Source organism: Balaenoptera musculus, chromosome 16 (assembly GCF_009873245.2).
Source record: "Balaenoptera musculus isolate JJ_BM4_2016_0621 chromosome 16, mBalMus1.pri.v3, whole genome shotgun sequence".
NCBI lineage: Eukaryota > Metazoa > Chordata > Mammalia > Artiodactyla > Balaenopteridae > Balaenoptera > Balaenoptera musculus.
This window is the reverse complement of record NC_045800.1, coordinates 83,745,813-83,815,948: the sequence shown is the minus strand read 5'-3', so window position 1 is coordinate 83,815,948 and position 70,136 is coordinate 83,745,813. Positions and strand designations below refer to the sequence as shown.

The 70,136-nt window shown below is 48.4% G+C and overlaps 2 protein-coding genes across 8 annotated transcripts in view; one reads left to right on the top strand and one right to left on the bottom strand.

Annotated features, from left to right (window-relative positions):
- Positions 1-30,175, top strand: part of COG2 (component of oligomeric golgi complex 2) — a 41,477-nt gene extending 11,302 nt beyond the window's left edge. The window contains exons 4-18 of one of the 7 annotated variants that reach the window (XM_036828605.1): positions 1,482-1,562; positions 3,031-3,134; positions 5,773-5,881; positions 6,933-7,112; positions 8,779-8,903; positions 12,510-12,636; positions 15,953-16,092; positions 20,349-20,410; positions 21,452-21,603; positions 23,225-23,422; positions 24,322-24,394; positions 24,695-24,837; positions 26,388-26,527; positions 27,755-27,938; positions 29,496-30,175. In XM_036828605.1, the coding sequence (XP_036684500.1) occupies positions 1,482-1,562; positions 3,031-3,134; positions 5,773-5,881; positions 6,933-7,112; positions 8,779-8,903; positions 12,510-12,636; positions 15,953-16,092; positions 20,349-20,410; positions 21,452-21,603; positions 23,225-23,422; positions 24,322-24,394; positions 24,695-24,837; positions 26,388-26,527; positions 27,755-27,938; positions 29,496-29,597 (1,920 nt within the window). In that variant the 3' untranslated portion in view covers positions 29,598-30,175. Of the gene's footprint in view, positions 1-1,481; positions 1,563-3,030; positions 3,135-5,772; positions 5,882-6,932; positions 7,113-8,778; positions 8,904-12,509; positions 12,637-15,952; positions 16,093-20,348; positions 20,411-21,451; positions 21,604-23,224; positions 23,423-24,321; positions 24,395-24,694; positions 24,838-26,387; positions 26,528-27,754; positions 27,939-29,192; positions 29,411-29,436 lie in introns of those variants that run through there. The other 6 variants (XM_036828608.1, XM_036828606.1, XM_036828607.1 and 3 more) reach the window with 6 other exon arrangements.
- Positions 30,176-33,582: 3,407 nt separating this feature from the next.
- AGT (angiotensinogen) lies at positions 33,583-46,199 on the bottom strand. Its single transcript, XM_036829407.1, has 5 exons — positions 46,092-46,199; positions 40,545-41,412; positions 36,754-37,021; positions 34,947-35,091; positions 33,583-34,278 (listed from the first exon to the last, which is right to left on the bottom strand). Exons 2-5 carry the CDS (start codon positions 41,371-41,373, stop codon positions 34,087-34,089), a joined length of 1,434 nt encoding a protein of 477 aa, XP_036685302.1. The 5' UTR covers positions 41,374-41,412; positions 46,092-46,199; the 3' UTR covers positions 33,583-34,086.
- Positions 46,200-70,136: the final 23,937 nt, after the last annotated feature.

Genomic DNA, 70,136 nt, shown 5'->3' with positions numbered 1-70,136 from the left:
CACTGGACCACGCCGGACCAAGTGGCCTCATGCACCTTGCCCCCGAGACAGCGCCTGGCACAGGCGAGGCTCTCAGTAGGTAACGTAGGTAAAGAGGCCCTGCCTGGATAGAACTGAAGGAAATGCAGGATAATGGGAGTGTCAGGGCTGAGAAGTCCCGAGGAGGGGTCGGCGGGAAAGACTTCATAAAAGAGATAAGTCTTGAGCTGTACCTTGAACTAGCAGATATGTTTGAAAGTGTATGTCTTTGAATTTTACAAAAGCTCATTACAGTGCTTTTCCTTGGAACGGAAGGAAAGGGGTTTTGGGGTCCGCCGCTGGGCTGCACAGCAGCTTCTGCGTGGCCCTCCTGCCTCCCTCTCGGTGCTCCCCTCACCTCGCAGCCGTGTGGCTGACGTCTCCTGAGCCTCAGCCTGTCCTAACCTCCCACTCTTCTCTCTGCGCTCTCTCCGCTCTGCTGACCTTCCTGGGCTGCTCTCACGCCTCCGGGCTCGAGTCCTGCCCTGCCACCTGCCAGTACCACGTCCCCTCCCTTATTCTGCAGCTGTCTTTGTAGCCACCTTTCTCCTCACCAGCCACAGACCTCACCTGCCTTTTTGATCTCAACTCACGACGCTACTCTGAGATTCTAAGGTCACTGAGGGATAAGACTGTTTCTGTGTAATTCATCATTGTAGCCTCACTGGCTACCACAGTAGCTGACATTTAATAGACATTTCATAATGTTTATTGAATGAATGAATTCACCTTTCTATAAAATTTTTGTGATTTATCTAGTTTATTCTGATCATTTCCATTACCTTCATTTTGGCCTCAGTTCTTCATACTTGGCTTAATTTATTAGCTTCTGGACATGTTTCTCCACCTATGACCTCTGCCTTTTCCTGGCCATTCTGTTCCTTACTTCTTGATTCCTACCATCCCCCAAACAGCATTTCATCAGGAAATATCCGTGCTTCGGGATTCTCTAGTTCCCTAAAATGTGTAGAATCTAAAGTCCTCCCAAATCAGCCCCTCCCTGTTTATTTCTACTTCTCTGCAAAATGAAGCCTGCAGTGCGGCCGGGTGCATGCCTCACCCACCCTGAGTGTGCGCCAGTTGTATCTTCCCACCTTTGTCTTCTGATAACCTCCTCTCCACCATCGTCAGCTTTCACAGGTTCTCAGGGTCAGACTCAAGTCCCATCCCCTGTGCCAAACTCTCCTATCCTTTGATTCAGATGATTTCTTGAACGACATTGATTGTACGTGTATTATTATGCTTTTGGCTGTTAATCCTCTGTAACCTTGGCTTTATATGTCATTTTGCCCCCAAATCATGAGTACCCTCGACAGCAGTTGTGTCTGATATTATGTATTTTTGTCAATATCTGCATAATACCGGCCCGAAGATAATTAAGTTCTGTGGAATTTAATTAAATGTGTAAGTTTCGTAATGTCACAAAACAGTTTCTGCTGTACGTTTTCTTTATTCTTTTAAAGAGTCTTAGGTCATCTGTCAGTGAAGGAATTCGGGCAGTAGATGAACGAATGTCTAAACAAGAGGACATTAGGAAAAAAAAGGTAGGTTGCACATGGGTTCATGGTAGCACCTTGGAGTTAACGGCACTTCCGCGCATGTGGTCTGATTTATTTCTCTTGGTACCTCTGCAGAGAGGAAGTGTGGGGTGTCTCCTTATTTGTAGGCGTCAGTGTTCAGCAGGGTTCGCGAGGGGTCGAGCCGGGGCTGGAGCCCAGGTCTTCTCACTCCTGGGCTGATGAGGGTCCTGCTAATAAGAGGGGTATGCTAAAGTAACTAACAGAAGAAAAAGACAAAGAAAATTGCATATTCTTCTTGCGTGTTAATTTATTCATGGTGGCATTAAAATTTTTAAAGAAAACTGTAGATTTCTTATGCTGCATGCCAGCTAGCAGCCCTTCCCTCATGTCTCTACTTTTACATTTTACTGGTCCTGTGTTTTAATTTTATTATCTGACTTTAAAGATGTAATGGCAGAGTTAGGATTAGAATTTGAGACTTCTGATTCTAGCCTGGTGCTCTGTCAGTGTTTTCTAAATTTATTAGCGTATTTTTCAAAATCTCAAGGGAGAGAAGCCTATTTTAGAAACCTTCTGTTTAATTCTCCTTTAAATATCAGCTTTCGTCCAAAGATTTCAAGAATGCAGTGCCTTTCTAGAAAAGATTGTAAGCTTTGTGAGAGCAGGGAATTTTTGCCTGTTTTATTCACTCATGTCCTCACTGTCTAGAAGAATGTCTGGTGCACAATAGGTGCTCAGTAACTATTTGGTTTTTTTTTTTTTTGTCTTTTTTTTTTTAATTAATTTTTATTGGAGTATAGTTGCTTTACAGTGTAGTGTTAGTTTCTGCTGTACAGCAGAGTGAGTCAGTTATACATATATCCACTCTTTTTTCGATTTCCTTCCCATTTAGGTCACCACAGAGCATTGAGTAGAGTTCCCTGTGCTGTACAGTAGGTTCTAGTAACTGTTTGTTTAATGAATGACTTTCTTTTTGTTCTTTTAAGGATGAGAGTTTTTATAATGTTCCTCAACCTCTTTGATAATATTTATTGTGTAATAATATCTTTAATGAATTGATGCTTAGGCATATAATTGTGTCGTATACATGTAAATAGAGAGGATAAAGATGATCAGAAACTAAAATTAAAACATGAAAAAAGGGTCATAAGAAAATAAATGTAGTGCCCATACAGGGGTTCGTTTAAGATGGGGAAAAGAAAGAAGGAATAAAAGTGCAGGAAATGAGAAAACAAAAAAAGTCTAGTTTTTTTCTTTTTTTAACTATAAACTTGTAATAGAATATTGAAATATGCTTCTTCTAGGCAGCTAAAATTAAGATTTGCATTCTTGGGAATTCAGTGTTACGTGGAAGTATTCAAAATGTAGAGTGCTCTACATACTTCAAGTTGACTTTTGGCTTTGTATTTCCCTGCATTTAGAATGGGGAAGTAAGATAATTAAGATTAAACATCATGATAACTTTTTTTTGGCTTCATTTTTATTTTTATAGATATGTGTGTTGAGGCTTATACAGGTTATTCGATCAGTGGAGAAAATTGAAAAAATCTTAAATTCTCAACATTCTAAAGAAACATCTGCACTAGAAGCAAGCAGGTAAGTACTTTTTACTAAATATCACATAAATTAATACTTCACACCCAGGCTACTTTTTTTTTTTTTTTTTTTTTTAGTTAAAACTCATTTCTGAAAAAGAAGAAAAGCCAAGTCTGTGGCTCAGTGTTTTTGAACGTAGCTTATGAAAAGTGGAGGGCATGAGATGGTAAAGTTTATAATACATCCTTCTAAAACCTTTGTGGTGATGGACCGCTGTTCCAACACATCACCTTACAGGGAGTCAGAGGAGTGTACTTTCAGTGGAAGTTTTTTTATCTTTGGAATTGCCTTATGTAAGCACTGGCAAAATCCTTTGATCTTCCAGGTCAAATATGGAATAGCTTTCATCTTTCTTAAATTTATGTAGACATGCCCAGAGTATCGCCATTCATGTATCTTGCACGAGCATTACATCATTAAGAAACAGTATAGGACACATTTAGTTAAAATTTATAAACAGGGGAAAGAAAGCTTGTGAAATTAGAAAAAAATGGCCATTTCCTTTGTTACACTGTGACCGTCTTGTTACCTTCCTAGTGTGAATTTTAAATCAGCCAGGTAGATGAGTGGCTCAGAAAATGAGTAGATCATACCAGCACCATGGTGCCGTGGGAGGAGCACAGGTTTGTGCTGCATCTACCATTGGGCAGCCTGAGTCATGGAACCTCAACTCCCTGTGTCATGGGCAGTGTAAGGCTAATAGTAACTCCACTGGCAGGGTTGGCTGACAGTCAGCCCGTCAGCCGCACCTGGCATGTAGTAGGCCCTCACACATCTAATTTGGGTCTAACAAGAGCTTCTCCTAAAGTCACGTGGACAGCCATAACATGTTTCCCTGAGTAATATTGGATAATCTGCTGCAAAACCAGCCAAAGCCGAATTGGATATACCTATACCAAAGTCTTACCATACGATAAAGGCATGTTGGATTTCTTCATTGTAGGAATCAAAATGTTAGATTTGGGAGCACCTTAAAGGCAGTATGCTCCGTATCTCTCGTTGTGTAGATTGAGGAATGTGGCATCCAAAAAGGAAGTGATTCTCCCGTCCTGGGTCTCTCCTTCCTTTCATAATCAAGATGTACAAACAGGTGGTCAGCACCTGCCGTCTTTGTCTCTTCAGCCCACTGCCCTTGTGCTCCCACCCTTACCCGCGCTGGTCAGCGTCTCCGCTGTCGTCCCTTCTGCCCCGTCCAGTGGAGCTGTTTGTCTTGAGCTGCTCCGAGTCTCTCTTGCCCTCAGCAGCATTGGCAGCTCCTGCCGACTTGTCCTCACTCGACATCCACCACACCTGCCTCCCTGTTTTCTTTCCACTTTGGTCCACTCCTACTCCCTTCCTCACTGATGTCTTTTTCTATGATACTATTCCTTTGCGATGTTCCATCTTTTTTTTTTTTTTTTCTCCTTTTTGGCCGCACCGCACAGCATGTGGTATCTTAGTTCCCCAACCAGGGATCGAACTGAGGCCCCCTGCAGTGGAAGCAGAGAGTCTTAACTGCTGGACCACCAGGGAAGTCCCTCCATGTTCCATCTTTAATGTAATAGATATTACGCTGTTTCTTGCTCAGAATCACCTTTGAGTACTTTTTAAAAATTCAGATCAGCAACTTTGAGCTGTAGAGAAGGGAAAACCAGGGCAATGTAAGTGAATGGTAACTATATCATGCTTCTTAGTCCAAGAAACGTTTAGATAATTTATAATTAATAGATCCACACTAGGTTACTCAGGAAAGAGGGATTAACCTTTTGGGTTGGTCTTGCAGGGGAATTGCTCTCCCTCTGAACTAGTTTGAATGCTACAGATACAGGACTGGATAGACCTGAAATGGATAACATTTCATTTCCTTGTGATGTGGATTTTTTTCCCCTCACTCACTGATAGGTCACCGTTAGATATAGGATGCCTCAGAGAAGCCCAGCAGATGCTTCAGTGCCTTTACATTTTTCTTCTTTTGCTATTTAGCTTCCTTTTGAGTGGTATTGTTGCAGTGTACTTTAGAGGAAAAAAGTGCATTTATTACACTTTGGGGCAGATACACAATGAATGTCCTTTCACTAGGACCCAGAGAATACAGATTGACCGCTCTTTCAGCTCTTTGCTAAACGATAATGTAAGCTCTTCTGACTTATTTGATGTATTGCCGCTGGAGGACCGCTTTTATTTTATTAAGGAGGCAGCAGTATTTGGTATTTTAGAAGTACTGGAGGTATTTTAGAGGAAGAGACAATGAGACAGAGTAGTAGAAGGGCATTCAGGTGTAAATAATAGGATAGGGCAAGAGAGGGAAGGGAGGTTAAAGACGAAGAAGGCCACGGATGGGAGAGCCTGGGGGAGGAGGTGGAAACACCCGTCGCACCCACACTGGCCTGGTCCAGCTCCTGCTTCTTGCCTGGACCCTGTGGCTGAGGCCAGGCAGGGTCAGTGGCTTACACTGAAGTAGTTGCCCACTGTCCTAGAACGTGCTGTGCGTGTGACTTGTGAAAGTTGATGGCGTGAAGGATGCTTTAGCTTCTGCCTGTAACGGGGGCTGGGGAAAAACGCAGTGGGTGCTAAAGCGTCACCATTGCTAATCATGTGATGTGTTCTCTCGGAAATTTAAAACCTTTAGGAGTTAAATTTCTCTCGTTGTCTCTACTAGCCCACTTTTGACTGGACAGATGTTGGAGAGAATTGCCACAGAGTTTAACCAGTTACAGTTTCATGCTGTTCAAAGCAAAGGCATGCCTCTTTTGGACAAAATAAGACCAGTAAGTGTTGTTTTAGATTTTCACACTTTGGTATTTAGGAATTTGCTAAATAATTTTGGTTTTACCTGATACAGGCATACCTCATGTTATTGCCCTTCACTTCATTGCGCTTCACAGATATGGTATTTTTTTTTTTTTTTTACAAATTGAAGGTTTATGGCAACTCTGCATCAGGCAAGTCTATCAGCCTACCAGGGCCATTCCAACAGCATTTGCTCACTTCATGTCTCTGTATCGCATTCTGGTAATTTTCACAGTGTTTCAAACCCTCCACCAGCAAAACGATTATACCTCACTGAAGGCTCAGATAATGATTAGCATCTTTTAGCAATAAAGTATTTTTTAATTGAGGTAATTAAGGTATATACCTTGTTTTTTTAGACATAATGCTATTGCAGACTTAATATACTGCAGTATAGTGTAAACATTTCTTTTACGTGCACTGAGAGACCAAGAAATCCCAGTGACCCGCTTTATCGTGATACTGCTCGATTTATTGTGGTGGTCTGGAACCACACTCGCGGTATCTCCAAGGTATGCCTGTAATGCCTCTGATAATTGTTGATCTGCAGGATTTTGAAACTAGCTTTGAATTTTTTCCTTCAGTTTTTGTTTTTTGGACCCCTGCCCCCTAAGTGTCACACATTGTAGATTTTGTGTAAAGACACAGACATGTTCTCTGAATTATAAGGGTAAAATTAATTCTAAATTTCATGTAACTTGACACACTGTATGATGTAGTCAGAGTTAATTTATCCAAAACTCTCGACTGGGCTTTAGATTCATGATGTTTGTCAGATTTACTCTGTAGCTTAAGAGGAAAATAACTTTTTTTCTCATTCTGCAATTCTGTCTAAATCCTCCTTTGATATAGCAAAGATTTACTTATAAAGAGATGTGGGGAGGAGGAGAGATTCATTGTTACGCTCCAGAAAATGTAAATATTTTAATTTTACATATACTCTCTTCTAGTGCCGCCAGAGATTTGTTATGTATATATTTGAGTCTTTAGCAGTTGTTCCAGCTGCTTTCTTACCTGTTTTTCTTGCAGCGTATAGCTGGCATTACAGCCATGTTACAGCAGTCACTGGAAGGCCTCCTGTTGGAAGGTCTTCGGACTTCCAGTGTCGATGTAATCCGGCACTGCTTACGGACTTACGCCACGATTGACAAGGCACGGGACGCGGAGGCATTGGTTGGTCAGGTCCTCGTGAAACCGTACATGGATGAGGTTTGTGCCCCCCCAGGCCTTCGTGCAGCAGGCGCTCAAAGGGCACCGGCTGTGTGCTGCATGCTTCACTGGGCGCGAGCGTGGGTCACAGGTCCATCTGTTAAGACTCTCGTAGTTACTGCAGCATCAGCTGTAACAAAAGCTTGGTCCCTGGTGGTTACAACCAGCATGCAGGAGTCAGGCACCCTCTCTCGTATTTTCTAGTGATGCCGTAGCCCAGGGATCATCTTAATTTAGTGGGGAGGGCGGGTCCTGCCTAGGGAGAAGGTGTGTATCAGAACATTTTTAGGTCAGTTTTATGCTATGTAAATTATTTGTCAATAAAGTTTTTAAAACGAATCTCTAACTGCTGGTCTAGTGGGTAGAATGGAACAAGTAGAGCAGATGCCAGCACCGCAGCTCAAGTGCCTGGTGGTGGGACAGCGTGCCGAGAGCCCTGAGCGTGGAAGGTCTGCGTGGAGGGCTGTCTTCACAGACATGCTGAGGAGTGTGTGGGCCAGGAAGGTGGGAGGGAGGGAATATTCACAGATGAAGGGCTTTCATAGGCAAATTAGCAGTGTAATACCTTAAATCCAGAACTTGGCTATCCAGTATCCTTCACCTACGAGGATACAGTTAAAATTTGGGAAGTAAGCATGTTCTGCCTTTGAGCAGCCAGAATATATTACAGATTGTACCATATGAAGTTGCCAATACTCAACATTTTCTGACACACAAAAATGGCAGCTTCGTCTGGTTCAAACTGATGGAAGTCACAGGCCCGTCCTCAGTGTTTGCAGACTTTTTTTAGTGCCACATCAGTGTGGACGCCCTTTCTGTCCAGTAAGTACAAAGCCCTACTCACCGTGGCTTTGGGGTGAAAGTCTCCCATTTATAAATGGGGAAAATTGCATCTCATTGATAAAAATGCAACTTAAGGATTAATTTCAATATTCCGGTCAGCTTTCATTAGGATTACTAAAAATAAATGATCTGTCAACTCCCTCTGTTTGTATGCTGTTGTATTTCAAAGCTGTCTATATAGGAGTGAAAAAGACAAATTACCTACACTGTTTCTTTATCACTAAGTGAAAATGGTTACTAATTTATGCCTTTGTTTTTCATTGAACTGAACCTAATGTGCTAAATTAAAGAAACATTGGATGTTTCAGTGGCATATTAAATAAACCATGGCCACATTTTAATTTTATTTAAATTCGTATGCTTATCTTGTCATTCGCCTCTTGATTCTCAGCCTTAACACAAAAGATAAAATAATAATAAAGTAAAATAAAATATACTTCCTTCCATCTTTCTCTGTCTCAAACCTTCCCCTAATCTGAATGATGGTATTTAGAAGAAAAGGCCAAGGTCAAGACAGCAAGGAGCTGTTGTCATGGGAAATCATCGTTTTATTTCATTTTCAAGCTCAGGAGGGAAGCAGACGAATGTGTCTGGCTTTTCAGCTTCAGGCCAGTCTCTGTCACCCAGCCTGTGTCTCCCCCAGGTCAGAGCTATGCCCCCGAATCCTGGACCTAGCTCTGAGTGCGGCTATTACCGTTAGAAAACCTGTCAGCTGGGGAGGAGGGGGGCGAGAGGAAGCACGCTTGGAAGGTTTTCTTTGTTCTTTTCCCTGTGATACGTAATTCATACTTGTCTTTTTTAAAAATGGTGCTCCTTTTACTAGGTGATTGTAGAGCAGATTGCCGACGCTCGTCCGAGCGATCTTCAGCTGATGTACAGTAAGCTGCTGGAGTTTGTTCCCCGCCACTGCCGCCTCCTTCGCGAGGTCACCGGAGGAGCCACCTCAAGGTAGTTGAAGCGGCTGCTCTCAGAGCTCCCTCGGCCGGGGGCCGCGCCTGGGGACCGCTCGTGCCCTGCTGATTATTGCCGTCTCGTGCGGACCGGGGTCGGATGCCCTTTCCTGTTTGACGGCTAGCACGGTGCTCTGAGCCGGGCAGGGGCCGTTAGCCTCGTCTGGCAGACAAGGGAACTGGAGTGGGTGGAGCTGAGGTGAAGGGTGTGTCTCTCTCTGCATCCACAGCCCATGCTTTGCCCTTGCCTACACTGTCGTTTCCCTCAACTAGGTTGGAAAGAAAAGTTGGTTTCCTTCCATTATTCTGATGTCATAATCTGTTAATAAATATCAATTCAGTTTAATTCCACAAGTTTTATAAGATGTTAATTGTGGTTAAAGTCATCTTCAGTTTTCTCTCCTTCTGTCTGATTTCCCTGGTTTTCAGTTCTGTTTTGTAACTACCCCACTGCCTTCCACCATTGCCACTGTCCTGGTCCAGGCCTTTGTCACTTTTCTGTCCACAGTAACGGGGTTTCCCCACCTGCTCTCGCGTCTCAGTCTGCCCCTCTGCTAGCACACTTACCCACAGTTCTGAGATTCATGGCCTGCCTTCTTCCTAAGTCTTTAGTGGCTTCTCATTGCTCATTGCGGAAAATGTAGGCTTCTTGATCAACACACAAGGCCCTTTGTGCTCTGGCCCCGGTGGTCCTCAGGTGGGGCACTCTGCTCTGTGGGACCCTCGCCCCGCCGTTCTCCAGCACACAGCCACACTTGCCCACCCCAGCACACGCTGGGCGGCTCTGTGTTTTCCCCCAGAGTCCCCTCCGCCTTTCCCGTTCCCTCTTTTTGTAGACCTGGTCACTGCACGTGAAGCCCCAGCTCAGATGCCACTTCCTTCAAGAGAACATCTTTTATCCTGATGTCATGTCTACCTTTAACCCTGTTCCCTGCAGACCAGTGCATGTTGCTCTCACTTTTTCCATCTCAACAGCATGCTCCCCTCCTGCACGGCCCACACCTCCCTCCTGGCACGGTGTCTTGAAGACAGTAACTACCCAGTGTTTGCAGGATGAAAGACTTAACCTATTTACAGCATTAGAAAGGCAAATGAGGTCCCTGTCTTCATGGAGTAAACATTATATTTGGTCTTGAGTTTTTGTTCTTTGAAAAGAAAAAAAATCTGGGGAACAAATACGCTGCTTGACTTGTGAAGTACCCTATTTCCACTACACGATTTCAGATGAAGCCTTGTTTTGCCACTTTTGTTTAGTAATCATGAAGATTTAGTTGGATTTGGATTTGGGGTAAGAATTTAATAGAAGCCGTGGGGTAAAATTAAAGAAGCCACAGCTATGAAACAGCCAGTCATTGGATTTGACGAGCCTAGTCTTGGTCCTGAAATGTCAAGTTACAAAGCCTCACATGCTCTTTTCCGTGGTGTTCAGTGTGGCAGAATTCATGTAGAAACCTCAGAAATTTGAGGAATCTAAACTGTACCGTGGTGGGCCATCTGCATTCGCTTGAGGCCCCATCATCCTGCCACCCCTGACCTTCCCTTGCTCAGCTTCTGCCTTCGGGTGCCCTTTATAACTGGGGACACCAGCGACGTTCAAGATTTATCTTCCGAAAAATGTGGATTAGCTTTTCTAATTGCTGATCTCACAGATTTAAATTTTCTCTTTGGGGCTTTAATTAGACATTTACTTTGGGAATGAGCTGATCTTGTCCTTCAGTGTTGTTCAGATTATGTGCATTTGTATTTTAAAATCTTCAATTCTGTTCTTTCTTTCTTCCAATACCTTAATAGAGCTAGTTCTTATTATGATTAAAAGTATATGATATGATCCTTGGAATTGGGTATGTGGGACACAGGCATCTTCTTTCCCTCCTGGACCCTCCTCCAATCCCGCCAGTAATTTCTCATCAATTCCTACCTATTGTAGAATGAGATTATCTGATAGCTCTTTCTGAACAGTAAAGCTGAATAAGCCATTTGTCTTGATGGTTTTTGCTAAGCAGGAAAATTATGAAAACTTTTTACTGTTTATTTTTAATACTTATCAGAATGTTAAATGCCAATTTGTTATCACCACTTAGCTACACGACTCCCCGTTTTGCTAAAATAAGACCGTATATTGAATCGATGATCAATTTTAAAGACAGTTATCTTAACATAGAGCATATTAGTAACGCAGCAGTCAAAGTGGGTCGATCAGTGAGATGGTGTTGCTTAAAGCTACTTACAGGTCTTTAAGTTCAAGAGAAACTTAAGGAACCTGCCTTTTTTGTTTATGTACTTGTGTATTTAAGCACTATTAACATAGCACGTATTGTATGCTAGGCACCATCCTAAATGCTTTACAGATATTAATCCATATAATGACCCTGTGAGGTAGGTATCATTATCATCCCTGTTTTGAAGATGAAGAAACCAAAACACAGAGAAGTTAAATGACCCAAGATTTGAACTTAGGTGCTCTGGCTCCCGAGTGCATGCTTTTATCTCAGTGTTGTCTCTTATCTAAGTTAGTGAATTAGAAACCCAGAGTCCAGCCTTTTGGCTAAAAATGCAGAATAAAGCATACACACACAAAAAACATGACTGTTACCAGGTTTTTGTATTAAGATTTGTGATCGAGATTTTACGTAAAATAGTCATAGAACTTTAGAACTGAGGGTAATCTTAGGGATCGCTGAATCAGAAAGTTGTTAGTAATTGGGCAATTAGCGTGATTTATAGTGCTTTAGAGTTGAGTGGTGTTAAGGTTGACTACAAGACTACTTTTCTTTTTTTCTTTAAATATATGTGCTGTCCTGTAGGCTTTATTGTTCCATTTACAGAGCACAGGCAGAGTAGATGTAACATAATTCTTCTTTTTTTTAAAAAATAAATTTATTTATTTTTGGCTGCGTTGGCTCTTTGTTGCTGCGCGCGGGCTTTCTCTAGTTGCGGCGAGCGGGGGCTACTCTTCGTTGCGGTGTGCGGGCTTCTCATTGTGGTGGCTTCTCTTGTTGCAGAGCATGGGCTCTAGGTGCACGGGCTTCAGTAGTTGTGGCACGCAGGCTTCAGTAGTTGCGGCTCGTGGGCTGTAGAGCGCAGGCTCAGTAGTTGTGGTGCACGGGCTTAGTTGCTCCACGGCATGTGGGATCTTCCTGGACCAGGGCTCAAACCCATGTCCCCTGCATTGGCAGGCGGATTCTTAACCACTGCGCCACCAGGGAAGTCCCGCAAAGACTGCTTTTCCTGTGGTATTAAACTGTTTCCTTTTCAAGACAGAGTATAAACATGGTAGCCCATTTTAGGGGAGAAAATTGTGCCAAGTGAAGTCGGTGTAGTTTTCCATCATCCTTGACCCTAGCTTGCTTACTACTTGATAGATAGATGTAGGAGTCAGGACACAGAGGATGTGTCAGGTTCAAGGTGAGAATGAGGTCAAGGAGTGAAATAGAAGTTTGGGTCTAAGAACAAACTAATTGACAAATACCGTTTTTTTAAAAAGGTTGAAATAAATTTTAGGCTGAGGAACTTTTATTTTAATAAAAACACCACAGTGGAATTTTGCTTTTTGGAAGTAGAAGATTCTGGTGTATTTGACTGAAATTTTCCTCTTATCTTACAGTGAAAAAGGCAGTACTGTTCCCGGATATGATTTTTTGGTGAATTCTGTCTGGCCAGAAATAGTACGAGGATTAGAAGAAAAATTGCCCTCACTTTTTAATCCTGGGAATCCCGATGCCTTTCACCAGGTACCTTTTCCTCCATCGTCTTGATTCTTGAAGATGTTAACCTGAGACTTTAGGATAATCATATCTTTTCTGCACAGTCTTAGTTCTGTGGTTTTAGGAAAAATCACAGTCTGAGTTACGTAGCAAGCATTTACCTTAAAACACGCACTGTTTTATTCAAGTCATAGTCTCTGTTCGAGGACTAAGAATATTTTTTAGAATGTAAAGTAAAATTCAATCTAGATGCAGTTATGACTGGATCTGAATATTCTGATTTTAAAAAAGATCCTAAGGACCATTAAAAACAAGGCTGTTTGCAGTTGTTTTCCATGAAAAATTAAGTTTGTAGATCTCTACTGTATCGTTTTGAAGGAAAACGTAGTATTGGATTGGATTTTAACATGCAATATGTAAGTGTCCTCTATAATTTGAAAGATTAGGAGGCCTCGATATTTTCATTTTTAAAAAAAAAAATCATGTTATCATTTAAAAGACTTCATGGTTGATATTTCAGGAGTAGACTCATATGTTAATTTTCCGTTGTACCATTTCTAAAGATAGTACGTAGTGTCCTGGAGAAGAATAAAGGCTCTCGGCCAGGTGGCCTGAGTCCGTGCCCAGCTCTCCTGTTCAGTGCCTGTGTTGCTTAGCCCCTCGGTGCCTCTCCTCTTCTTCCTGCTCTGGATTTTGATTTTTGGTTTTTCGATTGTTTTATTCAACATGACAATCTTTATCTTTTAATTAGGTAATTTGTTAAATTTACAATGATCATAGTGACTGATATATTTGGAGTTTCTTTGGTTCTTCCTATTTGTCCCATTTTTCTTCCTGCTTTTCCTTTCTCCCTTCCTTTTTTCTTTCCTTTTCCACCTTCTCTGTATTTTGGACTTTTGGGGATTTGTTTTCCTCATTTATTCTCTTTTTCCCCTCTACTAATTTGGCAGTTCTACCCTTTATTTCTTTATGTATTAAGTAACCTTAGTGGTTACTTAACAGAATCTAAAGCTCACTGGTGTTCTTCAGCCTCCCAAACAGCACAGGGATCTTAGAGTACTTTGATGCCAGTCACCCCATTCCATAGTATCTATTACTGTTTCCAGGGTCTTATTTCTATTTTAATTTTTTTTATCCCCCAAATTGGGCGTTATTTTTATTGTTTTACATGGTCATCATTCTCCTCTCAGAATTATTCCACATGTTTATCATTTCCTTTGCTTACTGTTCCTTCTTGGATGTTAGACCTTTTTTCTTGGATCATTTTCCTTCCTCCTGAAATTCGTCTTTTAGCAGGGCCTGTTGATAATAAATTTCACTTTTTTATGATAAACCCTCAGGTTGTATGTCTGACAATAACTTTATACCTTTTGTGTTTGAAAGGTAGATTTGATGGAAGTAGAATTCTCTGCACTTTGAACATTGTCTCTTGACTTCCGTTATCAAAATAGTTATTGTTGTTTCTTTGTAGTTATAATTATGCCTTCTTTCCCAAATCTTCTCTGTGACTTTAGTATGCTGTTTCATTATGATAATCTAGTGTGGGCTTCTTTTTATTTATTGTATTTAGGATTTGTTGGGCTTCCTGAATCTGAGGATTGGTGTTTTTTTAATCAGCTCTGTATCATTTTTATTCATTAACTCTTCAGTTGTGCTTCTCTCTCATTCCTCTATTACTTTCTTCTAGAACTTTTGATTAGACTTCCTCACTTTATCCTTTGTGTTTCCTGAATTCACTTTTTAATTTTTTGTCTCTTTGTGCTCATTCTGGAGAATTTCTTGGGACTTTTCTTCTAGTTCACTGATTCCTTCTTTAGATGTGTCTAAACTCCTTTTCACCTGTTTCCAATTTACCCTTATTTTCGTTTCTAGAAGTTCTATTTGCTTCTTTTTCTAATTCTGCTTGGTCAAATTGCTTATTAATTTTTAAAGTGTAGAGAGGCACAAGGTGAGTGTGGTGAGCCTGGGGCCTGGTAGACTTCAAAACAGGTAAGACAACAAATTGGGAGCTTTATTATCCCAGAAATACCACTGATCTGTTCTCTTGGGCCATGTTACAGTATGTTGAACAATATGAGGTCTTAAGCATTAGCAGTTTAAGACCCTTTACATTCCTCTTTAGAGAATCATATTGATTGTGTTAGGCTCAGGAGATTTTTCGGCTCAGAGATGAAGCTTTCTGATAGAATGTCAACTTTAGAATTCTAAACCAATACTTAATGTTTGTGGGTACAAACATTTCTTGCAAGAAATGCTTTCAGCTTTCAGTTTTAATGGGACATGCTTTGGTGAAGAGAAAAATATTTTTGTATTTTTTTAACACCCATTATGTGCAGGGGTATAGTTTTATCCCAAAAGGGATGAGTAATACCTTTCTTTGTCTCAACTCCACACGTGTAGACCACACTCAGGGGATTCAGTAAGCGTAGCTCAAAACCAGTTGAAGGAAATGGAACACCTGTGGTCATGTTACTGCACTAAAATTCCCACGGAAGCACAGGCATCGTCATATTCAGGTGATTGGTTTGGTGACCCAGAACAGAGTCCCTCTTAATGAGAAGTACGTGGGAAGCCCTGCAGCGTCCTCCCCAGAGCCTGGGGACTGGGGAATAGAGCCCTCGCCAAAGGAATGTGCAGCTGCAGTTTTGCACTGCTGACTGGCGAGGGTTCTGTTTCCCCTGTTTCCTTGCTTTGTTTCTGGGTAAATTCTCTCTGAGCCTAAGCAGAAGCGGAAGCATCATTTATAAAATGGGAGATGATATAAAAGTAGTTACTGGGTAGGGCAGTTTTCTGGGTTAAAGTAAGTAATACAGTTTTAAGCACTGTGTGAGGGTGATAGATATTAAGTAAGTGTTAGCTTCTGCTCTTAACGCTGCTGTTCGATTCCTCCTGTCAGTCTTCATGCTGTAGCATCTATAAAAAGGATGTAATTACTCACATGGTTTGAGTCTTTCTTTCCTTTTTAAAATTTTCTACTTCTTCCTCTTCTGGAGAGGCAATGAAAATTATACCACTTAATCTGCAATCTCTTGGGATTCCAATGGACTGGGTTAGGGGTGCCCTAGAAGATGGGGGAGAGCTGTCGCTTAAAGACCACTGGACTTTGGATGCCTGGGTCTCCTGATGGTCTTGCCACCTAAGACCTTGAGCACGTCACAGAACCTCTTTGGGCATTACTTGATCTTTAAGCGGGGACCTTGGAAGATCCCCTAAGGTCCTTATCAGATCTAGAAACTATGATTCTGTGTGTTGATCTTTATCTTGATTACAGTTTTCACTATATGATCTCAGTTCTGGTTAGTTCACTTAAAATGAAAATGCCACTTGTTTGTTCTTATTTTAGAAATATACCATAAGTATGGATTTTGTAAGAACATTTGAACGGCAATGTGGATCACAGGCCAGTGTAAAAAGATTAAGAGCCCATCCCGCCTATCACAGCTTCAATAATAAGTGGAACTTGCCTGTGTATTTTCAAATAAGGTCAGTAATTTATCCCCCCCACCTCCACCCTTCTAAAATAGAATTTGAACACCAGTTAAGGATGTTGGCTCCAGCTAACAGCCCCTTCTTGATGATCATCATACTGTTCTTTGGGAAACAGAATTTAGAGTGGAAATGCACAGGAAGTACCATGATTGCCAAAGTTCCGGCTTGTATGACAAAAAGATAAGTTTTACTCTTTGGTCATTAGAGAGCTGAGAACACAAGACTCAGAGTGAGCTAGACCAGGCCCGGCTTCGTTCCCACGTGCTACGTCCTCGTTCGTCGTGAAGAGACAGAAAGAGCAGGTCACCTAGCAGCTCTTTCTCTCCGTTTTCCTCTCTCATCTCCTGCTTCAGATAGCAGACCTACCCTGCATTTGTTGTTTTGCTCATTTGGAACATTTTCTATCCTCAGAGGGAGTCGGGAGAAGTATTCTTTCTTAAAGTAGTCTTTGTAGCTGATTCAATCTTATCAGTTGATAAGAATTCTATTTATTGTTTTGGATTCCTTTATAATACTTGGTGACATTTTTCTCTCTATTCTGGAAAATGGTGACCCTTTTCTTCCAGATGTCATAATGATATCACCTATGTCAGTAAGTGGTCTGTAGACTATTTGGGGACATTTAGGATAAATTCTTAACAATACGTGTTCCCTTGGAAAAATAGATGGTAATAGCCGTGTTTGCAGATTCTCCTGAATGAGATCACAGCAAGCTCCTCCACAGAATGGTGTGAACCAGAGCATTTCAGTTAGCACGCTCTTTAAAGACTCACAGGGTTTCTGTTTAAATTGTTGGGTGTTTTCATTAATTATGATGCAGTCCTTCCCCAGAGTTCTAAGGAATAATTACAGAGGGAAATACACTAAGAATTAGATACCTTGATTTGTCATTACTCGCCATGATGGAGAATGTATGTAATCATCTTTTGATAGTGAAATCATAGCTGTCAGACTGTTAGTAAGATGCCCTTTTACATGCAATACTGGGTTTTATGCTTAATTTTTCAAGGTTACATTATCCTGTAGGTAGGAAATTAAGGATTTTTTTTGTCTAAGATACTCATGGACTGCATGGGAGGTAATCGTTACGTGATGATCAAGACCAAGCCAGGGCAAGAAGCCCTTTTGGTTTGTGAGAAGAATTTAAAATGGTGAAGCATCATTTTATAGCATAAGACTGCAGTAGAGAAATAATGTTTCAAATGTCCCATGTCGTTTGTAGTCCAGGTTCAAAATTAGATTGCTTTAGATATCCAACGCCGTCACAGCCCATACTCCCGTCTACTGCCTCCGAACCCCTCTTTTCTAGTCATTTTCCCCAGACCCCATGGCCCCGTGCTCGGTAATCTTGCACTGTCACCTTGCTTCCTGGAGCTCTGGGCCCCGCAGGGGTGGCACAGCCCGGCCTCTGCAGGTTCTCCTCTCATTATACGTTCTCTCAAAGCCGGTGATTGAGCCTTAAACTATGTTGGAACTCAGCCGGTGCCCTGAAAGACGTTTTCACCTTCAGCAGATTTTAGCCATAGCATTCAAAGGGATTGGTTAACTTTTCTTTGTAAACAGTTTTATTTAAAATGTATAAAATTTTTTTTAAAATGGTGTTTGAGTTATGAAGTGTGGAACTTAATAACTTTCAATACCTTTGTTTTTCCGTTTAAGAAATAAATTCAAGTAATACTTTATAGGACACCGTTCTGTCGATTTTTATCAGGCATTAGATTGTTTATTCTGAGGGATGACAGAATGTTCTGCAAACACTGCTGGGGTCAGAGTTGTAGTGTTACCTGATTCACTTCAGGGTCATTTAAAGTAAGCCTAAAGCCAGTGGGGTGGTGATGGGTTGACATGTTTCTAGGAAGAAGTACTAATACTGCACCCTCAGTAGCAGGTGGATGCTCCCAGGTCTGACTCTGTGCCTGCATCCCCGTCACCTTCAGGAAGAAGGCAGCCCTGCCCACACGCACCGCTCTGAGCACTCGTGCACCCCTCCTGCCCCTGGTACCCTGCTGTGTCTGCGCTTCATTTGTTCTTACAGGAGTATCGGAAAGTAGGGTTAGGACTCCGTTTCTCATAGGAAGAGATTAAATGCACGTGTGCGCAGAACAGTCTCAAATGGTAGCGAATCAGTGGCTACCTGGAAACTGGGCTGGTCACCCCTTAAATGCCACAGGCAAAGCGTTAGGTCTTTTTTAATTGAAATCTCGCTAGAATGTGATATGCTCCCAGGACAGTCACATGTGTGCTCTGTGTCTGTTACATTCAGCACACGCTGAGCGTGGTGTAACTCCTTTGTGACCTGGAGTCCGTGTGGCATAACGTACCTTCCTTTCCCTCCACCCTCCGCAAGTGTTTGCACGCGCGAAGTAGAGACGTGCGTTGGGAAGTGCGTCTCCAGACCCTCCCCAAACCCAAATGTAAGAATTTGGGAGTGTTTGTATTTGGGGTTGCCTTTCTTACAAATCTCCTATCAAGAGTAGAATAGCATCCCATATACACGTGAAGACTACAGCACAACTTTTCAAATTTCACCAAAGTAATGTCTCACTTTGTTTCTTTTCTAAGAAGTATAACATATCACTTCAGTCCTGGAAGTTACTGCCCAGCAAGGCTGTGCCAGGGGCTGGTGCTGGGCTCCTGGCTCTTGGGGACTGAGGGGACAGCTGGGTCACGTGACATAGACAGCTTTCCTTTAAGGGTCCAACAGCTGGTCCCACGCAGTCAGCACGTCTGTGTGAAATGCACTGGTGTCGGGTCTGCTGCATTCTTCTAGCACTTTCTCGTTTGTGTGTTTATCAGAATTGTCATAGGCGTCCATATAATTTTATCCCGTGTCTTTACTTGCACTGAATTATGCCTGCTCTTCTCGTGGCTGCAGAGCTTCGAGCTGACCTCTCTTCATGCTGCGCTCAGCATGAGTGTGCCGTGCATTTACAGGCCCTTCCCTTCCTTGGGGCCCGGTGTTCCCTGTTGTAAACGGTGCTGTGTTAGCTGTCAGGCCTTTTCCGTGTTTTGTGTGGATTTGGAGGAAAGGTGGGCTGAGGGTCTGAGGCTGACGCAGGTGCTGGTTTGCTCTCTCCACTGCGGGGCAGCCCCTCCCCGTCCTCACTGTGCTCGGGGCCACCGCCTCCTTTGCTGGGCCCCGGTGCTCTCTTCTGTTCCCCGCTTGCCTTCTGTCACTTGCTCCCTCTGTGCCTCTCCCTGCTGCTCGGAGAGACTGGCCTTTCGCAGGCTTCACGGGGCAGAGGGCGAGTCCCTTCCCTCCCTGTGGTGCAGGGACGCTGCGGGCACCGGCCAGCTCCAGTGCCCAGGGCGGCCCAGAGTCCCCCGCTGTCAGCCACTCGCACCTTGTGGCGGGCAGGGCGGCTGCTCCTCGTGTGCAGTGCTTTTGCTCCTGAAAACCAGTCTCTGAACTGCTTTTAAAAAGCACGTGAGTGCTGTCCAAACACCAGAATTACGACTTCAGTAAACTGATGTGCAGCATGTGTCAGAACTTATTGCTAGCAAAGGAACTAGCAGGTGACAGAGAGTGTATGAAGAAAGTATGAAGATGGAAGAGTTATATAGTTGGGAAGAAAGATGCTACGTAAGCAGCTAGTTAAGGAAATACACACACACACAGACAAAGTTTTCATTTCAGAGTCATAACAGTGTGTCCACACTAGTCATTAAAATAGAAGTCTGTGACAGGACGGTATGAGGGGACAAGTGCGCCAGCAGAGGAAAAAGAAAACCCATCCAGGAAGCAGGTCTTGAGCCTCGGGGCCGGCCGGGCCAGTTACCATGGCAGCGCGAGAGCCCGGCAGCAGACACGCGAAGAGCACCAGGCAGAGAGTTGTTCTGGTGGAGCTGCCTACCTTCAGTGACTTTCTCAAGCTGCAAACAAAGACACACAGTATAGCTTTCCCGTTTCCTAGTTTGGGGGACATTCACTTTCTTCTGATAGGGCTGATGTAAGAGGATTGGAAAAACCAGTCTTACGGCCTTCAAGTGATTACCTGATTATAGCCGGTGGGACTTGCCGGAAATGGCTTCCTGGTGGGTTAATTGAGACACGTTTATTTCCTGCTCAGTAAAAAAAAAAAAAAAAGTCTGGGGAACAGGCATCAGGGCTGGTGCGGCACCTCTGACAGCGCTGGCCTCACCGGCAAGCCAGTGGAGGAAGGTCCTGTTTCGTGGGGAGAGGGGAGGATGGGTGGGACAGCCGCCTGCAGCAGAGAAAACAACAGTTTACGCTCTTGTTTTTCTCTCAGATTTAGAGAAATAGCGGGATCCTTAGAAGCAGCACTTACAGATGTCCTGGAAGACGCACCAGGTAACTTCCTCAAAGTGACAAATGACAGGCTGTCACTAAGTGAGTTAAGTAGGCTCACCAAGTCATCTTGGGGACCTCAGTACCTTGGGGGCACTTTCACCTTTTCCTGTCTTCCAGTAAGTTAGACCCAAAGACGTACTTTAACTTCTTTTTTAAAAAGAGGTTTATAGAGCTTCTTGCTGTACAGAGATGATAAAAAGGCTGCTTTAAGAACACAGGAAGGAGACCTCATTTTCATTCCTCAGTGTAACGTGTCAAGGGGATATAACCGCTGCTGTGCTTAAGGGAGCAGCCCGTTTTGTAGCCAAGTGGCCACGCTCCGCTTCTCTCCCGAGCTGAGGTGAAGGACCAGGACGGCCTTCCCTCTGGGGGACGGCTCACAGCTGGGGCTCCTGGCCCCAGGCCTCCAGAGCCCTTGGGCCAGTCCTGGGACCGTGCGCAGGTGGCTGGGGTTAGGATACGCTTTCCAGACACGTTTGCATCATTTGCATCCCTACAGCCTCGTTCGTCTGTGTCATGTTGTAGCCGTCCCCGGTGGCCACTCACCTAGTAGGTGGCTGTTCCTATAGCCACAAAGGTCTTTGGGCAGCTCCACTCCACTTTCTGCTCCCTTTCGTGCAGCCAAGTTCCGTCTAAACTGCACTCTTTTAGCCCCAAAGTTGGTTTCCAGCTGTTTTTGCCAAAAATGGCCATATGTAATCGACATTCTGTATTGAAATAGCATATTCAGGAGGGGAGGAGAAGACAGGACAAATTCAGAACCAAAGATGAAACCCTTGCCAGTGACTGCCACTCCAGCTCGTGTTTGTTGATTTGGTACAAAGTGCCTGCTAACTGATGATTTCTGAATGCTGTTTATGTTTAATGTTTATCAAATGCCTGGGAGGGGGAGTCATGTAAAATTAGAAACACCTCCCTAAAACTTTGCTGACCACATAGGGTTCTTGAGAAGGCCACTGGCTTCACTCTTGGGTTGTACGTTGAAGATTTTAGCCGTTAGCCCTTCAGCTGAGATTCCTTAACTGTATGTTTTTTGTCTAGCTGGAAGTTCGTATTGCCTCTTGGCTTCTCACAGGACGTGGAGCAGCCTGCAGAGGTGTTGGTCTGACCAGATGTTCTTGCCGTCGCTGGTGCATCGTCTGTGGAGACTCACTCTGCAGATTCTGGCGCGGTACTCCGTGTTTGTCAAGGAGGTGAGGGCTGGCGGGTGGCTCATCCCTAATCCAGGCTGAAACGAATTCAAGATGGGTGAGGCTAAACGTGCTGAGAGTTTTAGGGGCCGTGTTGTCATGAGAGGTTGATGCGGGGACTACAGGCCAGCGTCTCAGTTTCTATCCAATTCCGCTTCTGGGTCTCCTTTTCGCTCTTGCGCGTGTGGCCTTGAGGGGTGTCTGCTGTCACGTGGTCAGTGCTTTGTCTTTTTGAAAACCGCCACACCGACCACCTCATTTTTCCCTTCTGAAAACCAGAATCTTTGCCTCCAGACTAAAACAGAAATGCCCATTTTAATGAAAATGATTTAAAAAATGCGTATTTTAGTATTTAGTATTTGGAAGTGTAAAAACTCCAAGTGGTTGAGATTAAAAGGTAGTAAAATTAATTAACCTTCCCTCCATTTCAGAAGTAGTAGTTGGATGCATTAAGTGTCCGCACGCCTCTGATGGCTTATTAGATATTGTGCGTAAAGCCACGGGAGTACTCGTGTGGTCCGCTGCTGAGCCCCCGGCCCCGCCAGGCCCTGCGCCCGCGTCTCAGGGAGGCCTGCTGCACAGACAGCTCGGTGACAGACGCACGCCCTGGCCACGGCAAGGTGATGAGTATAAAAGAGATGTGAGCGGAAGCTCAGGGAAGGCGACGTGAGGAAGGCCTCACCCATGGAAAGGAAAGCGCTCTTCCAGCTGAAGCAGAGCATCTCAGTGGAAAGAGTGCAGGCTTTCAGGACAGCGTCAGACCTTGGCTCTGCCACTCTTTATCTCATTTCGTGGTCTTAGGGAAATTGAGTCTCAGATTCGTCATCTGTAAAGTAGGAAAACAGCTTCTGTCTGTGCTTGTCGTGAGGAGTAGAGAGAGATTTGACCAGCCAACTGATAACCAAGGGGCCTGGCAGACAGCGGCGCTCCACGGAAGTTCCTTTCCTCCTCCGCCTTTGCCTCTCTCTGCTCAGAGGGGGTCTCAGGAGACCACCCTGCTCCGTGAAACTGTTCACGAAGACCGTGCAGTTCCCGGCACACGGTCGGGTTGGTACAGTTCTGTTAGGCCTGGGCCTGCTACATCACGCCCAAGCACGATGCTAGCCAGTAATTCTTCTCACATCCAGAATATTCCATTCTTTTCTTGATCCCAGTGCACATCTCGTAGGTTTCTTCCCCTTGTAGCAATCCATCATGCAAAGAACACTTCTGTCGTTTGTGTTATTTGAAGCATAATTGAGGTTTAGATTTTGATTTTTTTACCCTTAAGATGATAATAAATTTATTAAGTAAATACAGTAAATTATTTACCTTAAGCAGTTAATTAATTTTTTAAAATTTATGATGTTCCAGATCTTAATTTTCCTTTAGTTTAGGGGCCTATTGTTTTATTTCTGCCTGTTACTTAAGTCAAGGAGGGGAAATGCACATGGGGTTGCAGTCTGTCCTGTTTCTCTATTTTCCACACCTGCCTGGAGAGAGGGTTGTGGTGACTTTTCATGAGTAAACTTTCACTGAATCCTTTGTGGACAGCTGGCATTTTATGGTGAGTCATTGACCTGTATAAGTGCTCATGTATCTTGCTGGTGGAAACACATTTAATCGTTGAAATCCTTTTTTTCAGCTTTTACTCAGGCCCATCTCTAATGAAAGTGCCAAGGATATTAAAAAGCCTTTGGTAACTGGCAGCAAAGATCCTTCTGTCACCCAAGGAAATTGCGAAGACCAAGGAAGCGGCCCTTCCGAAACGAAGCCCGTCGTCCCCGTTTCCAGCACTCAGCTTGTTTACGTGGTCGCAGACCTGGACAGGCTTCAGGATCAGGTGAGCCTGTGTCCCAGGGGGATTCTAAGTCCCGGCTTCAGTGTGTGCAGCGTCTGGCCTCATGGGGCGTAGAATTGTGGGCCCAGGGCGCCCTGAGAGGACATCCGTTCGCCTCCCTTCTGGAGGCGATGTTCCAGATAGGATGCTCCAGATCGGGTCCAGAGCGGATATTCCCGCTCCCCTACCCGGCGTGCTCGCTCCTCCTTGCTCACCGGTCCCGCCTAGGACGTGCTGGCCCGGAGCCTCGGCTTCCCTTCCAGCGGCGACGCCACAGGCTTGCAGCACGCCAGGCGCCACTGTTGTTTGCATTAGCTCAGCTTACTCTGTGCAGGCATGACCTTTAGTGGGTTGGATTTTAATTATTTCTAATTCACTTACCCAGTATTTCAGGGTAATATGTAATCTTCAGCTATACTTTGAAAGTGCTGACCTATTAACACTCCTTCCTGTTTTCTCCAAATAGATTCCATGTTTTTGCTTTTACCATGGACAGAACTCTGTGGGATGCATGTATTTAAGTGCTGTGATATGTAATTCTGCTTTTCTCAAGTTTAAATATTTTGTGGTGCTTGGACAAATATTGTATGTTTGGAGCAAAAACGTGGTGTTTACCATGAGTTTTTTTGGTACTGGGGAGAGCTACAGAATAGAAAATGATTTTGCATATTTTCTGGGTCTGTTAAGAGCCGTGAAAATGCTGTTTTCCATGTTGTTGGATTCTTTCATAGTGAAAGCGTTAATTAGGAATTTTGTTTTCTTCTGATGAAAATCACTGGAATTTCTGAGTTTAGTTTTATCATTCATTAATAATATTCTAGAGTTTGTAGATGCATAAAGAATTGACTCTTCCTTTGATTTATAAAAAGTAACTGACTATATAAAGTGCATATTTATTTCAGCTTCCAGAACTCTTGGAAACAATCAGGCCAAAACTTGAAGTGATTGGCTTTAAGAATTTTTCTTCTATCTCAGGTAAAAATGAATCTTTAGATTCAGCAAATCTTTGAATAAGAAATAATTTACAATAGAATTTTAGAGACTGTAGGATAAATTTTAACTAACCATTTTCTTCTCCAGTTGTAAGTCCTTGGTTGTTTCTGTATTCTGTTCTGTGTTTATAACTTCCTTGAATGAGGTATTTTGCTTAATTCTAATGATTTGATTTGATTTGGTTTGTTGTAGTACGCTCTCTAAATACGTTGACGGTATTTAAAACAGAATTCACCCCTGGGCCTGGGTAGCGTGACTAAACACAGGCTTCTGTCTCTGCAGCAGCCCTGGAGGACTCCCGGCTGTCCCTGTCTGCCTGTGTGCCTGCCTTGAGCGACAGAATCACCCAGGACTTGAGTGAGTCTTGCTTCAGTCACCTGAAAAGTGCCCTGGAGGTTCCCAGGCTGTACCGAAGAACCAATAAGGTCAGTGCCCTCACTGAAAAGGATTTCGAGGTGGGGAAATATATATCAGGAAGGCCAGAGAGGGAGGAAGTGGTTAAGCGAGGGACAGAAAAAGGTTCTCGGGGGGAGAATCCGTGTCATGGAGAGAAACCCTATTTGTGAGAAGGGGGCTCCTCAGGAGACGTGGCACAGACACAACTTAGGTAGTTGGACTTGCACAGCACGGACTTCTGGCCTTAAGGAAAAGTCGTATTTTCAAAGAAAGCATTTTAATAAAATATTTTTAAGTCCTACCCTTCTTTTGGTCTTCATATCTTATATTTGAAAAGATCTGAATTTACCTTATTTCTTTTATATTGTCATTGGAAGTACCTGCTTTCTCCTGTCTTTTACTGGATAAGGTATAAAAAAAAGCTGCATTAAAAAATATTAAAGGCATTTATAAGGTGAAAAATTAAGCTCACACTGGTGTTCAAAGCCGAGTTCTGTGTCCTCACTTTGTAGAATGGGGATTGGGGGATTTGTTTTTACCAGCGTTTTAGTTTTCCCCCTTGAACTCTCATTTTCATGCGTTTATTTATGCTCATTTCATTCTTGCTAGTTCTCACTTATTTTCCCTCTAGATTTTCTTTTCTCCCAGTTGGATAGTTGGAGTTTAGGCCATTTACAACTGAAATTATTCTCAGGAGCTGTGAGAATCCCCTGCAGCATTGTGCTCCTTTGGAATATCCCAGAGTTCCTACAGACATGCCTGGGCGGGCGGGGCTGCATCTTTGTTGTGCGCTGAGCCTGCGGCCTGGTCTGCTGTCGGGGTTACTCTTCCCGCCCGGCCCGTGTTCTGGGTGCAGCGAGCGGCTGGGCTGAGTGCTGAGCTGAGACCCAGCTCACCTCCGCTGGGGCTGTTCTCCTTTTCCTTTTAAAATCTGGGACACGCAGCAGAATTCCCATTTCTAGTGAGAGTACCTTATCTCCCGATTTTCTGGTCTGAAGTGGGAGAGACCTATTTTATTTTGCCAAATTCATTACTTTTCCTTTAGGAATCTAGCAACTTTTCCCTTTCTCTTCAATGGGGTGTTACATTTACCGAGCGCTTGCGTCGTGGGTCAGACACCGTGCTAAAGACTTTATACCCTCGTTAGTCCTACAGAGTGAGTGCCCGTGTCCTTACTCACGGATGAAGAAACCAAAACTAAGAAAAGTCAGACATCCTAGATTCTGTCTGTTGACCAGCAGTGGATGGTCACTGGTGGGAACTTGTTAGAAATGTGCCATCTCACAACTTGGCCCGTTCCCCTCCCTGCAGCACACGCACGGAATCAGACCCGGGATTAACGAGGTGGCCGGGTGATGCGTGTGGGCACCAGGCTAGGGCGCCCGAGTCCAGTCGGCTCCGGGCGGCGTCCTCCCCGGCTCGCTCTCGGTCTCCGCGGCTCTTTCTGTGGACAGCGCTTCTATGTGTCTCCAGACTGGGACCTGCGTAATGCCCTTTTGAACGTGAGGTTTGGGTAACTTGCTCTCTTCCTTCTTTTTGTTTTTCTGTTCATCTCTAACCGCTACCGACATGATCCCAGGAGGTGCCGACGACCGCCTCCTCGTACGTGGACGGTGCTCTGAAGCCGCTGTACCAGCTGCAGAGCGGGCACGAGGATAAGCTCAAGCGAGCCGTGATTCAGCGGTGGCTGGCAGGCGCTCTCTCCGAGAGCACGCATAAGTAAGTAGCTTAAAAGCGGGCTATTCTGCACTTTCTTAGAAAAGCCCTAAGCCGGAGATCACTGGGACCATCACAGGCTGCTTGTACATAAGGTAGTAAGAACATCCAGTGGCCCCATCGCTGGACAAGGCAGGGTGTGGGCACTCAGTCCCGTCCCGGCTGTGCTCGCTCCACCCCACCCAAGGCTCTGCCTGGCCTCGCCCAGCTCACACACCTTTCGGGGCCCTGGCACATTCCACAGTCCCCCCGGCACACTGCCTCGGACTGTCCTTAACGTCGCTTCATGCAGGAATGTTCTGCGAGTCCAGGCACGCTTTCTCCTTTCAGGTCCTTTCTCTTCAGCTCTGTCAGTCCATGATGGCTCCAGTCATGCCACATAATCAGCAGACTTGCGCTGGGGAGACCAGTGTAATCAAGGAAGCGGAAACGCTCATTGTGCAGTGTAATGACAGCTGCTGAAGGATGGGTGTCAAAATCCTAACACTAACGAGAATAGGGGAGGTCTTCAGTATCACTGTGGCCGAACGTCTCTTCATTTCCGATTCCCCCTACTTTTCCCCAGATCCAGCACTGAGTTATTTCAGAAAGTATATTATTTGATTTTATTGTTGGATTTTGTTTAATTATTAATTTTGCAGTAGTATTTTGTTTCTTTCGACTACTAATGAGTTAAGCAGCATTTGTGAGTTAACTTAGAACATAATAATGAGTTATCATACTGTTTCTGTGGGGAAATGTATTCCAAATGCCAAGTAACCAGCTTGTAAACAAAATTTTGAAATATAACTCATTTATAATTTGGAAATTATATTGAAACTAGTTAAAGGCAATTAGTTTTATTTAAGAGCTCTGAAATACGTTTCAAAAGACAAGCTTTTCCTAGAACTGACGGCAAATGGGTTTGTCCCTTGCATTTGGGGAACGAGCCGCAGCTGCTCACCCCTGACACAGGAAAGACAGCTTGGCCTGTGATTCTCGCTTAGTGTTCAGGGCTGAAATTTTAGACAGAATTCACGTACATAATTCTCATGTTCCGAGAGGATGCAGTGCTAGACACTCAAGACCTTGTTTTTCTTTCAGTCTTGAGAAACGGTATTTACCGTGGCTGGTTTTTTTTTTTTACTGGAATTGAATATTCATCTTAAAAACCCCTGTTTTGGTCCACAAAGCTCATGGGCGTGTTTGGCGTCGTGTCTGTTTCACCAGTCTTTGTGTCTCGTGCCCAAGGTACTACGAGACCGTGTCGGACGTCCTGAACTCCGTGAGGAAGATGGAGGAGAGCCTGAAGAGGCTGAAACAAGCCAGGAGGACCACTCCGGCCACCCCCGCCGGGCCCAGTGGCGGCGGCATGAGTGACGATGACAAGATCAGGCTGCAGTTGGCCTTGGACGTCGCATATTTAGGAGAGCAGGTGACCCGAGCGCCGCCGTCCTCCCAGGGGGCCTGACTCCACATTCCGAGGGCCCGGCAGCCAGCTGGTGGTGCGCCTGAGCCCAGAGATGCTGGGAGGGACCGGGACTCCATTCCCGGTGCTAGAAAAGAGGGCCAGGGCCCCAGACACTTGAAGGAGGAGGACGTGCCCCTAGGGAATATGAGAAAGAAAAGACGGACTTTTTGAGGTCCAGGGAATTGACGTCCTCTTGGCTCGCCGGCATTCATGTTCCCGAAGCCGCTGGGGGTGAGCCCATGGGCAGAGATGGTGTCCGTTTGGTCCACTGCCTGGAACGTGCCTGATACGTCATGGGTGCCAGATGAGGGTCTTTTGAGATATTTGTTAGTTTGGCTTTAGAATAACTAGAGAAGCATTAGGCTGTTGATTTCTCAGTGCGGTGCTTGAGAAATATCTCAGCACAGCTTCTTTGCTTCCCTGCCTGCGTTTTGTAGGTTTTCTATAAAACACAGGTTTTGGAGTCACGGCGTGTGGGTGGACATTCACGTAGGTACCATCACGTAGGGGCAGGTGTGGATTCCGCACAGGGCCTTCCGTCCTCACAGACTGTCAGAGCTTTGGGGTGTTCAGAAACTGGCTTTGTCAACTGCTTAGGTTGTCTGTAGCAGTAGATCCTCAAGGAAGACCTTTTTGTGAGAGAAAAAGAAGTGAGATCATAACATTCCCATCAGAAGATGCCTTGTTTTCTAGTCATTCTTTCATACAGTTCAGGGTCATCACTGAAAATCTAAATTTTTCCCCTTTCGGGTGAATTTAGAGACGCATTCTGGCAGAAGTCCGTTGCCTTGTTTCTTGATTTCTCAAGAGAAACTTAGAAGTCTTTTGACAGGCAGGAAAGTTGGTTATAGACACATGAAGAGCAAACAAGCAAAAGAGTTGTGGGCCGGGGAGGGAAGGGAAAGGCAGTCCTCGACCCCAGCCCCCAGACGAGCCACAGCACGCCAGCAGAGACTCAACACTCGGTCTGGGTTTTTCCAGGTCCGCTTGTGCACGCGTGCGCGTGTAGTTCCTGACGGCTGTTGGGTTAAGGTGGGAAGGACGCTGCATGCTGTGTCTCTGTCACTGAAATAATCCACAGTAGCTGCTGTGCAAAGCTGTTTGACTTCATCAGCTTCTGAGAAAAGGTTGTGGATGGCACACTAAGAAGTGAAGGTCTCAGGCCGGTTGTTTTCTGAAAATGCTTCAGTTAAAAAATTACTTTATTGTTTCTCTTAGTGTGAGTCTCCTCTTCCAGCCCACAGAAGAGGCTCTTGTCCTGGTGAGAGTCTGATTCAATGAACTGACATAACTTAACACTGGCTTCTTAGAAGGACCCCCCGAAATAAATTCTACGATAAGGAAATTTTTTACTTCATTTATTTGAAAGGAAGGAATACCCTTCCAGTCATTAGGGAACTGCCTTTTTCTGGTTCCGCGGAGGGTGAGGTGAGGATGGATGTTTTGTCTCCTTCTTTGTAAGGGTCTCTCCACGTTCAGCTCACCTCGCAGTAACTTGATTCATCCCCGTGGCCTTTGCAGATCGAAAAGATAGGCCTGCGGACAAAGGACATAAGAAGCTTTCCAGCTCTTACAGAGCTTGTTGCTGCTGCTACGGACCAGGCAACGGCGGAGCAGCCTTAAGCATCTTGGAAGAGCCCAGGGGAGAAGAAGTTGGGCCTTGCGCCTGCAGGGAAGAAAGCGGCTCTGTTCTCTCACGGCCTGCAGCCAAGAAGCGCTCGCACGGGTCCCAGCAACGCGCTAGGGCAGCCTCCCCCACAGCCTGTTTGGGTTTCCTTTCACCCAAAAAGAATACAAAAGCCTTTTTCCGTTGTATGGAAGATAGTTTTTAACTAAGACATTTGAAACTTTCTACTATAGTTTACAGAGCAAATTATTTTATTTTTATCGTAAATCTTAGCGTGGCAGAGCTGATTTCTAAGATATGATTGAAGGAAATATATATATGAATGTAAAAAGTCGTCTCCCTGATCCTGCAGTTAGAAGTGGCCGGCTGCAGAGGGGTGACCATACTGTGTGCAAACGCCCTTCTCCACGATGAAAGTAACTGCCCACTTCCTGACTTTCTAGAAGGCGCGGCCCTGGTGGCTCCTGTTCCCCCGTTAGGCGTTCAGGAACAGTGCACGTCACCCAGGCCTCTGTCGGGAGTGCGAACCAGCGGGGGGGGGTTGGTCTCCTAAATAAAAGAAGAGTCTGCCAAAGCCTGTGTGCCTCTGATGTGTGAATTGCGCACAAGGCAGGTGCTCCTCATTCATGCCTGTGACGACGCGCCCCCTCTTCTGGCACCTGCGGGGTCCTGTCCGCCCAGAGCCTCCCTTCAGGCGCGCGGCGGTTCCGGGCCTCGGGAGTGTGACCCAGCGCACCCGCCCGTGACCCAGCGCACCCGCCCGGCAACCGCCTCCTGCGCGTCGGGGAGGGAGAAGAGTGGGGAGTGCTGGAAGGAGGTACTGACAGCACGCGGCTGGTTTGTCGGCTCACGGGTTCACGCGCGCGTGCAAGCGCTTGTGCTGGGCCGTGGCGTGTGCCCCTTCAGCCCGACGATGATCCGAGAGCAGGTGCGCCTCCTGCTCTGCCTTGGCGTTTCCTCGTGTCTCAGTCCGGTCGAAGGTTAGCTCTAGGGGGAGAGAAGGGTGACCGGGAGTTAGGGGAGCAGACCCGGGAGGCCTCGGCAGGAACGAGGTGGCGGAGCCGGGGAAGTGGGGGTGAGGGGAGGGGAGCCCCCGGGAGAGCAGCGGGCACAGCTGGGCGGCGCTCTGGCATCCCCTCCCGCGGAGAGCAGGTGCTCCGGTCCTGGCAGGGAAGGCCCTGCCCTTGGACGGATGGGCGTCCTAGCTCTGCGTGACATTAGGAAGCTGGTCAGAGGGACAGAGGGGCGAGTGACACCACGGGAGGGGCTGACGCGAAGGGACTGAGCCCGCTCGGCCGGGGGCGCCGGCTCACCCGCCTGGGCTGGTGCTCCTTGTGCGGGGCCGGACCCGTGGGCGGCAGGGGCCGGGACGGGGAGGAGAGGTGGGTGCGGGGTGGGGAGAGCCGGCCCCGCTGTGCCGCCTCGGAGCTGCACGCGCACCTGGGAGCTGAGGAAGGGCCTCGTGCCAGGAGGCGAGCCTGCAGCTCGGCGCGACAGGGTGCACTGCACACGCTGCATCACCGCCTCCTCCGCATCCCGCGGGCTCCCTCGGGGCCTCGGCAGCCACGTGGCCCAGTCTCAGCGATGGACTCCGGCGCTGTCCCCATCTCCCCGGCGGCTTTGCCTTTATCGGTTGTTTCAGAACGTGGCGGACAGGGATACGGTTTATTAGCCCCTCCAACTCCAGCACTGTTGTTCCCAGTGTGCAGGTGAGGAAACAGAAATTAAGGAGTTGAGTTGGTAACGGGTTTGGGATCTGATGACACCCCTCGGGGGCCATGAGGCGCGTCCCCTGGCCGTCCATGGGCCGGGGCTCGTGCCAGCTGGAATGTCAGATTGAAGGGACCTGTAGTTGTCGGATGATGACCTTGTCACTGGATAAGCACTCGCAACCCCAGGAAGACGCACGGTTGGCTGCAGAAATGTGTAAGAGAAACAAACCCCTACCGTTAATCCGTTAATATTTTTGTTTAAGTGATCCACAGGACGTCGGTACTGAGTATTCTTGTAGCATCCTGAGCCGACTTCGCATTTGTAAAAGAGCTCCAGAGCAGAGAGCAGCAGGTCCGTTCGTGCACTGCCAGTTGCTTTTGGAGATAAGGCCGGGGCACAGACATCACCTTCCTCTGGCTGCCGTGGTGGCGCTGCCCCAGGTCTATCCAGGCGACTTCAGCCCAAAGCTGGGCACCCAGCGCCCTCACAGATGTTTGTCAGATGCAGGAAGGCATGTGCTGGGGGGATTGTTTTGAAGGGCAGCTCTGAATCCAGTAGTCAGCACCTATTTTGAAAATAAAAGCCGTTTTTCGCCCAAAGTTGTTTTAGGAATTACAGAAGACACCGTGATGGTTGTGGTTCTGATTTGCAGATGCGTCTGATTTGCAGATGATTTGTGGTTCTGATTTGCAGATGCGTCTGTCCCCTCGAGACCCTAACTCCAAGTGGTGGGTCCTGACTGGTGGTGGCCACGTTCCCGTCTAGAAGCATGTGCTTGGAGGGGAGGTTTTGAGCATCGCTTAAAGCAGTGCTTCCTAAATTCTAGGTGATCCCCGGGCCTCCTGCAAAGATGCAGATTCCGACTCAGGAGGTCTGGGCGGGGCCTGCGGGCCTGCCTTTCTCCTAGGCTCCCAGGGCAGTGCTTCCCCGGACGCTAGCGGAGGACCCTGCCCTTCCTGTGCAGCTTCTCGGGGCTGTCCTCACTCCTTGCCCTGCGGCCCCGTGTCACATCTCCTTTCTCCTCCTCCAGTCTCTTTGTTCCTCCCTCTTACAAGGAGGCCTGTGTCTGCACCCAGGGCCCACCCAGATAATCCAGGATCACCTTCTCGCCTAAAGACCTTTAATCACATCAGCAAAGCCCCCTTTGCCATGTAAGGTCACATTCAGAGGTTCTAGGGATTGGGACCTGGGTGTCTTTGGGTTCCATTATTTAGCCTGCCACAGCTGCCCACAGATAGGCACCCCCCTTCCTGCCGTACTTTTGTGGAGCAGGACTTCCAGACAGGGAGGTCGTGACCTTTGTGTGGACTGAGGGCCGTTGACGTACTGGTGGTTGTTACTCAGTTATTCATTCAAGTGTTTCCCATTTTACAAATAAAGGCAGGGAGGCCCAGAGAGGCAAAGTAACTGGATCTGGGGCACTCAGCAGTTCGTAAGTGTTGGAGCTGGGCTTCCTGCCCAGCCGCCCATCTCTGGAACGCCTCTCACGTGCCCGGCGCAGCAGACTAGACGGCTGGGAAGGACAGCGGTCTCCCCTGACATCGAAACTAGGGAGAGGTGTTCTGACTACCGAGGGGGGCTTGGGCGTGTGGGGAGAGAAGCTGAGCTGCTCTCCCCTGCCGGCCTGGGTGGTCCGAGGAGCAGACGCCCACCCCGTCCCCGCAGTTCCCTCTGGAAGAGCCGGGCCCTTGGAGCGGCTGCAGGGGCCCAGTCCAGGGTGGGCGGGGCAGCTCCTACAAGCAGAGCCAAGACGCTGCCCACTCCCAGCCCTCGAGCCTCCGGCTCCCTCCCCTGCTCCTTGGCCCTTATGGATAGTGGCCACGCGGCGACGGCTTAGTCAGGGACCGAAGGTGCTCTGTGTGGCCGGCCTGCGAGGGCCCACCTCCCTCTCAGGCTCTGCCTGAGATCTAGAAAGTGGGGGGGCAGGCAGGCACTCAGCAGACTGTGAGGCGTGTGCCCACGTTCATGGGTGACAATTTCTCTCTCCATCTTGGGATCCCAGGCACAGCGTGAGCAGCAATCCTGCGGGGCGTCCGGGAGGACGGGTGCCGCTGTCCCCCGCCCAGTGCTTCCCAGCGGGGTGTGCGCAGCTGGTCACCATCACCTGGAACTTGTCCAGATGAGGCTGAGGACAGCCTGTGCCTTCCATGAAAGCCCCATCCAAACACGGCTCCAAGGCCTAAAAGGCCCTTTTGTCGGTACAGCCTGTCAGCTACTTTGCACACATGTGTCCTGCTGCTGCTGAGTGAAAGAGTTTTTCATTTTTGCTTATTGTTGCAAGACATTTATTAATAACGCAGGGATAGTCAGCCATGGGATTACAGTCTAACGTACATTCAGACGCTTGTGTTTTTTTTCGTCGTGTGTTTTTCAAAAACCACAAGTATCAGGGGAAAGAAAAACTGAGAAACCCGGAGAAAGGAACGCATCGTGGACCACTTGCAGGTCATCGTCACACTCAGTAAGCCAAAGGTGAGCCTGGGGCAACGAGAAAGGGGTGTTTTAATTTTAAAGCCCGATTTCTGTCCTCGATGAAAAAGGAAACCATTTGCGGTTTCACAGACAAGCTGGTGTGTTCAGGCTCCTTCAGGAGCAGTGGCCTGTACAGAACACGGCTCGTGGTCCTGCATCCCCCCAGCCGCCCGGGAAGGATGCTCATTGTACACAGCGCGCGTTTCCCAGGAGGAGCGGCCGCTCCCGGCCCCCGGTGGACTCCGTGGAAGAGAACGGGGACGGGTGGTGACACCGGCGGTGACACACGGGCGGCGGGCCTCACGCGGCGCTCAGCGGGTTGGACACGCGGCCCAGGAAGTGCAGGGCGGCCGAGTCTCGCTCCAAGACGGCCAACAGGAATGGGCTGTTCAGGGTCACCTCCAAGACCTCGGGCCCAGCGGGCTGTGGTGCGGACTCCGTGGGCTGCTCTCCCTCGTCTGCTTGTAACTCAAAGAGAACGCTGTTCAGCACCTGCAAAGCAGCGAGCCTGGGGGTCGCTCCTGCAGGCCGGGCCCTGGGGAGGACCACTCTCCAGCCTGCCCGCCCTCCCTCGGCCCGACTCACACGATGTGACAGCTCCTCCCCAAAGTGTCCCCCAAACCCGCCCGTCTCCACCTTCCCCTGCTGTCCCTGGCGGGTGCTTCTCTCTGCGAACTCAGCACAGAGGGCTCCGGGCCCACGACTGTGAGCCGCCCGGCCTCCCCTCCCTCCCAGCGTGCAGGCGTTTCTCGGTTGCGGGCGTCCGTCGCCCCCTGTGCCCCTGGACTGTCCGTCTACTGCTAAGTGCGTCCCTGAAGCCGGGAGCTGTGTGGCAGGGCCGGCAGCCGGTCTAGAGGCACTACTCCCCGGGTCCCGGTCCCCACCCTGCTGTAGGATCTGGGGAGGACCCGAGGCTGGGCCAGGCGGGACAGAGCCCAGAACGCGTGGTGGGGAGAGGTTTGCTGCTCTTCAGCTGTCCCTGGAAAGCCCCAGAGAGCTCTGGTCTCTTCTCTGCCACCCTGGGCCCCCAGCCGCCCGGCCATGCGCTCCCCTCTCTCTTCCTGCCCCCCGGGCCTCCTCTGTGTCCCTCCCCCCCCGTGCCTCCCAACTCCGGGAACACACAGAGCCCACGTCAGGCACAGACGCCGGCGGCACGGTACCTTTCCAACTCTGAGGTTGACATCGCTGATTTTGCCCAGGTTCGCCTCGGCGCCCAGCAGGGTGGGCAGCTTGGTCTGGGCAAGCAGGTCCTGCAGGTCGTAGGACCCTTTCAGTGTCAGCTGGGGCACAGTCAGGCGGATGGCCCTGGGGAGATGACACACGGTTACCAAGCTCCCGCTGTGAAGCCCCAGGCCACACCGGACTCAAGGAAGACCCGGAAGCCGGGTGGCATGTGTCCCCGAAGGAGGGGGCGTTTGCCACCCTCACCCAGCTAGGGTGTCTCGGGAAAATTTTCAGCGACAAATGCAACAAAAAAACCTTCATTTTCTTTGAAATTCTGTGGGAGGGATGTACAGTATTTAACAACGGTGCTCTCTGGGGGTTGATGTGAATAGTTGTCTGTTCTTTTTTCTACTCCTTTTTTAAGTTGGCTGCATTGAAAGCGTACTCGGTTAATTTTAAAACGCTGTCCTCTAAGATAACGTGTCGTGTCTCACTGTCTACCTTTCAGTGGTGAGCTCCCCGTGGGAGGGGGAGAAGGTACAATGTCAGCCTCTGTGCCGGGCATATCACTTATGTCAAGTCAGTTCACCTCCATGTACTACCTCTGCCTTCCTTGGGCAACCTGAGAGCCCATAGATGTTTCCGGCGATGTCCCAAACCCTTACAGGGTTGACAGTACACCCATGTCCAGAGCACCACTATTCACAACAGCCAAAAGGTGGAAGTGACCCAAGTGTACATCAGTGGATGGATGGATAAACAGACCGTGGCAGATCCCACAATGGAATACTCTCCAGCCTCAGAGAGGAAGGACATTCTGACACATGAGACAACATGCATGAGCCTTGAGAACGTTATGCTCAGTGAAATAAGCCCAACACAAAAGGACAAATACTATATGATACCACTTATAGGAGGTACACAGCGGAGTGGAATTCATAGAGACAAAGTAGAAGGGTGGTCGCCAGGGGCTGCGGGGAGGGGAAATGAGTTGTTAGTGATTAACGGGGACAGAGTTTCAGTTTGGGAAGATGAAAAGTTTCTGGAGACGGATGGTTGGTAGCACAAAAATATGAAGGTATTGATGCCACAGAGATATACACTAAAAAATGGCTCGGGTGGTAAATTCTAGGTTATGTGTTTACCACAATTTTTAAAAAATGACTTCAAAAGAGTTGACCTCAGGAGGCCCTCTGTGCCCCTTGGTGCCTGTCTCAGAACAGACTTCTGGACCCGCTGCTCTGGGCCTGATATGTAAGCAAGTCTAATGCCCCAGTGGAGGGGAGTTACTTTATTCCCGTCACAGGAGGAAAGAGGAGCAGATGACCCAGGCAGCAGACTAGGCGAGTCCTGGAGTCGAGCAGCACCCCGAGAAAGCCCCCCTACTCCCAGGGCTGTTGAAGGGGTCCCAGTGCTGCTGGAAAGTCCGTCCCCCGGAAGCTGTTGGAATGCAGCGGATCACACACGGCCAAGGTCCCCTCTCAGAGGGCGTGTGGACCGTGGGCCTCCCAGCCCTGTGGGTAAACGGAAGCACGGGGAAAAGCGGGCCCCCTCCTCCCCTACCTCTCCTGCACCCAGAGAGAGAAGACAAATCAAGAGCTGGGTCCACGGACGGAGGGGGCACTGCTGGGTGGAGGGTGCTCAGGCACCATCGCCACCCCACCCGCTGGGCGCCCAGGGCTCGGCCCACACCGCGCCCACGCCCACCCGTGCCCCCCACTGCCCGGGCAGAGCCATCCATGCAGCTCCCCGCTCTCCAGGGGCGCAGCCCAGGAGGGTCCAAGCAGTCTCCCGGAGCCGTACCGGGGAGAGAGATTCTTCATCCAGGTCAGGAAGGTGTGCTGGAAGGTGAGGGCCTCCACCTGCCGCAGGTCGGGGGCGTGGTGCGGCTGGATGAGCAGCAGGCAGGCGTTGGCGCTGAGGGGCACGCGGGTCACGGAGAGGTTGTTCTGGGTGTCGCTCCAGTAGTGGAAGGTGCCGACGCCCGAGAGCATGGGGACCGACACTGAGGTGGTGTTGTCCACCCAGAACTCCTGGAGCCCCGGCAGCAGGGAGAACCCCTTCATCTTTCCTGGGGACCCGGCAGGAGACAGGAAGGGAAGAGTCGGGAGAGGGAAGGTGGGAGGCAGGGCTGGGCCGCAGACCCCTTCCCCTTTCCCCCTCCCCCCCTCCCCCTCCCCTCCCCTCCCCCTCCCTTCCCCCTCCCCCTCCCCCTCCCCTCCCCCTCCCCCTCCCCTCCCCCTCCCCTTCCCTTCCTCCTCGCCCTCCCCTCCCCTGCCCTCCCCCTTCCCCTCTCCCTCCCCTCCCCCTTCCTCTCCCTCCCCTTCCTCTCCCTCCCCTCCCCTGCCCTCCCCCTCCTCTTCCCCTGCTCTCCCCTCCCCCTCCCCTCCCCCTCCCCTCCCCTCTCCCCTTCCTCCCCCTCCCCTCCCCTCCCCTCCCCTTCCTCTCCCTCCCCTCCCCCTTCCCCTCTCCCTCCCCTCCCCCTTCCCCTCTCCCTCCCCTCCCCCTTCCCCTCTCCCTCCCCTCCCCCTTCCCCTCCCCTTCCTCTGCCCTCCCCCTCCCCTTCCCTCCCCTCCCCTTCCCCTCCCCTTCCCCTCCCCCATTCCCTCCCCCCTTTTCCTCCCCCCTCCCTGCCAAAGCGTCACCCCTGCCCCAGCCCCAGGCTGCTCTGCACATTCCTGGCCCCCAAAGTTCACGAGCCCCAGGACCCCCGACCATCAGTTCCTCCTCCTGCAGAATCTACCAACTGCCAATGTTGAAGGCATAGTCCACGCCAGGCCCCAACCTGAGGCCCACAAAGGAAACCAGCTCGAGGACCCTACCCTGCTAATAACCAGGTAAACTCAGACCCAGAGCTGTCCTGGCCCCAAGCCTGGGCTCTGCCATGCTCACTTTAAAAAACAAACAACAAACCAGAAGAACCACTTTATCTCTTAGAGCCGTTTTAGGTTCATGGCAAAATTGTGAGAAAAGTGCAGGTCTTTCCCATACGTCCCCTACTCCCCCCTCCCCAGCACACAGCCCCCTACGGCCAGCATCCCCACTAGACGGTACGCTGGGTAACACTGAGGAACCGAAGTGGCCACGTCATCGTCACCCAGAGTTCCAGAGTTCACACGATTCACGCCTGGTGCTGGACGGTTTACAGGTTTGGACAAACGCTCAATGGCGTGTCCACCGTTATACTAGCGTACAGAATCGTTTTACGTTTCTCGGTACTGCTTGCTGCTAGGGACAGACAGCCGATCCAGTGACCAGTGGATGTGAGCGGAAGTGCTGTGTGCTACCTCTGTGCTGCGCCCTGAGCGGGGCGAGCCCTCCCTGTCCCCTCCCACCCCCAGGGGCGGGCTGTGGCATGGGGGTTGCGGAGCTGAGCTGCCAGCCGGCTCAGCTGTTGTTGAGCAGCTTGCTGAAGGCGCTGGCACCTGGGGGCACACCAGCGTATCCCTCCCTCCGCAGTCCTCCCAGCCCCTTGAACGGCCCATCGTGTGGTTGTTCCTGGGAGAACAAGGTGAGGTTGAGAGATGAGCCCATCGCAGAGTGGCCCCGGGGCACCTGGCACTTGGAGGTCTGAGCAGAGGTGACTTAAATGAGTCCGGGGTCTCCAAGGAGAGAGCGGGGAGGGAGCTGGGGGCAGGGAGCCTGGGTCTTGTGAGAAGGGAGTGGCCAGGGCACCCGGCCTCTGCCCTGTCCTCCATCCTCGGAGCCCTGTGTCTACAGACAAGGTCGGCTTCCGGGAGGGCTGCGCACGAGGAGCTGCAGTGTCCGTCCTCTGGCTCCCCAGGGGACCACAGACCTGGCAGGAGGCTGGTTAGTGTATAGGGAAAGAAGGACTAAATTTTTTCCACCAACAAGCGAAAAGGGAAAGAAGGGTGCCGCCTCCAAAAAGATCTGGGAGTCCGAAACGAGGGTGACTTCCCGCTTCTCTCCACTCCGCTGAAGAACGCAGCACCCGGTCCTCATCCAGAGATGAAGGACGTCTCGCCAGGCCAGGAAAACGGGTGTGGCCCTTTCTGGCACCAGTGGCCCTCTGGTTCTGCCTCTCGGGGGGCAGGCCTTTCGCATTGAGCTCTCCTCCCAGGCGCCTCTTAGGGACGGCGGGCCGAGCTCAGAGGCCCCCTCCACCCTCCACGCGGTGCGGCCGCCCCTGGCTGCGTGGCCCCTGCCTGGACTCCGCTCCCGGGACCTGTCAGCGCGGGGACCTGGGCCCTCCTGGGGTTAGCGCCTTCCCCCTGCTCCCAAAGGCAGGCTGGAGGCCTTCTCTTTGCAGATTTTCAGCCTTCCGGGATATTGTCAGAGTAAGAAAAGGACCGCGCTCTGTTCAGTCTTCCCCCGTCCCCACGGCCCTGCCCTCTGACCGCCTGCTTCCTTGTCTCTCGGCTCTGCTAGTTGCCCGTCCTGATGGCACCTCACGTGCAGCCTCCTCAGCCCACCCCTCCGTTCACAGAGCCGAGACCTCAGGGCCTGTTCCCAGGAGAGTTTGCCGGGCAATTGCACAACCTTCCAACCACTCACCCGGCTTCCAGTCCCCGCAGTGCGGGCCAGGGATGACCTCTGAGCAGAACGCCTGCCTCTCAGCTCCCAGACACCCACAACTCCAAACTCCCAGCATCACATCCAAAGTCTCAAAGTCTGGCCCTGACCCATCTTTGTGGTGTTGCCTAACACTGGTCCCATTCTCTCCTTCTGAGCTCAGGCCAAACAAAGCCGCTCCTGTTCTGGTTCCTCGCCCTGACCTTGGCAGCCTTGCGCCATTTCCCAGGCCTTCCTTCTGTCCTCTCCCAGGTGACGCCCCTCGATGAGTGTGCTGAGCCCCGGGCCACCTTCCCAGAGCGCCTTACCTGCAGCTCTGGGGCTGTGGCACTGGCCCGCGGGATCCAGCTTTCTGGTAAACCACAGTCAGCAAGCTGGGGTCGGGGCCTGTGCGGCCTCCCTGCTTGTCCCCTCTGAGGCGCCAGCTCGGAGTCTTGCAAGTATTACATCCTCAACAATTGTTTTTGAATGAATGAACAACTTGTGTCTTAGGGATTTTTTTTGGTAATAACCTCTCCCAATATGAAAGTGATGTAAGCAGACTGGTTATTTTTGCATGGGACAGTGACCTTCTCAAGGACGAGAACCCTTGATCTTCTCAACAGGCAGGAACCCGTCCCTTCTGAGCGTGGAGCTGGGCCACAGGGCCACGAGACGTGAGTTTAGAACCTGGGACCCCCGCTTGTGGCTCTACCATTGGGAGCGGTCCCTTTGTTTCTCTGTTTCCTCACTGGTAAACAAAGGCAATCACGCCTCTCACCGCATCACGAGGGGATTCAGTGATGAAAGTAAAAGGATGCAGTGCAGGAGCTGCACATAGTAGGGCAGCAGCGGGGGAGGCGGATGCTCGGCCAATGCCCATCCAAGGAGCCCAGTGGGGCAACCACTTCGTCCTCCGTGAGGGTGGCCCCAGGTACTTCTCCACATCTGCCACCCTGCCCCTCTCCAGGCCCAGCCCTGCTCAGCTGAACTGAGACGTCGGACATTAAGTCCGTACAGACGAAGAACTGCCACCCTCCTTCACCAGCCGGGGGCAGAGCCCCCCCGAGGGCTGGCCTTACCTTGGAAGTGGACGTAAGCGTTGAAGAGCAGGGTGCTGTCTGGGCTGACCCCTGTCAGAGGCCTGCCCATCTCCCACCCCGTCACAGCCTGCATGAACCTGTTGATCTTCTCGGCGGCGAGATCTGGGTCCGTGGACAAGTCTAGCGAGCGGGAGAGGGTGACAGGGGTGATGGCAGACAGGCCCTGCACGAACGGCTGCTTCAGGTGCAGGCCAGGGGCCGTGAACAGCCCCACCACCGTGGACAGGAGCAGCCTGGCCCGGCTGACGGCCCCGCCCTGGGCCACCAGGAGGCCCTGGATGGTCTGCAGGGCGGACAGGACCTTGTGACCATCCAGCCGGGAGGTGCAGCCCTGATCCTCCCCCGGGACGCCCAGGAACGCCTGTAGTCTGCTGGCCGTGGGGTCCAAGGCCCCCAGGTAGAAGGAGGTCAGGGTGCCAAAGAGAGCCACCGGGGAGAGTACAGCCCCGCTGGCCGCGCTCCGTGTCTCGCTCAGCATCTTGTACATGTGGAAGCCCATGAAGTTGAGCAACATCCCCACGTTCACGGCCCGCAGCCGGTCTTCGGCCTCCAGCTTCTGGGTGGCTCGAACCAGCTGTTCACGCAGGGCCAGCTCATCCACGGCGGACGACTTGGCCTGAATCGGGACAGGTGTGAAGGAGGGGTCTGGGGGCGACGCCGCACTGGGCTTCTCCAGCTGGTCACAGCTGCTCTTGCTGTAAACAAGGAGGTGGAAGGGGTGTATATACACCCGGTCTGCAGTGGCCAGGCGAGCCCAGGCCAAGAGGCAAAGGACGGAGGCCCCCAGGCTCAGGCCAGCAGGCGCCATCTCTGACGGGGTGCTCGCTTCTGCGGACCCTGAAATATTCTGTGAAGGGTGAAAGAGGATTACTGAATGCCCTCTAGCAATATTCCCTACGACCAGTCGGCACAGGAGAAATCCATCCATGTCTTACAGATGTCAGAAAGGAAGTGGTTCAGAGCTCTGTGGAAAATACCTGTGTATATGATCGAGGTGCACACTGCACTGTCACGGGCTGAGTCGTGCTTTCGCGGGGTTTTATTTTGGGGTTGGGTTTGGGTTTTGTTTAAATTTTAGAGTGGTGAGGATGCCTGAATATGAAGACATTTGTAGATTTTAAAGAAAAAATATGAAACGGTTCATTAAGTCAAGTAAAAAATGTAAACAAACGTTTTCACAAAATGTCGCAAGTATTTTTCTTCAAGAATATGTGAGTGGCTTATGTTATTTTTACCTTGTGCTAATTAGTGATATGATGCTTTGGTCAATAATTGCATGTTTAACAGAAGAGTAATATGGAAACATTTTAACTTATTTTTAAAGGAACACTTTGAGTAAAAAAGTATCATGATATTTATGCAAAAGTTTAAAAATTCAAATGTTGAAGTTGATGGAAGAAATGTTTACATATTGAGCTATGGGGAAGTCATTCTGGCTTATCCAAAATGGAGCTGGGTGGCCACTGCAGATGTGCTTTCAGACATGTTCCTGCATCACTGAGAACTTGAAATTTCTGAACTCTATCAGACTCAAGGACACTACCAGCCATTCTCAAAATAATACCAGCTAGCAGCTGCCAACTGCAACGTTATGGTCTCAAGGTCCCCCCTTGTAACTATGCAACCTTTTTGGACCCCAACCAATCCTTGCTAAACAAACACCCTTACTTCTTGCCAGTTCCAATCCTAATTCTTGACAAACAGCTTATGTAATTTTGCAGTTTTTGCCTTTACAAGCCTCCTCTATTTTGTTGTCTGGTGGAACCCAATTCACGTGCTTCCTGTATCCATGTCTCCCTGCTATAGTCCTCAGTTTGGCTCAAATCAAAGAGTTTTCTATTCCTAATATAGATTGTTTATTGATTATTTTCGTCAACAACGTCCTGACCCCCAGTGCCTCAAAGTGTGACTATATTTAGGGACTTCCCTGGTGGTCCAGTGGTTAAGAATCCGCCTCTCAGTGCAGGGGACGCAGGTTCAATCCCTGGTCGGGGAACTAAGATCCCACGTGCTGCGGGGCAACTAAGCCCACGCGCCGCGACTAGAGAGAAGCCTGCTCGCCGCAACGAAAGATCCCAGGTGCCGCAACTCAGACCCGACGTGGCCAAAACAAAAAAATAAAAATAAATATTTAAAAAAAAATTTTTTAAGTGACTATATTTGGAGACAGGGTCTTTATAAAGAGGTAATGTAGGTTAAATGAGGCCATCAGGGTGGCCCTAATCCAATCTGACTGGTGTCCTTATACGAAAAGGAGATTAAAACACAGACAGAGAGAGGACCGCTCGAAAATACAAGGAGAAGATGGCCAGGAGACCTGCAGGCCGAGGAGAGAGGCCTCAGAAGAAACCACCCCTGCCAACATCTTGATCTTGGACTTCCAGCCTCCAGAATCATGAGAAAATAGATTTCCGTTGTTTAAGACCCCAGCGTGTGGTACTTGTGGCAGACCATGGCGCTAATATGCCCACACGGTTATGGCTATCAGTTTTCCCCAGAGAACAAAACGTGGGGCAGACAGCAGGTCTCTGTGGGCCTCCAAGCCCCAGGGTAGGTGGCAAACCAGCTTGGAGTACAAGACTAACACACACAGAGGTTTTTCCTGTGTTATAAATCAGCCTGGCAAGAACAATCCAGCTGTGTAGTATCCCCTGGGGAATGTTCCCCTCATTTCCCAGCTATGTGTATAATCTAAGAATGGAGATCTCAGATTTGTTTGGTACGTGACCGTTCACAAAAGCCCTTTCCCATAGATCATCCTATCTAACCGTTACACGATCGCGTAAGGAAGGAATTGTTTCCCTTCTTTGCAGACACACAAAGGGGAGTTCCAAGATGTGGAGAAATGTTCCCCAGGTCATACAGCAAGGATGTAACAGACATCCGATTCCAACCTACTTTACTCTCCCCCGGTGCTCAAGGGACTCAGCCGGGAAGCCTTAGAAACTATGAAGACCTGGGCCTCACCCCCAGACATGCTAACTAAGGGGCCCTGGGGAGGGGTCTGGGAAGGGGTGTTTAGTCTCCCAGGGGTCTCAACATGCAGCCGGGACTAAGCCCCGTGGGCTCAGGCCGGGGAAGCCCAGGCATCCCTCACCTGTGTCAACCCCACACCAGCTCCCTCTTCCCTGCTAGTGGAATCCCCGAGGAGCTCTGTCACCCTACCAAGCCCCACCCACCAACAGCCGGATTTCACTGGTCTGTGTCGCGTTCTCCCAGGCGACACGGATGTGCCGCAATGGTTTAGAACCTCTCCCTAGACACGGGTCACCCGGGGCGGGCGGGACAGTCTCCAGCACCCTTTTGGCTCAAGAGCCCTGCGATTCTGCCCCAGCCTCACCTCTGGCCAAGAGCACGGGAGTGGGCCGAACCCCTGGGAGAGGAAGCTCCTGGGCCAGCTCTGCTCGTTTATTCTGCGATGGTTCTCACTGAGAGGATGCGTGCTGTCTGTATGGCTTCTTTCATTCCTGGCCATTTTTACACGGCACCTCCCTCATTGTTCTGAAGGGGTGTGCTGGACCACCAGGCTACCGGTCAGCCTCCGCATCCTTCCCCATCCTCCCCCGGCCCTCCCAGAGCTGGCCTGGGCCTCCTTGGAGCTGTGGGACGTCACCACAGCCTCCAGGTCACCTTGAGGCCTGGACGGTTCCTGCACACCCATGCACGGCCGGTCAGCGTGCTTTCCTCCCCCAGGCGTGCTGACTGCAACTGCTCTAGGCCTCCAGCTCCCACACGCTGTGTGCTCGCCCTGCTCTAGGCGCCGAGTGGCCAAGGGAACTTTGACCTCCGCTCTCAGCCCCTGCCTCCCCTCCTTCCAAGGCATTTGACACAACCCACTGTTCCCACGAGGAACCACACGACACGGAAACAAGGGACGGAAGATTCTCCCCTCTTTATAGGGCTTCCTGTTACGCGGGCCTAAGTTGCCAGCTGACGTCTCGTGTAAAAGGATGTAAAAGGCCACAGCAAGTCAAGTCGCCGGGGAAACCGCTGGGGCCCGAGCGCGGAGCACTCCTTCAGAGACAGGCCTGAGGGTCCCGGGTGGGGGCCAGGCAGGTAATCGCAGTCCCATGCTGGCTTCCTGGAGGCACAGCACCATTTCAGGTGATTTCTGAGACTGTTGCTGGCTCTCAGTTGTGGTCCGTGGCTGCAGCCCCGGTTCTAAGTCGGTACCCGGCCGGCCTGGCCTGACGCCCTCTCCTTGGGTTCCATTCTCTTCCATCCGCCCGTCCTTGGCCTCCCCCTTCACCAGCCCCTCCTCCTAGGCTTCCCTACTTCTCAGGGCCCTGTGCGTAAGGATAACGGTGAGGACGGCAGCTAAGGCATGTATAAGGAGGTTCACTGTTCTAGCGATTTCAAGGATCAAGTCCTCCAACCCTCACAGCCGCCCTACCTTCCTGCCCACGCCTCGCCGCCGCCAGATTTCATGCTGCGACTGGCCCCGACACGCCTGGCACTCTGAACTCACTCCCCCTGCCCTCCTTTCCCTTCCCCAAGGCACTGGTCACCTGCAACACTCTGTGTCACTGAGTTATTCTTTTATTTCTTCTGTTTAGCATGTACTGCCATGCTAAGCAATGAATGCAAATCCCACAGGAGTGAGATTCTTGCTCTGTTTTCTTCACTGATGTGTCTCACATTCCCCAAAATGTGCCAGCAAGTACTCAACAGGTAGTGGCTAAATGAATGGGTTAGTGCTGTTTTGCAGAGGAACAGAGAGGTTCAGAGACTTGCTCAAGGTCACACAGCCAGTAAGAGACAGATCTAGTATTCAAACCCAGAGCCCCTGACTCCACAGTCCACACTCTTAAGCACTAATCTATACTACTCATGAGCCAAAGTAATAAGACCATGTCTTTTTCGTTTATTCTAAAGTTCAGGAAGCACTTTCAGGATGTATTAGCACTCTTAATTTATAGCAAGTCCCTGAGCAAGGGAGGCCAGGCGTTGCCATTGGCTCCATTTTATAGATGAGCAAAGCAAGGCTCAGGGAGCCCGGGACCAGAGCCAGCACTGCCTCAACAGAGCTGCAGGAGACAAGGCCACCGCTCCCCTGAGCCCTGCGCGGACGCAGCCCCGGGCTCACTGAGCCTGCCCTTCCCCCCAGCTCCACTGCCTGCACAAGCCTTGCTGCCCCTCTGGCCAGAAGAGGACCCAGTGGACTGCTGACCACGGTGAGTCTTCTCCCAGGCCAGCCCCGCAGGACCCAGCCCCGCTCAGAGGGAGAGGCCAGCCTGCCTGCCGCTGAGGGGAGCAGGTCCCCTGGTGAGACCCAGGGTGGGCTCAGAGGAAGGACAGCCCAGGCCTGGGGGACGAGACAGCCTCAGCGTGTTCAGTGGTAACGTCCGCTGCAGCCCAGGTCACCACTGGCCCCTGGCGCCTGGGTCCTGGGTGCTGTTTAGCCGTGGCCTTCCGGCAGCTCTTCCCCTGCCCCCAGCAGAGCCCCCAGCTTTCCTCCCACAGCGGACAAGCCCCCCGGCCGGAGAGAGCTGGGGAGGGGTAGGTGCGGAGAAGGCTCCCACTTACCTTCTACTCTGGTCCCCAAGACAGGGGTGGCCTCTTCCTGTGGCTGGGCCGCTGAGGCCCTATTTATGTCTGCAGGGTGGGGACCGTGCCGTTCCGAGGCTGCCCTGTGTTCAGGCTCGGGACAGGGGTTGCATCACGGCGCCGGGCCATGGGGGTGGGGGCCTCAGGCAACTGCCTGACTAGAGGGACGGACGCCAGGCCAGGCGACTCTCACGCTGGGCCTCCGTCCAGGAAGCCAGGGAGATCGATGCACACTGTTGCCTCTGACAGACCGAGCCGGTACACGGTCGAGTTACACATTTACTGAAGTTCTCCCGAGCAGAGGCTGCTGTTATGGGACACAGGAGTGTCCCATGTGGTGGTGTGATGTGTCTCGGCCCCCAGATGTGATGGCCCGAGGCCAGCCGCCCAAGCCTTGGACCGGAGTCCCCTTGGGGTGTGCTTCTGAGAGGCCCCAAGGATGTGCGGGCTCATGGGCGCAGCGGGAAGGGGAAAGCCCCGCTCAGGTGGCCTGGGGGTCGCCTGACCCGACGGCCCTGAGCGGCCCAGCCATTGTCCAAATAACCACTGGGCGCCCACTCCACGCGAGGACCTCTGACAGGCGTGGGGAGAAACACACAACCAGCAAAAGCATCTTCTAGAAGCTTGTGATTTATCTGGGGAGACCATTAGACACTCACTAGACTCAGACAGATGGGAAGGTGCCCACAAAATGCTTTCAGATTGTGAGACACATCAATCCCTTAAAGCTGGGGAAGGTCTCAGGGTTCTCCCTGTCACTTGAGTCAAACCTTGAAGGATAAATAAGTTGGACTTGGAGGTTAAAGAAGCGCTTTTCAAGGGTAGAGACAGATATGACAGTAACAGAGGTGGGGAAGCATGGGGCTTGTCCGGGGGTCACCAGCCAGCCCAGGGGCTGGAAGCGGGGGGCAGTGATGGCAGCAAAACTGCCGCTGCTCCTGGGCTGCCCCCCCCACCCCGGGGATGGCGAGAATCCCCCAGACACAGAGTTTCAGGCCAAACTCTGCAGGAACTGGAGTTGGCACACAAGATGCCAGCCTGGGTCTGGGCCGTGTAAAGTGAGTGACAGGGAAGGAAGGATGCTGGTTAGAGCCCGAAGACCACTTCAGAGGGTAGAGGCGACGCCCGGAGAGGGAGGGATTGAAGACATCTGAGCAAAGCGAGGGGCATGATGCTGGACTTCTCCTTCAAAAAATTCATTCTAACAGCGATACCGTCATAGGAGGGCTGGAGGAAAGACGAAGAAGGTACAGGCATCACGTTTCCAAGCTCAGGTTACTGAGAGAAGGATGAAACCAGTAACCCCCGAGAGGGACACGGGAGGTACAAGAGCTCTGGGGAAGGACTGCACAGAGTTTGAGTCTGGATGGGTTTCTTTTGAGGTGTCTATTGGAACCCATTGCTGAGCACTTGGGGAGACGGTTCTGATGCTCCAGAGGGCGGTCCAGGCTGGGGACACAGATGCGGGAGACAAGTGCACAACCAGCACGTAATCCAAGGCCAGTGGGAGGTGTTTTACCCAGGGAGAGTCAAAGTGAGGAGAGGAGCCGCGAGGGAAATCCAGGGGGAGAGGGGATGGGATAGGGGTCAGCCAGCCTAGGAGGGGTCCAAGGGGGCAGTGCAAGAAGCAAGAGGTGGAGTTCCAGAGGCCAGGGGGCAGTTCTGATAAGTGAGGAGTTACGGCCTGAAAGAGGTCTTCTGAGCAGGATGTCATAATGGCTTAGAGTCACTGGTACTGAGATGTGTCCACACAAAGCATTTTTGATCAATCATTGACTAACCCTTTAGCGCTCGTCAAAGGCCAAGAGGAGGTGGGGTGAGGTCATGGGCGAGTTGGAGAGCGGCCTCAGGGAAAGATGAGGGAGGGACCAGGCTGAGATGGTTTGAGAAGACAGTGGAAAGAGAAGTGAGCAGATTGAACCGTGAGCTCCTCTTTATTGAAATGTGATAATGAAAGAAGAGGCATTATTCTGTATTCTCAACTCTAAAAGAGAAGGAAGAAAGAATTAATATTTACGGAGCAGCTGCTGCATGCCAGGTATATAAATCTTTCAACATGGCTGCAGTATAAATTTTACTATACCCACCACCTAGGGAGAGAAAACTGAGGTCCAAAGAGGCTCAGCTATTTGCTAAACGTCACCCAGAAGGAATCCAGGTCTGTCTGACCCCAACACCCATTATTTTTGTACCACTTTTGTTCATTTGCCCAACAACTATCTATGGAAAACCTATTAGAATACATGTCAAGAATGGAATTCACCTCTGAGGTGACAACTGGAAACAAATCAGGCACAGTCGCCACCCTCATGAAACCTACAGTTTTGCAAAGTGTCAAAATTAATCCGTAATTGCATAAGTAATGATTTATTTGCAGTTTGCATAAATGTTAGGAAGAAGAGTCGTGTGCAACCTGAGGATAGAACAGGAAGCCTGGTCTAGCCTGTACAGTCAGGGAGACTCACTTTGAGAAAGGAGAAGGCAGGGCAAGGCCTTGAGGATGAGTGGAAGTGGCCCCGGGAAAAGTGTTGGTGGGGCCCCGACCTGCACTGGTCGGGGTCAACCTGGACCCACGTCTGACAGTCTACGACTCTTGCAGAGACAGGATGGACCAAGGGATGACATAGTCCTCTGGGCAGGTCTCTGTCCTGCTGGGCTGGGAGCTGCCCCTCACTCCTCTCTCTGCCCTGAGTGACCACAAGCACGCTTCTAGCCCTAGGAGTCCCTTACCTACCTGTCAACTCACCTGGACGCACAGATTTCCCTGCACTGAGAGAAAGATGCACCCAGCCCAGGGGAGGGTCTGGGCTGAGAAAAGTGCTCTCCCACTGGGCAGCCCACTTGCCCCTCAGGCACTTAGTTTGGGCATTACAGATAAAATTTAAATTGTGCTTGTTGATGTGGCATTGAAATGGGTCTTAGCCCAGCTCTCAAAAGGACCACAAATGTTTCACAAAAATGACAGTATCAAGAGGTGGTGGGAGACATCCGCTATCTAGACAAATCATAATGCACACGTTTTTTATTAAACTAGTGAATTTGGGGGAGGGGCCCTGAACCCCAAATATGTGTGTAACTAGGTTTTACTGCATCATCTCAAAATGGCCCAACAGCAGTGGGAAAACTGAGCTGAGAAGAGTTGAATCTTGGGACCACAGAACTAGAAGGGGCCTCTCGACAGTGCCACCCTTTGATCCCACAAGCCACGCTCCAGGGCACCTTCCTCTAAGTGTTCCAAGCTCTCTGGTGCCTGGGACCGGCAGGGTGGCAGGACCATGACCTGTGTGGCCCCTGGTTCCTGTTTCTCCCCTTCAGTGCACTCATCCCCCTAGTGGCACCAGGGGTTGACCAGATGTCCAAGTAGCTCCAGAACTCTTGCCTATGGAGTATCTCAGTTCTAGGAAGGCCGTCTACTAACAGGATCACTCTTGCTGCCTGGCACAAGGTTTCCTTCACTGTATGTGTGTAGCAGGATGTGGGTGTGTGTGTGTGTACATGTGTGGTGTGGGTACATATGAGTGGTGTGTGGGTATGGTGTGACGTGTGTGTATACGTTTGGGTGTGGGTGGGGTGTGGCATGTGATGGTCTGTGTGTGTGATGTGGTACGTGATGTGTGTGGTGGGGTGTGTGTGTATGCAGTGTATGTACGTGTATGGTGTATTGTGATGTGTGTATATCTGTGTGTGGTGGGGTGTGTGTGTATGCAGTGTATGTACGTGTACGGTGTAGTGTGGTGTGTGTATATATGTGTGTGGTGGGGTGTGTGTGTATGCGGTGTATGCACGTGTACGGTGTAGTGTGGTGTGTGTATATATGTGTGTGGTGGGGTGTGTGTGTATGCGGTGTATGTACGTGTACGGTGTAGTGTGGTGTGTGTATATATGTGTGTGGTGGGGTGTGTGTGTATGCGGTGTATGTACGTGTACGGTGTAGTGTGGTGTGTGTATATATGTGTGTGGTGGGGTGTGTGTGTATGCGGTGTATGTACGTGTACAGTGTAGTGTGGTGTGTGTATATCTGTGTGTGGTGGGGTGTGTGTGTATGTGGTGCATGTATGTGTACGGTGTAGCGTGGTGTGTGTATATATGTGTGTGGTGGGGTGTGTGTGTATGCGGTGTATGTATGTGTACGGTGTAGTGTGGTGTGTGTATATGTGTGTGGTGTTTGTATGTTTTTGTGTGTATGTACGTGTGCAGTAGGGTGTGTGTGTGTGGTGAGATGTGTGTGCATGTGGTGTATGTACGTGTACGGTGTAGTGTGGTGTGTGTATGTATGTGTGTGGTGTTTGTATGTGTGTGGTGTGGTGTGTATACGTATGTGTGTGGTGCTTGTATGTTTTTGTGTGTATGTACGTGTACAGTAGGGTGTGTGTGTGGTGTGGTGTGTATACATATGTGTGCGGTGCTTGTATGTTTTTGTATGTATGTACGTGTGCAGTAGGGTGTGTGTGTGTGTGGTGTGGTGTGTGTATGTATGTGTGTGGTGCTTGTATGTTTTTGTGTGTATGTACGTGTGCAGTAGGGTGTGTGTGTGTGTGTGTGGTGTGGTGTGTGTACATATGTGTGTGGTGCTTGTATGTTTTTGTGTGTATGTACGTGTGCAGTAGGGTGTGTGTGTGTGGTGTGATGGGTGTATGTATGTGTGTGGTGCGATGTGTGTATGTATGTGTGTGGTGCTTGTATGTTTTTGTGTGTATGTACGTGTGCAGTAGGGTGTGTGTGTGTGGTGTGGTGTGTGTAGTGATGGGGAGCTGGGCATATTGACTGGTGTTTGCCCGTCCCGTGTCTCTTCTGTGCACACGTCGCCTCCCTGGGTCACTGACCCAGAATTTTGGCTCCCGGCCTCTTCCCCAGCCTTCTCTGTCGGCTGGAGGGGAATAGACACCACGTTGCCCAGTTCTTTCCTCTCTTCTCCAGGCTTCCCCTGGGTCCAGGCTCTGCTGGGCCTGCCCCCTCTATCCATCTTATTGTGTGTGGACTCACTTGTTCCCCAGTTCAAGCCTGGACCAGCTTCTGCATGTGCTGGGCGGCCACTCCTCTGAGCCCTCAGACCAAAGGCTCTCCTCCCCACCTCTAGCCTCGGCCGTGCCCACCCACCCCCCAGAACCAGGTCACCTCCAGCTGCTCCGGGAGCTTCTGCAAACCCTGCGCTGGTGTGACTCCCCTTGGAGAGGGCCCCCCTCAGCCCTGAGGGGGCCTGTCACACCATCATACATCTTTTAGTATATTTGAAGCAGCTTCTCAGGGATCACAACCCATGTCAAAGTCCATTTCAGCCTTGTCATGAGGAGAGGGGCTCTAAGACAAGGCAGAAAATTCTCTCTTGGTAATGACTTGTTATTGGGGTAAAATAAGGAAATAACCGTGGTCGGGTTGGACACAATAAAAGGACGTTTGCCTACATTTTCTGCAGGATTGGTTCAAGGCCCTTAATCAACTTTCAAGGGTGACTATCAGCTGGGTGGGTTTTCTAAGCGAGGCTTTTAAGCTCATTAAAATAAATCAGAAAATTGCTAGAGCATTTTATCAAGAATGTAAATTATCCCCGGAAAGAGCAACCACTTCCAACACACCACAGACTTTTGACCCAGTCAGATTTAGGACAACTTCTTTCCAATAGGTGCTATTTCTTGTGCTTTCATTCCAGCAGTGGACGTGAGGGACAGTTTATCTGTGGCTCAATAAAGACTTGAATGAAAGTGAGCGCTGGCTGTGGAGGAGGCTTCTCTCAGAGTCGGACCGTGGACCCAGCCACGGATACAGTCGGCAGATGCGGTGACATACTGGTCAGAAGGTGCCCCTCGGGCTGACAACGTTCACGTCTATGTGGGTCAAGTCTCTTCTGTGGTTGTGAGATGAAGCTTGATCTAAACCAGAACCCCCGCCTTCCCAGCTCCTGACCAACCAGCTAGTCACGGGCCAGACACACACAGACTCCTGCTGTGAAGTAAAACAGAGCCAAACCAGGAGAGAAGGAGGTGCTTTATTTATATATAGGAGGCAATCCTGCTTGGAACCAGCTAGCACGAGGGAAGGAAACAAGGAGGGGTCAACATAGGAACCGGGTTTCCATTTTTGCGTCTAGGAAAAAACTAATTGTTTCACAAGGGATTTGTTTCTGCCTGGATCAGACTGTTTTACCATGAACGTGCCTTGTGCAAGACACGTGGCCACTAAACTCATCATTTACTGGAACCAGAGGATGGGGAGGAGCTCGCTGTCCTACATCCAAGGTTTTCCGTTTACGACAAGGACAGTTTCCACTCCTCCTGAGTCCTCATTGCTGCTCTCTTGCATCAGGAGAGCTGGGGCAGACCAGAGGGCTCTGCATTTGTAACATGGGCTCTTTAGGGGAAAGTCCACTTCTTTCTAATAAAGAACACTCACATACGAAGAGTTTTCTCAGTTGGCTCAAATGAGCTTCAGATTTCTGGTAAATAAAACAAAATAGTCCCGGCTCCCCCATTTCCCCAGGAGGAACCTGCTTCCCGTGTAGCCCTCTTGGACCTCTCAGGATGCTCCGGGCCGTGCCCTGCAGACTGCTGCAGGCAGCCTTTGTCTGGCGGAAGCGTGGCTGCCACTTCGGACACAGCAAACCACGGAGTGGAGAAGATGGTGATCTGGGATAATGAGATCTGGGAAACTTTGTGATTGGACCATGTTTCAGGAGTTATAGCCACACTGATGGCTTTTCTTCGTCGCCAATTACAGTTTTATAAATACGAAGTGGGTTGTTTGTCCCTATCAATTTTAACATGAGGTGATACAGTTAGTGAATTCAGTTGCACGTTCTTTTGAAAAGTAGTAATAAAGTTTTTTTTTTTTAATTGGGGTATAGTTGTTTTACAATGTTGTGTTAGTTTCTACTGTACAGCGATGTGGAGTTTCCTGTGCTATACAGTGGGTTCTCATTAGTTCTCTGTTTTATACATATTAGTGTATATATGTCAATCCCAATCTCCCAATTCATCCTACCCCCTCCCCCACTTTCCCCCCTTGGTGTCCATACGTCTGTTCTTTACATCTGTGTCTCTATTTCTGCCTTGCAAAGCGGTTCACCTGTACCATTTTTCTAGATTCCACATATATGCGTTTATATACGATATTTGTTTTTCTCTTTCTGACTTACTTCACTCTGTATGACAGTCTCTAGGTCCATCCACGTCTCTACAAATGACCCAATTTCATTCCTTTTTATGACTAAGTAATATTCCATTGTATATATGTACCACATCTTCTTTATCCATTTGTCTGTTGATGGACGTTTAGGTTGCTTCCATGACCTGGTTATTGTAAATAGTGCTTGGCATAAACTTTATTACCACTTTTCAGAGAAAACCATAATTCAAAAAAACACATGCACCCCAAAAACACATTCTCCCCCTACACCTTTCTCCTTTGTCCACATCCATGTAGAAATTGAGAAAAGTAAATACTTGCTTTCTTAGCCTCCTCTGTAACAGTTAGTGGCCAAATAAAATAGTTCTGGACAGTGGGACATAAACAGAAATCTGTTGAGGGCTTCTGGAAGTGCTTTTGCTTTCCTTTTATTAGCAAAGTCACTGGCTCAGACTCTACCCCTTCTTCCTCCCTCAAATGTTGATGTAATGTCTGGAGACAGAGCAGCCATCTTGCAACCATGAAACAATAAACGTAAGGACCAAAGGCCAACAAGTCAAGAATGATTGAGTGGAGCGATGGAAAAAACCTGGACTTTTGATTGACATATAGAGCTGCTACACTAGTACCAACAGCTGCCCGTCTCTAACCTCTACTTGTCTGGACCCAACTAGCGGCATTTTTAGACGGTTATGTGCAGCTGAAAACATCCCTAAAAAATACAACTTTACCTCCCACCCAGAGGCCAGAAGAGCATTCTTTAAAAATTCAATTCCATTGAGTATAGTATATTTCCTGTCAAATTTCAGCCCCTTTGTAATGGGTTTTCTGTTTCATATTCGCTTCAGCTGGTTTTAATTTTAAGGGAGCATGCAACGTATAATGAAGTGTAGCAATTTCCCAATTAAGTTCAGAACTTAATCTGCTATGCCCAGATGAGGTTAATGAATCTGAACCTTGAATGAATAACAAGGTAAGTGTCATACCTTGCTTTGCTATTAGTTTTTATTTTATCATATAATTAACGCTGTGATGAGGGTCTGGACAGTCGTTCTGCCTTCACTTTCAATAAGATGGGGATATGGTTACCTTCCCTATATCCATTCCCAGGAGGTTTATGGTTCTTAATTTAGCACTGCAGGGTGTTGAGGTCTTCTAAGAAAACTAGGTATGACTCTGACGATGCACACATTGTTGGTGTACAGTCTTCTAATAACAGCTGCCATCCTGAATGACTGGGTGAAAAGAAACCATTTCTAATGTGTATTCCAGGACCTCCCTATTTATAGTAGTCTACGGTCAATCTTGGCAAGCAAAGGATACTTTTATAAAACAAATAGAATGAACATCTATTCCAGGGATTGGCAAACTATAGCCCAAGGGCCATATCTGGACCATGTGTAAATAAAGTTTTATTGGAACACAACCATGCTCAGTAGTTTTCATACAGTCTATGGCTGCTTTCAGGCTACAACAGCAGACTTGAATGGTTGTCACAGAGAATGTATGACCTGCAAAGCCTAAAATATTTATTACCTGGACCTTTACAGAAAAAACTTGCTGACCCCTAACCTATTCTGTTAATTCAGATTGCCAGTGACAGAGGCGATAAATCTAGACTTGTATATTCTCTCCTTTTATTTAAAAATTAGCATTGTAAACATGTACTGTATTTACAGCACTTATTTCATGTATAATTTAATTATTTCATTCCTACATGAAGGGATGACTACTCAGGGAATTCTGAATATAATGACACACACACAAATTAGATAACATATTTTACTCAACTCATAATGAATATGACAGGTAGACATAGTCTACACAGCCTATCCACAGACAATGGCTAAAACTGCACGTTACACACTTTGTCACCAACTGAAAATTGATTTTAAAAAACAAAAAATTGATTAAAAAAAATTTAAGCCTTGGACACTGGATTTGACCAAGGTGGGGTGGGAAACAAAGAAAAACAAAAGGAAATTTTGTATCTGGCCATAAAAGAAAACTTTCAGTGGCAGAAGTTATAATCAGGAAAATTTGATAAGGACAAAAGCTAATTGATTAATCAGCTCTTCATTATAAATTCTAAGTGGAAAAGAATTTATCCTGATGAAAAGTACTTTTGAGAAATCAAAATGGAAAATGTTTCATTAATTAATTTTAGAAAAATAAAAATGATTTAACCAAGTATATAGAAATTAATTAAGGAATTAAATTGGCTTAATGGATTTTATTCCAGAAAATACATTTTTCAAGGAAAATTCATCAGGAGTCATATAAAAGTGCATACAATATTCTTATTTAAAATGGCGAGACTTCCCTTGTGGCGCAATGGTTAAGAATCTGACTGCCAATACAGGGGACACGGGTTCGAGCCCTGGTCCGGGAAGATCCCACATGCCGCGGAGCAACTAAGCCCTTGCGCCACAACTACTGAGCCCGCGAGCCACAACTACTGAGCCCGCGTGCCACAACTACTGAAGCCCACGTGCCTAGAGCCCGTGCTCCGCAGCAAGACAAGCCACTGCAATGAGAAGTCCACTCGCCGCAACTAGAGAAAGCCTGCGTGCAGCAACGAAGACCCAACGCAGCCAAAAATAAATAAATAAATTTATAAAAAAATATAATAAAATGGCACATTCTCAGGTATCCTGTTTGTTTTGTGGGTGCCTCTGTAGCTCAGGAATGGCCCTGGACAGGCCTGGGGAGACATTTCTGTGTCAGTAGAGTGAGGTGCCGTGAAAGCAGATACAGAAAGTACCATTACTAAATCTATTTCTCCATTCAGACTCTCTTGCCCTTATACTACTGCAAGCAAGGTGGCTGAAGTCCAGGTGTTTGCTTTGGCACTCACGCAGCTGGGAAAAGTCTACAGAGGACAGTCCCACTCACCATTTAATAAGTTTAGATAAGACATGGCTGTTGAAATGGAAAAATGTTGTCACCCTTTTCCCACTGAAGCGCAGCCTTGTGATGGTAGAAATTCTGTGCTGTGAGCCTGAGATGCTATCTCTTATGAAACCAAGCTCCAGAAATAATATCTATTTAATGATCGGTTTCTCTTCTAGGAAGAACATGGCAGAGAGATTTGGAAAGAGACACGTTAGTGCCTTCCTACTGCAAAGGAGGCGAAGTCGGAGGACTCAGCCTGGGGGAGGCCGTCACTGCGGGTCTGTGGGGAAGGCTGGCGGCCACAGCAGCAGGGAGGGGGCTTCCCAGGCACTGCTGGGTGCCCCCCAAGCCCATGCTCCTTCTGCCTGAACATCTGTGTGAGGAGAACACCCACCACAGTCCCTTTGCTCCTCTTCACCATGAGAGGGCCCAGCTGCCTTACAACTGGTTCAATGGCAGATGGTCAAGCCAACTGGACATAAGGCTTGGCCTTACATGTCACCCTACCAGCCAAGGTGGGAGAGAGCTCGATTTGGTTTGCACTTAACAATATTTTAAAAAGCAAAACCAAACGAAAACAGTGAGTTCGATTGACCACTTACATTACTTTATTATATCCTTAATCAGCAGTAGGATGTCTGATGGGTCAGTAAGTCTCTTCCGGCATCCTTTCTAAACATCCTTGTTCCATAATTCAATAAAGAGTCATCTGTGGGTGTTCTTCAAACTGAAAGACTCACAGAGGTCCAGACGACCCAGGGTCAGCCATCCCATTCTTCCTCCCATCTTCAGATTTGTCTCCCCTACTCCTCCCACAACAGGGCCTCACTGAGCCCAGCTATCATGTCTCCCCAACACTTGTCTTCTTACCTCACCATTCCCTTGGATCTCAAAATATTTTCCAAGAAGACACCTGGGTTATCTGAGTAAGAAATAAGGAACTTGGACAAAACACCTGGAAGTTCTCCCTTCTCCTTCTCTCCTAGATGGTCATGTCATGGTGTCCTTCTCAAGTCAAGGTTGCCCTCTCCATTGTCTGTACCATGAATGATGAATGGTGGCACTTTTGGGCACCCCAGTGGGCCTTGGAGAGCCCGAAAACCACACCAGTGGTGCCCAGGTATGACCCTGATACCCAGAAAGGACTATCTCTCCTCCTAAAGATTCTAGACAAGAGGAAAATACAACTCCCCTTAGCTCCCTTCTCCAGACATTAGTGACCCCCCGTGCCAGGAATTGCTTCTCGTACGTGAACCCAACTGGGCGATCCCCCAGGCCAGGGCAGAGAGAGAATCTCACAGCACTAACCATCCAAATTGGGAACCCCAGATGTCTTCCCCAGGAGGCAGATATCCAACTGCACTCACTCAGTTATTCCACGATCATAATCTAAAACTATCAATCAACTGTTAACACATATTTACTGAGCATATATAAACAGACCACAGTTACAGAAGAGATTGGAAAACTGAGAGCTAATACTATATACAGCTTCATGCCATGAAGGGGGAAAACCTAAATGACATGTCACAATTCTCTAGCAAAATCCGCATAATCAATACAGGTTCAAGAAGAAATAGAAATCCTAAGTGAATAACCGAGGAGGCCATAAAAAGTTCAGTCAGAGTTCTACCCCCCAAAAGACACCATGCCTGAGTGGGAAAATGGCAAGTTCTCCACTTGTAAGGAACCAACAATTCTCCTCTTCTGTGAATAATTGTTGAGCACCTACTCTGTGTAAGATCTTGACCTAGTGCCGGGAGGCGTATAATATAGGAAGTTCTCCAGCCTTCAAGGGTCTTACGTCAAGCTGGAGAGGTAATATTTATACACATGAAGATATAACCAGTGAAATATTAGCAACAATAATAAGATACTGCCACTTACCAAGCACTTTTGATGTACTTGATATCTTTACCAAGCACTTTACATCTACTTCTTCATTTCATTCTCCATAACACGGTACACAGAACAAGGGTAGCGTGTACTATTTGCCCTGTAGCTCTTTCAGGGCAGGGATTATTTTTGCTCTTGCATCCTATATTCTTTAATTAAGGTCAGGGAACATACCTGGCACATTTTTGTATTCCCTGCAATCCCCAGTAGAAAAATTCCTATCTCGCGGTTTGTTCTGAGGATTAAATTAGTTAACACAGGCAAGGCTTTGGAACAGAGCCTGGCTTGCAGTGAGTGTAGTTTAAGCCTTAGCTTCTCTCACTCGTGAAAGGTCAGCTGGTGGCGTGGTTCTCAGCCAGCAAGCTGGGGAAAGAGAGGAGGTCCCCACGGAGCTAACTGGTCCAGGCTCACAGCAACGGCAAAGCAAAGGCAGCCTGACCCTCCCCCAACCTGGAGCCCACGGCTTCTGCAATTTCTCCATCAACTACCTTGCAGGGCTCCCACTGCCCTTTGGCTGCCACTTTCCACCCGCTCCCTGGACTTTCACCCACATTCAGCAGGAGCTTGGTGATGCCTGTTACCTGTGCTCCTGGGCTGGGTTCCCAACACGCAGCAGACCCTGTGTTAAGGACAGATAAAAGTCTACAATTCTTCCTGTTGAGAATGGGGAAGAGATTCCCCTCCCATCCCTCTTCTCAGGGCATTTACCTTAGAAAACGTATCACTGTAAATACTTTCTCTTCCTTTTGAAATACGAGCATTAAGGGAGATGGTGTCCTATCCTCCAGTTCAGTGGGCACCTGGCTCCAAGTTGCAACACCACTTCCTGCCATAAAGATGTGAGAGTTTGTTTTTCCTCTGGATGAGGCCAAGTAGCCAACACAGATGGCTCTCCAATTACCAGGTGAAGCTGGGATGAACTCTGTGTGACCAGTGGCGCAGTCAGGCCCCCTCCCGTGAGGACTAGTAACTGTTTATCATGAGAACATACGTGTGATTGGTTTTATCTGCTCATCTGCATAAGAAGTCAAGGTGGCTTCCTGTCTCTGCAGTCCCTTAGCCAAACGCCTGTGACGCCCGTCACCCTCTGGTATAAATGCTTATTCAATAATAAAAGTGTTTGCTTTCCCAACTGCTTGGTAGAGAGGATGTCTGGGTTGGGAGAGAACCCAGACATCTTCTCAACCAAGCACAGCATCCCATACTGGCACTGCTGGCACTTTGTCCCCAGCAGTGCCCCGTAACTCTGTCTCATGTGTGCCTGGCTCGTCCCGCAGGCCCCCTGACTAGGCCCCCTGCTTCCCCTGCTGCCCCTTCCAGATGTTACTCACTCAGCTCTCGGTGTAAATCAGATCACATCATATTCCCTCCCGGACTCCAAGTCCCCCAAGGCAGCCATTCTCATGAGCCATCTGCTGCCTCTCTGTAAGCCTCACCCTGCGCCCGTCCCTGACCTCTGGGCTCCAGCCACGCTGACCGTCTCTGTCCCCTGAACACAGACTCGCAGTGCTGCCCTGTCCCCCCGCCCACAGCGTGCTTTCTTCCTCAATCTGGAGCAGAGGTCCCTCACCACTTGAGTCTCAGCTGGAATCACACCCCAGGGGAGCCCTGCCCACCTCTCCCCTCTCAGGACAACCTTACCTGTTTTTTAAAATTTTAAAAAGATTTTTGGCCACGCCGTGCAGCATGTGGGATCTCAGTTCCCTGACCAGGGATTGAACCTGTGCCCCTGCATTGGTAGTGCGGAGTCTTAACCACTGGACCGCCAGGGAAGTCCCAACCTTACCTTCTTCACAACCATTGTCATCACAGGAATTGCATTATTGATGTCTGGGTTAATAATTTATGTCTGAGCTCAGTGAGCTCTCAGAGGAGTGATTTTGTTTGTTGCAATATTGCCACATCTAGAGCAGTGTCTGCCTAAAGGTAAGCCCAAGAACCGGTGTGCCCACCAAGTCGTGGGGCGGGTAGAGCTGGGGCAGGCAGCCTGGCCTTTCTGGTGAACTGGTTGAGGGGTAAACTGGGTCAGCACAACTTGAGAGAGGCACCTAAAACCATCTCAGTCTCGGATGGGCTCAAACGAGCAATTGGTCCATTAAAAGTCAGCCCCTTTTTGTGAAAAGTCCTTCCAATGGAAATGATAGAATATTACTATCAACTGCCAAACTCAACTCTTTACTAGACGTTTCCAGGCACACTTCTGTGACAGCTGGCGTCTGTGACAAATACTGGCAGGAACTGGTACCCAGTGATCACCTTTGGTCGTGAGGCTGCTTCTCTTCCTAAGCGATTTGTGCGCATTTACCTACATCCCAAAGGCTGTCTCATTTGCCAAAGTTTAATAAACCCAGTCGTACCAAAATGATATCTTTGCTTATTGTGTGAAAATAGGAAGGCTTTGAAGGAGTGACTTTCCTCTTTCAGGCAGTAAGGGGGGACGTTCAAAGGTTCTTCCTGAGTCTTTTGTGCCTTGGTTTTTTTCATCTCAAAATAATCTGCAAGCCGGAGTGACACATCTTGGGGTGGCGGCCCTGAGCCCCATCAGTACCCTTCTCTGAAACTTCCCTGGAAGCTTTACACACAAAAAGCTGAGCTGGTGGCTGTGGAGAGAGAAAATGGTATATAACCAAGTGGTAAGGAATCTGCAGAGGGAGAAAAAGGCATAGATTGGAATGAGGATCAACCAGCAGAAAAGAACAGAGTTGCCACCTAAAGACTGTCCCTTGTCATCTGCCTCTACAAGGATGACGTCACAGGCCACTGCCATCGCTGACATTCAACAACCCCCCCCCCCCGAAAGGAGTTCAGGGCGGAGATCAGGAATGCGGCGCCCTGTGCTCTGGGAAAAACTGGCAGAGCAGGGCTTCAGATAAATATTTTCTGCAGAAGATTTTATGAGCCCAATTCTAGCATCTTCTCACATCTAGAGAAGCACTAACATCACGAACAGAAGCATTTGCTCCCCGCGACTAACAGCCTTCTGACAAAATGTGTGCTTAGGTGCACACGACCCCTTCACCAAAATCACATGTATATTGACTTTCTCCCCTACTTCTTCGGAGCAGTTCCTCAGAGCTATGTGAGACGCTGTCTCCTGGGCTATAGTCTTCATTTTGCCCCAAATAAAACTTAACCCATGACTCTCATATTGTGCATTTAAAAAAATATATTTATTTATTTGGTTGCACCAGGTCTTAGTTGCGGCTCGCCAGCTCCTTAGTTGCAGCCGGTGGGCTCCTTAGTTGTGGCACGCAAACTCCTAGTTGTGGCATGCATGTGGGATCTAGTTCCCGGACCAGCTATCAAACCCGGGACCCCTGCATTGGGAGCGTGGAGTCATATCCACCGCGCCACTAGGGAAGTCCCTTGTGCATTTTTTTTTCAGTCGACAGAGCACATTTCCTTACACCCCACTGACCCAGGCCTTAACCCTGGGAATGGGCCAGTCCCATGAAATGTTTAAGCTTCATTTATCTAATGGAAAATGCTAATTTTTTTTAACATCTTTATTGGAGTATAATTGCTTTACAATGGTGTGTTAGTTTCTGCTGTATAACAAAGTGAATCAGCTATATGTATACATATATCCCCATATCCCCTCCCTCTTGTGTCTCCCTCCCACCCTCCCTAACCCACCCCTCTAGGTGGTCACAAAGCACCGAGCTGATCTCCCTGTGCTATGCGGCTGCTTCCCACTAGCTATCTATTTTACGTTTGGTAGTGTATATATGTCCATGCCACTCTCTCACTTCATCCCAGCTTACCCCTTCCCCCTCCCCATGTCCTCAAGTCCATTCTCTATGTCTGCGTCTTTATCCCTGTCCTGCCCCTAGGTTCTTCAGAACCCTTTTTTTTTTTTTTAGATTCCACATGTATGTGTTAGCATACGGTATTTGTTTTTCTCTTTCTGACTTACTTCACTCTGTATGACAGACTCTAGGTCCATCCACCTCACTACAAATACTTCAATTTCATTTCTTTTTATGGCTGAGTAATATCCCATTGTATATATGTGCCACATCTTCTTTATCCATTCATCTGTCGATGGACACTTAGGTTCCATGTCCTGGCTATCGTAAATAGAGCTGCAATGAACATTGTGGTACATGACTCTTTTTGAATTATGGTTTTCTCATGGTATATGCCCAGTAGTGGGATTGCTGGGTTGTATGGTAGTTTTAATTTTAGTTTTTTAAGGAACCTCCATAGTGGCTGTATCAGTTTCACCACTATTATTCAAGATAGTTTTGGAAGTTTTAGCCACAGCAATCAGAGAAGAAAAAGAAATAAAAGGAATCCAAATCGCAAAAGAAGAAGTAAAGCTGTCACTGTTTGCAGATGACATGATACTATACATAGAGAATCCTAAAGATGCTACCAGAAAACTACTAGAGCTAATCAATGAATCTGGTAAAGTAGCAGGATACAAAATTAATGCACAGAAATCTCTTGCATTCCTATACACTAATCATGAAAAATCTGAAAGAGAAATTAAGGAAACACTCCCATTTACCATTGCAACAAAAAGAATAAAATACCTAGGAATAAACCTACCTAAGGAGACAAAGACTTGTATGCAGAGAACTATAACATAATGATGAAAGAAATTAAAGATGATATAAACTTTTTTTGGTAGATGTAAGTTAGACACTACTTGCCCTGTTTGATTCACATAAAATCAACTTTTTCCACGATGATTACACAAGCTCCTCCTTGCTGGGCAGTGTATCTGGGGCATGCTGTTTTGGAGCACCCCAGAGGCTAGGTTGTTAACTTCGAACTGGAGTATTTTTCAAAGTTTGCATACTGGTATTGAACTCTTGTTCTATTACCATGGAGAGATTTAAGATTGCCTTTTCCAATTCATAACCTCTAAAGCTTGGGAATAAGACCCTCAATGCTGAAAAGAACTTGGAGTTGTGATACACAAGGAGATTCTCTACAGTTTCTTGACTGGCACATTTATGTAGCACAACTTCATGAACAAAGAAGCCCAGGTTTGTAACTTGGCTGGCATTTGGGGTGGAGGATTTGGTGACAGAAGAAGCCAAGTGCCCAAGTCTACATCATCCAGACCATTGAGGTGGGAACCCTTTATATACTTTGTTGCCACATAAAATTAAAAAACCAGTGTGGTTTGCAGACAAGGTTAGAATGGAATCTGTAATTCCCAGTGTCTGGAGCATTCTATGGCCTTTGTCATTGGTGTCCCCAAACCTCCATTTCCCATGTGCTTCTGTCAATCTTTGAGAACAAAACAGATTGCAAAAGAGCCGGTACAGGAGGCCTGTCATCTGGTTTTGGCAGCTGTAAAGTTTGGTTCTGTCACCTAACCAAGTTAAGTCCAGGGTTTTTTTTTAAAATATTTATTTATTTATTTATTTGGCTGTTTCAGGTCTTTGTTGCGGCATGTGGGCTTCTCTAGTTATGGAGGGCGGGCTTCTCTCTAGTTGTGTCATGTGGACTCCAGAGTGCATGGGCTCAGTAGTTGTGGCACGTGGGCTTAGCTGCCCCGCAGCACGTGGGCTCTTAGTTCTCCGACCAGGGATCGAACCCATGTCCCTTGCATTGGAAGGCAGATTCTTAACCACTGGACCACCAGAGAAGGCCCAAATCCAGATTTTTGATCCACCCATATATAGTTTGGGTACTGGCCAGTTTAATCATGGGGGGTAGCTGCAATACCCAAGTTGTTCAAGGGTGGCTGTGAGCCATTTGGTACATGCGGTGATTTGGCAGACGTTTGTGTTAGAGTCACTCACAGCTTTCTTGAGAGGTATGAGGATGCCACCTGTGGGCTCAAACTACAGAGTTTGATTGCAATATTGTCCTGGAATGTCACCCAAGAAAGGTCCAGGGTCATGTTTGTTTTCAATGCAAAGGGAAAAGTTTCCACCTGTGGTCCTTATCTGGGTAAGGGACAGACAGTCCTTGGGCTTCTATAGAGTTTTCTGGGGTCCAAATGACTGTCCAAAAAGAAGACAGAACATGACACTGGACCTTTCCTGGAGTGTGTTTTCTTCTAAAGACCCTGATGTACACCCAGTCTTCTGGTCTAAAGGGATGGCGAGCCTTGTCAGTCAGTGGCGGCCATGCCCCTTTTATCTGTTGGTGATGTGCTTCAAGTACACTTGTTAGTTTTTGTATCTAGCTAGTCATAGCATCGATTGTTCACGTAAGACTCCATAATGTTCATTTACTCCAGGAATGGAAGGTTTACAGATGCCAGTAGGCATTGGTTGTCCAAACACTAGTTCAAAAGACATCAATCCATGTCTCCTATTTGGAGTATTCTGATCTCTACAAGGGCCAAGGGCAAAGCTTCTGGCCATTTAAGTTCAGTTTCTTGACAAAACTTCCCTCAAGTCTTTTTATGTCTAGATTTTTATGTTCCACTTGCCCTGATGATTGAGGATGATATGGGTATGAAAATTTTGTTTTTTAATTTGGTTGCACCGGGTCTTATTTGCAGCACGTGGGCTCCTTAGTTGTGGCATGTGAACTCTTAGTTGTGGCATGCATGTGGGAATCTAGTTCCCAGACCAGGGATTGAACCCAGGCCCCCTGCATTGGAAGGCAAAGTCTTAACCACTGGACCACCAGGGAGGTCCCTCATTTGGCACCCTTTTGTATCCATTTGTCTTTTTCAGATTGCAGGGCATTTGCCCGATAGTCAATAATGTCAGTCAGGGATAAAGGCTGGTTTAAAAATTTGGTGGGGAAAGGATCAGGGGTTCCCTATAGAGCTGCATGTTTAGCAGCTCTGTCTGCCCTATCACTGCCTAAAGATACAGCATCTGTGTCCTTAGTAGGGGCTGAGCAAGGAACAATAGCAATTTTAGAAGGCAGGTGAATAGCTTGTAATAGGGCAGCAATTACCTGCGCATTAGCAATAGGAGTTAATGATCCGCGTGATTTCCAAATTGTGGCAACAGCATGGCAGACTCCAAAAGCGTATCTGGAGTCTGGGCAAATAGTGGCAGTTCTCCCTCTCGCTAATGTACAAGCTCTAGGAAGAGCTATGGGTTCAGCAGCTTGGGCTGATTTCATAGTCGACAAAGAATAAGCCTCAAGAGTCTCATCAGGGAAGCTATGGCATAACCAGGTATTATGTTTCCCCGGAAATTTCACTTAGCAGAGCCCTCATGAAATAGAAGTGGGTCTGGATTGTTTAAAGGGCTGTCTGAGACATCATCCCGTGGCTTAGAGACCACTTCTGCGGTTGCAGTGTGATCATATGGGAGAGTGTGAGTTCTCTGTAATCTGGGAGGTGCAGCAGAGCACCTGGGGTCAAGGGGTTACAAGACTGAGAGGATGGAGGGTTAGTTAGAAGCGCCTGCCCAGAAGCGGTCTGTGCTGTGTAGACAGGTGTGTGTGCTATGGACGCGTAAGATGGCAGACGCAGCCTGGGGAACACGGAGACGGAGGCGGGCTAAGGTTACAACACTGGCGGCAGCTGCAGCCATCACGTGGGGCAAATCTGATGCTATGGGATCTAACGGCCATGAGAAATATGCTACAGGACAGATCCGAGAGGCAGAAGCCTGTCCTACAATGCCTGCGGCAATCCCGTCATTTTCATGGTGGTATAGATGAGGAAGTTTGTCAAAAGTAGGTAAGAGCTGAGGGTGTGGATAAAGCTTATTTTAAGGCTTCAAAGGAGGTGCATGTCTCTGGAGGCCAGGAAATGGGCTCTGGGGTGGCATCTGGGAGGCGTGCCTACAGAGGCTTAGCAAGGGCTGCAAAATTAGGCATCTATCGGCAGCAGTAGCCACCAGCTGCCCCTAAAAACTTACGTAACCGTTTCTTCATTTTAGGGAGAGGGATGGCCAACAATGTCTCTCCAGGTGTTTGGGGTGAGCCTTTGAATGCCCTGAAATAGCTCATGTCCTAAGTAGGTAACAGTGGTTTGCACCCACTGAAGTTTAGATCTGGAGGCTTTATGGCCTCGTTCAGCTGGTCCCTTTAGGAGAACAAGGGAGTCTGTAAGAGCTGATCACAAGGTAAAAGGTGGAGACTTCCCTGGTGCCACAACAGTTAAGACTCTGCGCTCCCAATGCAGGGGCCCCGGGTTCGATCCCTGGTCCGGGAACTAGATCTCACATGCCTCAACTAAGAGTCCATATGCCTCAACTAAGAGTCTGCATGCCACAACTAAGAGTCCACATGCCTCAACTAAGGAGCCGGAGAGCCTGCCTGCCGCAACTAAGACCAGACGCGACCAAATAATTAAATTAAATAAATATTTTTTTTTAAAAAACAAAGTAAAGGGGCTTCCCTGGTGGCGCAGTGGTTGAGAATCTGCCTGCCAATGCAGGGGACACGGGTTCGAGCCCTGGTCTGGGAAGATCCCACATGCCACGGAGCAACTGGGCCCGTGAGCCACAATTACTGAGCCTGCGCGTCTGGAGCCTGTGCTCCGCAACAAGAGAGGCCGCGATGGTGAGAGGCCCACGCACCGCGATGAAGAGTGGTCCCCACTTGCCGCAACTAGAGAAAGCCCTCGCACAGAAATGAAGACTCAACACAGTCATAAATAAATAAATAAAAGAACGTGAATTTCTTTAAAAAAAAAAAAAAAAAAAAAAACAAAGTAAAATGTCAACATATTGAACAAACATTGGAGCCTTGGATTAAAGACTACAGGATCTGGTTTGCCTTAAAGACTTGGGAAAATGCTGAGGGAGACTCACAATATCCCTGAGGTATGAGAGTGCATGTTAATTGTCTCCCTTTAAAGGTAAATACAAAAAAAAAAAGAATGCGAGTCAGGGTGCAAAGAATTTGAGAAGAAAACTGAACAGAAGTAAATTACTGTAAAGCAAGAGTCTGTGTCAGCAGGAATTATTTCGGTGAGAATAACAGCCGGACCAGGGACCACAGGACGTCAAGGAATTACAGAAGAGTTTATGGCTCTTGCGTCTTGTACAAATTGATAGATTTGGTTCCTGTCAGAATCAAATTTGCCTTCTTTCTCTGTTGGCAAGATTGGGATGTTACAGGGTGAGGAAGTAAAGACTAGTATACCCTGCTTCAAAAGGGAGTCTATTATATAAGCTACAATATATAAGCTATATTGTACACCACAGGGAATATAGCCAGTATTTTATAATAGCTATAAATGGAGTATAACCTTTAAAAATTGTGAATCACTGTACTGTATACCTGTAACATATACAATATTGTATACCAACTATACTTCAATAAAAAAGGGGGAATCTATTAGAGATTTAATTCCTTGCTTTGCATCCCTAGACAGAGGGATTAGGCTATGTTTGTGACACTGAGCAGAGCCCTGTGGGGCTCCTGGGCACAAAGCCTTTCTGTGTCCCCCTATTTCTTTGATGACAGGAAACAGCTTTCATTCAGCCTCCATGACCTTCCCTGAGTTCCAATGGGCAGATCCAAGCAGTTGTTAATTAGGGAAGGGAGGGGACGGGAGACCAGGAGAAGCAGCCAAGAAACAATAGTGCAGCCTTGGGGCAGGGTCCTGGTTCCCCCTCAAGGGATTCACACAACAGTATCTTTTGGGCTCTTTATAGAACTAAAACCCCCAATAAATGGAAGATGAAGCAATCCTCCTGCCAGAGAGAAGGTCACTGGATTGAGAGCCTCGGAAAACCAGAGAAGCTTATCTGGAGACCACCTGAGGCCAGACGAAAGGAGTGCAGGCCCTGCACACGCCCTAATCTCATCAGCAACCCCACCCCTGAACTATTTGCTATAAAACTCCTCACCAAAACCTCCCGGCTTGGGACACATGCTTTTTGAGGGGCCTGAGCCCGCTGTGTCCCCCTTTGCCTGGCAAAGCAATAGAGCTATTCTTTTCACCCAAAACTCTGTCTCCAAGATTCGATTCAACACCAGTGCACGGAGGTCGAGCTTTTGGTATCAAATTCAATAAGCCTATTTATGATAAAACCCAGAGGTAACTTTCCAGGTTTAGAATAAATCTTTACCATGGATGCAAGAGGCATCCCTGGTGAGGCGGCAGATGTAGCCCTCATGATTCAAAGGTTTACTCCCAGAAATAGTGTAAAAAAGTAAAGACCTTCGTTGCATAGGTGGTAAGGATGGTATAGTGAAAATGGTGTCCCTGGTCTCCCACAAAAATGTGTGGCACCTTTGCTTATAAACCCACTAATTATATGGCACTGGGCAGGTATTACTGGAATGGGACATTTCCAGCACTAACAAGCAACAAAGTTTGCAACAACGAAGGCCCCTTTCAGACTGGGACCCCTTGTGAGAGCTGGAATGGCTGGACAAAGAAGGTGTTGTTTGTGACTTAGTGTCTCAGAGCCCCAGTCTACTTGACTGGCCACAAGATGCACCCCCGTCAATGCACCTTCTAGATGGCGGAGACAGGAGAGAGGTTTCTCACTGGCCAACAAGCCAAACTCTTCAGGACATAGAACAAGACAGAAAGAAAAACTTCAACTTTTTCTTATCTGCACATTAACAGTTTGCCTAGGTCTTGGGTTTCTTGGGGTCATGCTAATGCCTGGGAGGGTGGGGTTTGGGTAACATTTTACAGAGTACCTTTCTGCATGGAAATTTTCTTGAGGTCGGTGGGTGACCTAGTGTCAACCTGACAGGTTCTGTGACCGGCTTACCCCCTCGCGGGTGTCTTCTTGAGGTGGCGAGAACCCTAATGTCTATTAAGTGCTTGCCTTGTACCCACCAATGGGGCAGCTGTGGCTTCCAAAATGTCCCTTAGCTTTAACCTCGTGGGTCTATCAACCCACAGCAGTGTTTGTCTACACAGACTCGCGATCTGTGAGGTTGACCTGAACAACAGGCTTACAGGGCCTGTGCCTGTATCCCACCCTATGGAATTTCCTTCTTATGATGAATGACACAATACAGACAAAGAAAGACAGTAATCATCTCTGGGGGGGTGAGGGGCAGGGAGAATCAACACACCAAGTGTGCTCTACCAGATTTCCAACCAAGTGTCACTGAGCCAGGGAAATTGTTCCACAAATATTTTCTCCCGTTAATCTAAATTTAGAGACAGAAAGAAGGAGATTCTCACCACATTCGTGCCACCGAACCCCACAGACAGATCCTGGGAGGCCGGCATGCTAAGAAGTATCACCTTCTGCTGGCCTTTGTCAGGTGTCCCAGCATCTCTTCACCTGCATCCGTCTTCAGGAGGAAGCAGCTTTCCACCCAGAGAAGGCAGTTTTTCAGCCAGATGTTCCCAGCCAGGGAAGTATCTTTCCAACTACGCCAACTGTGGGGAAGGGGAAATTTCCCCTCTTTTCCCTCCTAGTTCTTTTGTCTGGCAATTCAAATGACCTAGGGAGATTGACAGGAGAAACTCACCTATGTTACTTGTGCACAGGGAATCCACATAAATATGAAGAATTCCAAAAGCAGTGAGGCCAGGTGAGGTAAGGAGAAGGAGGTAGGGGTTTGAGGCCTCAAGGGGAAGTAAGGTAACTCACAGAAGATACAAAGTTATGTTTGGTAAACAAATGTTTTCTGGGCCATCTTTTTTTTTTTTTTATAAACAACTTCACTGAGATATGATTCACACAGCCCAGAATCACCTGTTTCAAGTGTACAATTCAAGGATGTTTAGTACATTCACAGGTATGTGCAACCATCACCAGGGTCAATTTTAGTGCATTTTCATCACATCAGAAAGAAACTCCACCTCCCCACACCCACCCTCCCACACTCCCCCAGCCCTAAGCAACCACTAATCTACTTTCTGTCTCTATAGATTTTCCTATGCTGGACTTTCATCTGAATGGGATCATCTAATATCTTAGTCCATTTGAGCTGCTGTAACAAAACTATCAGATTGTGTGGCTTAAACAACAGACTGTTCTAGAATCTGGGGAGCCCAAGGTCAAAGTGCCAACAAACCTGGAGAATCCATTTCTCGGTTCATAGATGGCCATCTGTCCACTGTGTCCTCACATGGGGAAGGGACAAGGGAGCTTTCTAGAGTATCTTTTATTAAAGGCACTAATCCCACCCATGAGGGCTCTGTCCTCATTACCTGATTACCTCCCAAAGGCCCACCTCCTAATACCATCACATTAGAAGTCAGGCTTCCACATCCGAATTGGGGAGGGACAGAAACATTCAGTCTATAGC

Coding starts and splice junctions, on each gene's coding strand:
- AGT (XM_036829407.1), bottom strand. CDS start 41,373: ATGGCGCCTGCTGGCCTGAGCCTGGGGGCCTCCGTCCTTTGCCTCTTG. Junction 37,022..40,544: donor CGCTTACGTCCACTTCCAAG/GTAAGGCCAGCC, acceptor CCGGGTCCCCAG/GAAAGATGAAGGGGTTCTCC. Junction 35,092..36,753: donor ATGAAGAATCTCTCTCCCCG/GTACGGCTCCGG, acceptor TCATCTCCCCAG/GGCCATCCGCCTGACTGTGC.